General features: G+C 30.3%; 2 protein-coding genes across 4 annotated transcripts; both read right to left on the bottom strand.

Annotated features, from left to right (window-relative positions):
* Positions 1-1,018: 1,018 nt before the first annotated feature.
* Positions 1,019-10,214, bottom strand: LOC119609899. 2 transcript variants are annotated; one of them, XM_037964926.1, is made up of 2 exons: positions 9,603-10,213; positions 1,019-1,143 (listed from the first exon to the last, which is right to left on the bottom strand). In XM_037964926.1, the coding sequence occupies exons 1-2, from the start codon at positions 9,853-9,855 to the stop codon at positions 1,115-1,117; spliced, it is 282 nt and encodes a 93-aa protein (XP_037820854.1). In that variant the 5' UTR covers positions 9,856-10,213; the 3' UTR covers positions 1,019-1,114. The 2 variants fall into 2 exon arrangements, with proteins under 2 accessions (XP_037820854.1, XP_037820853.1); XM_037964925.1 differs by lacking the exon at positions 1,019-1,143 and adding an exon at positions 5,753-9,464 and having other exon boundaries at positions 9,603-10,214.
* Positions 10,215-17,026: 6,812 nt separating this feature from the next.
* On the bottom strand, positions 17,027-55,103 carry LOC119609897 (cAMP-dependent protein kinase type I regulatory subunit). 2 transcript variants are annotated; one of them, XM_037964923.1, is made up of 7 exons: positions 35,425-35,657; positions 32,892-33,549; positions 20,494-20,853; positions 20,209-20,428; positions 19,998-20,152; positions 19,716-19,855; positions 17,027-18,352 (listed from the first exon to the last, which is right to left on the bottom strand). In XM_037964923.1, exons 2-7 carry the CDS (start codon positions 32,898-32,900, stop codon positions 18,268-18,270), a joined length of 969 nt encoding a protein of 322 aa, XP_037820851.1. In that variant the 5' UTR covers positions 32,901-33,549; positions 35,425-35,657; the 3' UTR covers positions 17,027-18,267. The 2 variants fall into 2 exon arrangements, with proteins under 2 accessions (XP_037820851.1, XP_037820850.1); XM_037964922.1 differs by lacking the exons at positions 32,892-33,549; positions 35,425-35,657 and adding an exon at positions 54,806-55,103.
* Between the last annotated feature and the right edge of the window lie 2,397 nt (positions 55,104-57,500).

Here is a 57,500-nt window from a genome sequence, read left to right as displayed (position 1 = left end):
TACCTAACAACATACTTTTCAATGACTATTACATATCGTCTGGATTACATAGAAGTAGTCTAATAAGGACTTACTAATAATGAGTTATATAAATACTTTCTAATTCATTAGTCATCTTGACAGTAAAGATATAGAATAGGTATACGTTTTTCATGCGATTTACAATGACTACTTTTTCTAATTACTTGTAATGGTTTGTGGTAAGTACTTGCCTCCAATGACATAACCGTGTTAAAATAATGACATAAAATGCTATTGTGTAAGTAAATTTTAGAATTTTAGCATTACTGGGTATGTAGTTAACTTTCCTCTAATAAATAACATTAATTTTATTATTTAACTTCTTGGCGAAAAAAACCTATTCAAATGTTTACTATGTTCTTTATTAAATTAGACGAATAATAGTTTGTAGACTCAACTCCGTTCCCCGTCACAGCATACTTTTTAAATTAAATGTTTAAAATTCTTTAAAAGTAAATAAAAACTTTGTTATCAATTTCAATATATGTATGGGTATGGGTGTTTCCACATCGAAATAACAACCGTTAAACAAGGTTATTCTTAATTAGCATTATCATGTTAATTTAGCAGTTTTTTTTTAAGCAGCTAAATGATAAATCATAGATTTTTATGACGTCTTTGCAATTTGATATTTTAAGGTGAATCCATGATTTCCACTTTATTTTTGTTTGTTATCACAGTGCCGTTCTTGCAGCCGCCATAAAATTCTTATCGCATTTTTGTTTGTTTGGGCCAATAATGTAGAAAACCGAAAAAAGGCTCATGTTGGGTTGTTGATAATAATACAAAAAAAAGGCAAATATTAGATTTTATTAACGATTTCTTAATAATATTTTGGTTTTTGTTTTTTAATCAGTTAAACGATTGCTTACCTATGGGTGTTTATTGTTTTTTGGGGTAATAATTATTAATGAATAATTTGGTAATAAAATGCATTAACCTGAGTGAGAATCATGCCACTTTTATATATTGATTGTAAACCCATGGCTGTTATTGTTTTTTTTAAAGGTATGATTCAGTTATAATATGTGCATTATTAAATTGAAGTGCGTTTATAGTTTACCACCTGCATTAGAGTTTTGTATTCTGGACCTTAGACTGATCCCAGCTTTCTCGAAATTGCTGAAATATAAGAGATATTTTCAAAATTTGAGTGTTTTTTCTACATCATAAAAAATTTTTTGAGGAATATAAACAAAAAAGAGTGGCTCCGGAGGGATAGTGATTAGCGTTATAGTCTGCTAGACCGACGATCGTGGGTTCAAAAGGAGGACTAACTAACTAATTAACTAACTATAACTAACTAACTAACTAACTAACTAACTAACTAACTAACTAACTAATTAACTAACTAACTAAGTAAAAAACTAACAAAGTAACTATGTAACTAATTAACTTACTAACTAAAGAACTATCTATCTAACTAACTAACTAACTAACTAACTAACTAACTAACTAACTAACTAACTAACTAACTAACTAACTAACTAACTAACTAACTAACTAACTAACTAACTAACTAACTAACTAACTAACTAACTAACTAACTAACTAACTAACTAACTAACTAACTAACTAACTAACTAACTAACTAACTAACTAACTAACTAACTAACTAACTAACTAACTAACTAACTAACTAACTAACTAACTAACTAACTAACTAACTAACTAACTAACTAACTAACTAACTAACTAACTAACTAACTAACTAACTAACTAACTAACTAACTAACTAACTAACTAACTAACTAACTAACTAACTAACTAACTAACTAACTAACTAACTAACTAACTAACTAACTAACTAACTAACTAACTAACTAAATGACTAACTAACTGACTAACTAACTGACTAACTAACTGACTAACTAACTAACTGACTAACTGACTAACTGACTAACTAACTAACTAACTAACTTACTAACTAAAGAACTATCTATCTATCTGTCTATCTGTCTATCTATCTATCTATCTATCTATCTATCTATCTATCTATCTATCTATCTATCTATCTATCTATCTATCTATCTATCTATCTATCTATCTATCTATCTATCTATCTATCTATCTATCTATCTATCTATCTATCTATCTATCTATCTATCTATCTATCTATCTATCTATCTATCTATCTATCTATCTATCTATCTATCTATCTATCTAACTAACTAACTAATTAACTTACTAACTAACTAACTAACTAACTAACTAACTAACTAACTAACTAACTAACTAACTAACTAACTAACTAACTAATTAACTAACTAACTTACTAACTTACTAACTAACTAACTAACTAACTAACCAACTAACTAACTACCTAACTAAATAAATAGCAAGCTAACTAACTTACTTTGTAACTAACATAAATAATAACAGGTTTTACTTCTTGACTTTAATATTGTCAATCATATGATTTCCACGCTATAACTTCAGCATATTTAATCATTAAACGTCATTCGTATTTTTATCAATTGTTATTGTTTCTTTTTAGGTGAATATTCTATTGAACTCCATTTAAATTATTATAATCACTGATTATAGAATATTTTTGGCAAAGAATTTTTTTTGTTATACGTTTAAGTGGTATTTTGAAGAATTGCATTCCATTTTGTTTTTATTATTTGTAAACAATTTTATATGGGACTTACTATCTATATAACAGTTTTACAGATAATGTATTAAGTATTTATGAAATTAAAACTAGAAACATGTGATTTTTAATTGGTTTTAATAGATAAACTAGAATATGAGATTCACCTTAAACTAAATCTAGCGACTGATCCCAATCATATGGATGTCCTTAATTTTCATAATTATTTCGCTCTATGGACCTCTTAATTTACTTACGATCAAACGAACTGGAAGATCATTATGAGTAAGTACAACGTTACCAAATCATACAAATTTATTTTATACATCAAGGACCGCAAACCTATTTCCATATCGAAATTAAGTTAAAATGTTCTAGTTTTTATTCGATATCAAATGCCATCATCTGAATTGGGAAAATTACCTTCATTTGTAGTTATCGATGTTTTATCGCAAAATTGTGTTTTTGGCTTAACAAGCAATGAAATTATTCTAGGCGGGAGTTATTTTCTTGAAGCTTTATCTATTTTTTCTTATAAATTTCTAAAGTAAAAATCTATTTAAATTCAGATTAGAAACATGTTAACATATACTCTGGACTATAGAATATAGACTATCTGGACTACACAATAGATTCTTCTATAGTTCATACTATAGAATAGTCTATAGTTTGGACTATAGAATAGTTTATAATCTGGACTATAGAATAGTCCATAGTCTGGATTATAGAATAGTTTATAGTCTGTATTATTGAATAGTGTATAGTCTGGACTATAGAATAGTCTGTACTATTGAATAGTCTAAAGTGTGGACTATAGAATAGTCTATAGTATAGACTGTTCTATAGTCCAAACTGTAGAAAAGTTTAAAGTCTGGACTATAGAACAGTCTAAAGTCTGGACTATAGAATAGTCTATAGTCTGGACTATAGAATAGTCTATAGTCTGGACTATAGAATAGTCTATAGTCTGGACTATAGAATAGTCTATAGTCAGAACTATAGAATAGTCTGTAGTCAGGACTATAGAATAGTCTATAGTCAGGACTATAGAATAGTCTATAGGCTGGACTATAGAATTGTCTATAGGCTGGACTATGGAATGGTCTATAGGCTGGACAATACAATAATCTATAGGCTGGACTATAGAATAGTCTATAGTCTGGACTATAGAATAGTCTAAAGTCTGTTCTTTAGAATAGGCTATAGTCTGTTCTATAGAATAGAACAGATATATACAGTCTGGACTATTGAATAGTTTTGTCTCTAAACTCTCTACTACTAAATAGTCTATGGCCTTAACAATTGATTAGTCCGTAGTCCAAACTATAGATTAATGTATCTTGACATCAGATTTTATCTTTAAAATACGATATTAAAGAAATAGTAAAATGTTATCAAATATTCGAAATGACTTTCTTGTAAGAAAAGAGCGATATATTTTCATTACTTATGACTTCGGTGGCAATTACTTACCACGCACGCATACAAATAAGGAGTTAAATAAGTTGGTTTATGTAGGGTTCGAACTGTCGAGTTTATTAGTGCACTGTTGGAGAACTCACTATTAATTTTATTGTATTGTAATAGATGGTTTTTATAAAAATGAGTTCTAATATACGATCAAATGAAAATAAGCTCACAGTAAGCTCTTAAATATATGATTATATGTTTATGTCATTACTAGATTACTTTAATGTAATAAACATGACATGAAGTAGGTAGCTACTGAAAAGAACGTTTTTGATTTAGAGTAAATCATTACCAAGTTTTTGCTGGGATCTTATCCTTGTCCTATAATTAAGAGTTTTACTGTATGGATTACGAATTAACAGCAATTTCGTATTGTCAACCATAATATAAACTGATTTAAAGCAGATTTTAAACCGGTTATAATATGTATATTTATTGAAATAAGAACAGAACAAAGGTATATAAATATTTTTTAAATTCATTTTATTTATATGTATCTGTATAATTTTTATAAAATTCATAAAATCAACGATAAAACATTCAGTAATAATTACAGATTTATATGTATCTTTCTCTTATAAAATGCTTGCATTTATATATTATATACTAAATACTATAATTAACAATTTTAAATAGTTGTTACAATTAATTATAATGTGCTGTTTGTTGAATTTGCTATTATATGATGCTCGTTTTAAAACTTAAACAATATTACAGACAGAAACTTTACAAAATAATAATTAAACCTTTGTAACTAAATGAATTGTGAAATGATATAATTTTATAAAACAAATACTAATTGTAACAGTGAAATAGAAAAGTTAGAGTTCAAAAAATTAACTTTTGCTAACACAATTTACTCTTTTTAAGGCCAATATTTGATAAAAATTCTTAATGCCCTTCATTTAAGATATGTTTAACCAGCTTTAGATAATCTTAGAAATACTTCTTCTACCATTGTTTACAAATAATACAAATATTAATATTTGCAATAATTTAACCAATTGCACCACTGTTTACTAACTACATTAATAAAGATATTACTGCATTAAAGTATGTCAATTGTATTTATAAAAAAAAATACTTAAAAATATTTAATGACTAGATATGATTTGATTCTCAATTTTAGAAAAATGTCTGCCGCAACACTTTTAAGAGATTTACAAATTTTGCAAGTAAATTATAAAGAAATAAAATATTTAAACTAGCAGAATAAAATGATATTTTTCGGTCCTCAAACATCTACATGAACATTTATTTTATTATAACCCAACAAACATAATAATAAAAGTTTTTCTGATCTCGGTTATATTATAGAATAGTCTATAGTCTGGACTATAGAATAGCATATAGTCCGGATTATAAAATAGTCTATAGTCTGGTCTATAGAATAGTCTATAGTCTGGGCTACAGAATAGTCTATAATCTGGGCTATAGAATAGTTTATAGTATAGACTCTAGAATAGTTTATAATGGGGACTACAGAATAGTTTATAATCTGGATTACAGAATAGTATATAATCTGGACTATAGAATAGTCTATAGTCTGGGCTATAGAATAGTCTATAGTCTGGACTATAGAATAGTCTATTGTCTGGACTATAGAATAGTCTATTGTCTGGACTATAGAATAGTCTATTGTCTGGAATATAGAATAATCTATAGTCTGGGCTACAGAATAGTCTATAATCTGGGCTATAGAATAGTTTATAGTATAGACTCTAGAATAGCTTTTAATGGGGACTACAGAATAGTTTATAATCTGGACTACAGAATAGTATATAATCTGGACTATAGAGTAGTCTATAGTCTGGGCTATAGAATAGTCTATAGTCTGGACTATAGAATAATCTATAGTCTGGACTATAGAATAATCTATAGTCTGGAGTATAGAATAGCCTATAGTCTGGACTATAGAATAGTCTATAGTCTGGACTATAGAATAGTCTATAGTCTGGACTATAGAATAGTCTATAGTCTGGACTTTAGAATAGTCTAAAATCTTGACTATAGAATAGTCTATAGTCTGGACTATAGTATAGTCTATAGTCTTGACTATAGAATAGTCTATAGTCTTGATTATAGAATAGTCTACAGTTTGGACTATAGTCTGGACTATTGAACAAACTATAATCTGGACTACAGAATAGCCTATAGCCTGGACTACAGAATAGTCTATAGCCTGGACTATAGAAGAGTCTATAGTCTGGACTATAGAAGAGTCTATAGTCTGGACTATAGAATAGTCTATAGTGTAGAATATAGAATTCTCTATAGTCTGGACTTTAGAATAGTCTATAGTTTGGACTTCTGAATAGTCTATAGTCTGGACTATAGAATAGGCTATAGTCTGGACTTTAGAATAGTCTATAGTCTGGACTTTTGAATAGTCTATAGTCTGAACTATAGAATAGTCTATAGTCTGGACTATAGAATAGAGTAGTCTATAGTATGGACTATAGAATAGTCTATAGTATGGACTATAGAATAGTCTATAGTCTGGACTATAGAATAGTCTATAGTCTGGACTATAGAATAGTCTATAGTCTGGACTATAGAATAGTCTATAGTCTGGATTATGGAATAGTCTATAGTTTGGACTATTGAATAGTCTATAGTATGGACTATAGAATAGTCTATAGTCTGGACTATGTAATAGTCTATAGTTTGGACTATATAATAGTCTATAGTTTGGACTATTGAATAGTCTATAGTCTGGAATATAGAATAGTCTATTGTTTGGAGTATAGAATAGTCAATAGTCTGGACTATAGAATAGTCTATAGTCTGGATAACCTAATCTGAACTATAAAGTGGTCCATGGTCTGGACTACTCTATAGTCTCGTTATAGTTTCGACACTAAACTCTTGAGTATTAAATAGTCTATGGTCCTAACAATTGGTTAGTCCGTAGTGCAGACTAAAGACTAATGTAAATAAATTTGAAATCAATTTCCCATGTTTGCTGGGATACTGCTTGCTAATTTAAAATAACAAATAAAAAACCTAACTCACATTTAACTCGTAGGTTATAAAGTAACAATTGAATGATCTTGAAAATTTCTACGTACATATGTATCTGCTAACATTTCTTATTTACATAGAAAGATCAAAAGTTTTCAATTATAAAAAAATTTTATAAAATGTTAAAAGTACAACTTTGGAAATACATTTCAAAATTTTTTTGTAAATAGTAAACACAACTTTTATAAATACTTCTTGGTTTCCATTTGTTATTGTTGTTAAATTGTCTGCATGATCATTTTATTTATAAATTGAAATTAATAAAATGTGTATACAGGTTGTTGCATTTAATTTATGCAAATATTGTTTTTGTTTAACAAAAAAAAACAGGTAAACCTTTATATACACACAGTTTTTGTTTAAATTTAATAAAGAAATCTTTGTTTTTTGTAAAAATGAAATACATTGTTTTTTGTGTAAACAGTTCAGCGCACACATAGGTCAATAATTTATTTTTAATTACAATCAATATAAATGATTCTAATTAAAAATATATACCTCCTAATTGTCTTTAAATATGAAAATAGCTTGAATTAAAATCAAGCTTGCTTTTATTGTACTTTAAACTGACAATTTAAACATAACGTCAATAATAGATGTTATTGTGAATGGATATTTAATGGTAATTGATTAATTTGAAAAGTAAAACGATTTTATAAATAGAAATCACAGACAAATAGACAAAAGAATCATAAACAAAGGCCTGTTCCAGAACTTGCAAAATTTAAAAGTTTCTGAGACTTTTTTGATGTATTTTATATATGAATACAGTCTTGACCCTAGTCGTCTATAGTCTTGACTAAAGAGACTTCCATAGTCTATTATTCACTAAAGTGTCGTATATAGAATTAACTATATAGCTGTATATAGTTTTCACTAAAGAGACTTCCATAGTCTATTATTCACTAAAGTGTCGTATATAGGATTGACTATATAGCTGTATATAGTTTTCACTAAAGAGTCGTCTATAACCTTGGTGAAAGAGTCGTTCATAATTCTGACTGTAAAGCCGTTTATAACCTTCACCATAGAGTGGTTTATAGTCTTTTGAGTTTTCTATAGAGTCGTCTAAGGTCTTGACTACAGAGTCGTCTATACTTGAGTATAGAGCCGTCTATAGTCTTGACTGTAGAGTCGACCATAGTATTGACTATAGAGTCGTACATAATTTTGATTATATAGTTTTTACTATAGAATCGAATGGTCTTGATTATAGGAACCTGACTTGACTATAGTTTCCATAAAGTTTTGATTTTAGAGTAGTTTTAAATCTTGACTTAAAAGTCGTCTATAGTCTCTAATATAGAGTCGTTATCGATAGCCATTTGTAGACATGACTTTAAAGTGATCTAAAGTATTCACTATAAAAACGTTTGTGGCCTTGTCTATAAAGTTTCGACTGTAGAATCGTTTATATTCTTGATGATATTCTCGATTATAGTCTTGACTAAAGAGTCATTTATAATCTTGACTCTATAGTAGTTTCTTAACTCGAGTGTAGAGTCCACATTATACTTGTTTGTAGTCCTTAATAAAGATTCGTTTATAGACTTGTTTTGATTATAGTCGTTTGTAGGATTGACTATAGAGTCTTCAATATAAAGTTGTCTATAGTCATGACTATATAGTCATCTATAATTTTGAATATAGAGTTATCTATAGTGTTGACTGATTCTTTTCAACAAAAACATTGAAATTCCTTGACGCATACTAGGGAGTTTTACAAGTCTCTTCAGATCCGGATTTCAAATGGAAAAATAATTTTTATTTTTTACTAATCACGATATTCATTCAACCATTTAATGAGGTCTACCTGTAATTTTTAATATCAAAGTGCAATTTTAAAATCCCATAAAAAATACATGCATATTTATAAAAAAAAAAAACAAAATGCAGTCACGCATTTTAAGTTGAATACACTTTGGAAATCAATGATATATTTTTAGAAAACATTTTGTTTCTTTTAGTTTTTTTTTATTATTTTTCTTAAAAAAAAAACAATTTAAAATGTTACATTTTATTTTTAAATTGCATTAATTTGTTTGCAAAAAACAACAACGTATATATTATATGCGCCTACTACTACGACGTCTTATACAAATTTTATTAAATTTAAAATTATCACATTTTTGTAAATCTCTTAAAGTTGGTAGAGACGAAAGACTATCAAAATATTTGATCAAATAATGATCATAGTGGCCAGTGATTGTTTGAGAAACTTGAGAAGTATTGCTACTACGGGAATATTGATAAAGTCTTGATGCGAAATGATTGTTGGGATTATAAAGTAATTTTGATTCAAACACCATATAGGCCAAATAACACGGCTCCAGGGTAACAATAATACGTAAAGCTATATATATATACAATACATATACAATAATTTTAAATAAAAAATTGTATATAACTTAAATAATTAATATTAATACTAATATATTATAGTCTTATATGTAAATTATTATGCTGCAAAATGCCCCAAAATAAACTTAACCTGTTTTCGATTTACGACACTGTAATCCATCCGTTTTATTGACCTGGGTCAGCATGGTGTGGGAATCTGTCATTATATCACTTTCATGTGACAAAGAGGATTTTGAGGCCAGTTGAGCTACAGGCAGATTATCATAGACAGTGGTGTAGATTTTATGAGACACATAGATGACTATAAAGCCCAAGATGACGACCAGTAGGGTGATAAAAGTGTAGGCCAAGATGGTGGGTATGTAAACCAAAGTATTAAACATTTTGTTGCTGGTGTGTTTTTCTTTCTTTTCTTAATTTACAGGTTTCTTATCTTTGTTTTCGTTATTTTCAAAATATTTGGTTTTTTTATTATGATTTATTTTATCCGGTTTTTATTAAATTATTATTATTTTTCTAAATTTTTTGTTGTCAATAACTTTTAATTAAAATTTCAAAGCAACAAGAAGAATATAATATAAAAAGCGTAACGTATAAAAAGTAATAGAATTGTTTGTAGACTATTAACACAAGTTTTATTATTTGTATTTGCCTTGAATTCAATTCGATAAATTAAATTTAATTAAAACCGCTCAAACGTTGTTGTGTTTAGTAACTCTCAATTGCAACTGAACATAAAAATCTGCCGGTATCGTATACGTTTGATTTGCCTCCATGTTACTTATTCACGTTGTTATCTTTTTCGATTCGAAATTTTTACTCTTGGGCGCAGAAACAACCTGTTACGCTCTCTTTCTCTCTCTCTCTCTGTGAAATCTTATCATGTGTATTTTTTGTTACATTTGTTTAAATGGGGTGCGGAAAAACTGCTTTAGTCTTGACTATGAAGTGATCTATAGTCTTAACTATAGAGTTGTCCATAGTCTAGACTATAAAGAAGTCTACAGTATTGACTATAGAGTCCTCTATAGTCTTGACTATATAGTCGTCTATAGAGTCGTCTATAGTCTTGTCTATAGAGTCGTCTATAGTCTTGTCTATAGAGTCGTCTATAGTCTTGACTATAGAGTCGTCTAAAGTCTTGACTATAGAGTAGTCTATAGTGTTGAATATAGAGTTGTCTATAGTGTTGAGTATATAGTGGTCTATAGTCTTGACTATAGAGTGGTCTAAAGTCTTGACTATAGAGTAATCTAAAGTCTTGTCTATATAGTCATCTATCGTCTTGACCATATAGCAGTCTATAGTCTTGACTATAGAGTAATCTATAGTCTTGACTATAGAGTAATCTATAGTCTTGACTATAGAGTAATCTATAGTCTTGACTATAGAGTAATCTATAGTCTTGACTATAGAGTAATCTATAGTCTTGACTATAGAGTAATCTATAGTCTTGACTATACAGTTGTCTATTGCCGTGACTATATAGTTGTCTATTGCAGTGACTATAGATTTTTCTATAGTCTTGCCTATAAAGTTGCCTATAACCTTGACTAAATAGTCGTTTATAGACTTAACTATAAAATTGTCTATGATCTTGACTATAAAGTCGTCAATAGCCTTGGCTATAGTGCCATCTATAGTCTTGACTATAGAGTCTTCTACAGTCTTGACTATAGACTTCTCTATAGTCAAGATTTGTTTATAGTTCATAATCTTGACTATAGAGTAGTCTATAGTCTTGACTATAGAGTAGTCTATAGTCTTGACTATGGAGTAGTCTATAGTCTTGACTATAGAGTAGTCTATAGTCTTAACTATAGAGTAGCCTATAGTCTTGACTATAAAGTAGCCTATAGTTTTGACTATAGAGCAGTCTATAGTCTTGACTATAGAGTAGTCTATAGTCTTGACTATAGAGTAGTCTATAGTCTTGACTATGGAGTAGTCTATAGTCTTGACTATAGAGTAGTCTATAGTCTTAACTATAGAGTAGCCTATAGTCTTGACTATAGAGTAGCCTATAGTTTTGACTATAGAGCAGTCTATAGTCTTGACTATAGAGTAGTCTATAGTCTTAACTATAGAGTAGCCTATAGTCTTGACTATAGAGTAGCCTATAGTCTTGACTATAGAGTAGCCTATAGTTTTGACTATAGAGCAGTCTATAGTCTTGACTATAGAGTAGTCTATAGTCTTGACTATAGAGTAGTCTATAGTCTTGACTATAGAGTAGTCTATAGTCTTGACTTTAGAGTAGTCTATAGTCTTGACTATAGAGTAGTCTATAGTCTTGACTATAGAGTAGTCTATAGTCTTGACTATAGAGTAGTCTATAGTATTGACTATAGAGTAGTCTATAGTCTTGACTATAGAGTAGTCTATAGTCTTGACTATAGAGCAGTCTATAGTTTTGACTATAGAGTAGTCTATAGTCTTGACTACAGAGTATTCTATAGTCTTGACTATAGAGTAGCCTATAGTCTTGACAATAGAGTAGTCTATAGTCTTGACTATAGAGTAGTCTATAGTCTTGACTATAGAGTAGTCTATGGTCTTGACTATAGAGTAGTCCATAGTCTTGACTATAGAGTAGTCTATAGTCTTGACTATAGAGTAGTCCATAGTCTTGACTATAGAGTAGTCTATAGTCTTGACTATAGAGTAGTCTATAGTCCTGTCTATAGAGTAGGGTATAGTGTGGACTATAGAGTAGTCTATAGTCTTGACTATAGAGTAGTCTATAGTCTTGACTATAGAGTCCTTTATAGTCTTGACTATAAAGTCGTTTATAGTCTTGATAGAGTCGTCTATAGACTTACTATATAGTCGTCTATAGTCTTGACAATAGAGTTATCTATAAATAGTATTGACTATAAAATTGTCTACAGTCTTGACTGTAGAGTCGTTTAAAGTCTTGATTGTAAAGTCGTCTAAAATCTTGCCTATATAGTTGTCTATGTTTCATCCCCCACTATCCTTAAATAAAACCACTTTTTCATTTTATTAATTTCTTGTTATCAGTTTTTTTATACTTAATCCAAGCCTTTATTTCATTATAATTTCTTTCTTATCAAATCAGACATCTTTTCTTTAGCAAAGCATTGTTTGGTTTTTTCTTTGTGATATATTTTTTTGTTAATTTTTCATACAAATTCTTTGTTTTGTTTTCTTTAATTTTGATTTATTACAATTTTGTTACGTTTTTTTTTTTTTTTTTTTTGTGAAATTCCAATTAAACAGACATTTATATATTTTGTTTAAAATAAAATACACTTATGTTGTTAATGTAATATTTCATTATATCAATTAATTAATTAATTGTTTAGACTTTTGCTGATGTTTTTATTATTTCTTTAACAAATTTTTCAGTTGTTTTGGGGGTTTTAAGAAAGGATATTAATTGCTAAATGAAAATACATAATTTTAAGACATTTCTATAGCATTGGGTAATGGTTAAGCGGGAACTAATTGTTCAAGATTTTCTTAGAAGTTTTCGATATCTCTTACCAGTTGTATAACTGTCTCAATTTCGAATTCATTAGCAATTGTTTAACTATTATTTGAAAATGGTTTAGAAATCCATTTATAGTCAAGTAATTGCTGAGTTCTACAAATTGAAAAATTAGGATAATTCCCGACTTAAACCAATATCTTGTTTTATAAAATGTGTGTCTCGCCTTGCTCCTCTCTTTATTAAGTTAAATCCATTAACTATTCAAAATGATTACTAAATATAAAATTAAACTATTTAAAAAAAGGAAATAAAAATAATTTATTTAAACAAATTTAAGATATAATTAAACAAATTAATGTTTATTATCGAATATATAAATATTTTTAAACAAAGAAACAATTTAGATAAATAATCTGTGAAAAATATTAAGAAAACTTCACACAAACATTTGGCTAAAAAGAAATTTCATCTAGAAATAGTAGCATAAGTTTAGGAGGTTTTTAAATAGGGGAATTTTCAAATCTTCAGATCTGAAAGATTTGACTTCTTCAGTTTAATTTAACAATTAAAAAACAAATTACTTTTAGAAAACCCCTCTAAACTTAAGTAATACTATCACTAGTTACATTTACAAATTTCGGAAAATATTCAGTCCTGCTTTTTAACCAAATATTTGTGTTTAAATTTTCTCAAATATTATCATTTTCCAAAAAAAAATTGTTTCTCAAAATTTAAATAATTTTACTACTAGCCGGTATTTATGCATAGCTTTTGGACTTGAATAAATGTTCTTATAGTTTTTATTTAATATTGATTTCTATATCTCGTTTTATGTGCAGGGAACCCGCCGGCGGGTAAATAAAATACTCATAAATATATTTTTTATGTATTTTTCGTTTACTCTTGCTGTTAGTTGTTAATGATGAAATATATTTTCATGATTTTTGGTTGAAATATGTATTTGTAATGAGTTTTTAGTAAAATATTTTATGTATTTTAATATTTAGTTTATATAATAGGTTATATAAATATATATATTTTTATTATAAAGTTGAAGGCGCCAGCACTGTAAGGATGTATTGTTTTAAAGTTTAAAAACTTAAAGGATAATAAATTAGGATTTTATATATATTTTTTTTTTATTATAATACACTCTTATAGAAAATTGTGAAAAAAAAACATTTTTGATTTTCCTTTTGAACTCAGTGTTAAACTAGATATAGAACAGACTTAAAACAGAACAGCACTATATTATACATATAAGGGGACCAGTGAAAACTTGAAAACAATTAGAGCTGAACTGGAAAAGAACTAAAAATGACCTAGAACACAATTGGAACAGAAACAGAACTGAATAAACTAGAATAGAACAATAATGCAACCAGAACACAACTATAACTGAACTAAAGTAGAACAGAACTAGATCAGAATTAGAATAGAACAAGTGCAGAACTACAATTGAACTAATACTGAACTTTGACTAAACTAGAATGAACTAGGGCTGAACCAGAACTAGCTATACGGAACTAAAACTGTGCTAGACTGAACTAGAACTGAACTAGAATTGAAATAGAACTGAAAACTAGAAATTGAAACTAGAACTGAACTAGAACTGAACTAGAACTGAACTAGAACGGAACGAGACTGAAATAGAACTGAACTAGAACTGAACTAGAACGGAACTAGAACTGAACTAGATCTGAAACTAGATCTGAACTAGAACTGAACTAGAACGAAACTAGAACTGGAACTAGAAACTGAACTAGATCTGAACTAGATCTGAACTAGAACTGGAACTAGAATGAACTAGAACCTGAATCTAGAACTGAACTAGAACTGAACTAGAACTGAACTAGATCTGAACTAGATCTGAACTAGAAAACTGTAACTAGAACGGAACTAGAATTGAATAGAACTGAACTAGAATTGAACTAGAACTGGAAGAACTAGAACTGAACTAGAAATGAAACTAGAATTGAACTAGAACGGAACTAGAACTGAACAGAAACTGAACTAGAACCTGAACTAGAACTGACGAGAACTGGAACTACTGAACTAGAACTAGAACTGAACTAGAACTGAACTACTGAACTAGAACTGAAGAACTAGAACTAACTAGACTGAACTAGAACTGAACTAGAACTGAACTAGAACTGAACTAGAACTGAACTAGAACTGAACTAGAACTGAACTAGAACTGAACTAGAACTGAACTAGATGAACTAGATCTGAACTAGAACTGAACTAGAACTAAACTAGAACTGAACTAGAACTGAACTAGAACTGAACTAGATCTGAACTAGAACTGAACTAGAACTGAACTAGAACTGAACTAGAACTGAACTAGAACTGAACTAGAACTGAACTAGAACTGAACTAGAACTGAACTAGAACTGAACTAGAACTGAACTAGAACTGAACTAGAACTGAACTAGAACTGAACTGAACTAGAACTGAACTAGAACTAACTAGAACTGAACTAGAACTGAACTAGAACTGAACTAGAACTAAACTAGAACTGAACTAGAACTAAACTGAACTAGAACTGAACTAGAACTGAACTAGAACTGAACTAGAACTGAACTAGAACTGAACTAGAACTGAACTAGAACTGAACTAGAACTGAACTAGAACTGAACTAGAACTGAACTAGAACTGAACTAGAACTGAACTAGAACTGAACTAGAACTGAACTGAACTGAACTAGAACTGAACTAGAACTGAACTAGAACTGAACTAGAACTGAACTAGAACTGAACTAGAACTGAACTAGAACTGAACTAGAACTGAACTAGAACTGAACTAGAACTGAACTGAACTAGAACTGAACTAGAACTGAACTAGAACTGAACTAGAACTGAACTAGACTGAACTAGAACTGAACTAGAACTGAACTAGAACTGAACTAGAACTGAACTAGACTGAACTAGAACTGAACTAGAACTGAACTAGAACTGAACTAGAACTGAACTAGAACTGAACTAGAACTGAACTAGAACTGAACTAGAACTGAACTAGAACTGAACTAGAACTGAACTAGAACTGAATTAGAACTGAACTAGAACTGAATTAGAACTGAACTAGAACTGAACTAGAACTGAACTAGAACTGAACTAGAACTGAATTAGAACTGAACTAGAACTGAATTAGAACTGAACTAGAACTGAACTAGAACTGAACTGGAAACTGAACTAGAACTGAACTAGAACTGAACTAGAACTGAACTAGAACTGAACTAGAACTGAACTAGAACTGAACTAGAACTGAACTAGAACTGAACTAGAACTGAACTAGAACTGAACTAGAACTGAACTAGAACTGAACTAGAACTGAACTAGAACTGAACTAGAACTGAACTAGAACTGAACTAGAACTGACTAGAACTGAACTAGACTGAACTAGAACTGAACTAGAACTGAACTAGAACTGAACTAGAACTGAACTAGAACTGAACTAGAACTGAACTAGAACTGAACTAGAACTGAACTAGAACTGAACTAGAACTGAACTAGAACTGAACTAGAACTGAACTAACTGAACTAGACTGAACTAGAACTGAACTAGAACTGAACTAACGAACTAGAACTGAACTAGAACTGAACTAGAACTGAACTGAACTAGAACTGAACTAGAACTGAACTAGACTGAACTGAACTGAACTAGAACTGAACTTGACTGAATGAGAACTAACTAAACTAGAACTGATTATAGTAAAATAGGGTCTAGAATATGTTTTTTAATGTGCAATGATCAAATCTGTGGGTTACGATTAGTAGGTTAAAGTAGATTAAAATGTAATGACCAAAATGCCAATAATACAGGGTTAGATTTCTAACCTGTGAATACGAGTAAAAAATGTGTAGAAAGCTAGACTAGCCCTACTACACAACCTTTTACTTCTCAAATGATTTAACATAGTAATCTAAAATATGTTTCAAAATTGTCTATTTAAAATTGTTAATTTATAACTATGTTCTTCACAATTATAAAGTGTATTATAATTCAAACCTCAATAACCATTAGATGAAAAGAAAAACTAATTCAAAATTGAATTTTTATTAATTTCAATAATATTTTATAGGAAAAAAATTCAATTATTTATTATATAATTATGTAGGTTTGTAATTTTTTTTTATATTTATTTATGTATAAGTTGCCAGCAAAATTTAAGCTAACTTTTTCAAATTGTTTATTTAAATTAACTAAGATTTCTTTTTTTTTTTCAAAATAAAATAATTTAATAGAATAATTATGTTTATGATACAACAAAAATATATTCTAATTAACAAAAAAAATTAAAAAAGAAAAGTTTATAAATAACAAAAAGAAAAGAAATAAAATAATAATTAATATAAATATAAGAAATTAAATTTACTTAATAAACCTTCTCTAAAGTCATACAAATCCTGTCTTGATTTATTAAATGTTTTTTTATAAAGAAAAAAACCATATAAATAAAATAAAACAATTGTTATTTTAAATTGTATGTTATTAAATGAAGTTCTTGTTATTTTTCAAACAGAATAATCTTTTAATTAGAGAAAGTCTATGTTGTAGTTGTGGTATCTGTTACAAAACATTTTCTTCAATATTATTAAGTTTGTTTTCTATTTAGTTTAGTGTTGGTTTGGGAGGTTGGTTCAAAATATTTTTAAACTTTCAATCAATCAATTTCTTACAAAATGTTTACATTTTTCCAGTTTTAACAACAGTTCTTTTTATTTTCTTACAATTTATTGTAGTTTTTAATTTGTATTGTTGTATAGTTGTTACAGCTTTACATCAAACAATGAAATATATTTTTTTTTTTTAATTAGTTTTGTTTAAAATTATATTTATATTTGTTTTATAATTGTATGAAAAAGTTGTTATTTTATAAGTTTTTTTTTAATTAATTTCTTCATTTGTTTTTATATTTCTGTATAAACATTTATGTTTTTTTTTGTTGTTATTTTTTCTATAGAGTCTTGTTTGAAAATATGTTTCCTTTTTCATTTGGATTGTTTGTTTATCTCTAAGTTTAAAGTAGTTGTTGTTCCTTCTTTGTTGTTATATTTGACAGAGATAGATGTGTAATGTATTAGATTTCAATTATAATTCAAAATTTGGTTTTCTTAAAGTTTTCTTCATTCAAGATAAATGTTTCATTTTTAGCAGTGTATTTTACAAAGTTGTTTTCTTAATTTGTTTTCTTTTCATTTTACAAATAAATTTCGCTTGTTTTATTCAAAACTTTTAAAAGTTATTCCATAAAATTACAAAAAAAGAAAATTATAATAATTTGTGTTTTTCTTAATGTTTTTTCTTTGTGTTAGAGTTTTTCTCCAAATGTCTGGATTTAAACAGACAATGAAACAAAACTGTTGTATTGAGTGATGTTGCGTTTCAAAATATCCGCACAGGGTCCCAAAACACGTTCAAATCTGGGAAAGAATATAGAAAATTGTTATTAGAAAATTTATTCGAAGTTTGTAAAAAAGAAACTGCTGACTTTGTAAAACTGAAACAGAACTGAAATAGAATTAAACTAGAACCGAACTAGAATTGAACTAGAACTGAACTAGAACTGAACTAGAACTGAACTAGAAACGGAACTAGAACTGGAACTAGAACGAGAACTAGAACTAGACAGAACTGAACTAGAACTGAACTAGAACTGAACTAGAACTGAACTAGAACTGAACTAGAACTGAACTAGAACTGAACTAGAACTGAACTAGAAAACTGAACTAGAACTGAACTAGAACTGCCAACTAGAAACTGAACTAGAACTGAACTAGAACTGAAACTCTAGAACTGAACTAGAACTGAACTAGAACCGGAAACTAGAACTGATAACTAGAACTGAACTTAGAAACTGAACTAGAACTGAACTAGAACCTGAACTAGAACTGAACTAGAACTGAACTAGAACTGAACTAGAAACTGAAACTAGAAACGGAAACTAGAACTGAACTAACTGAAGCTAGAAACTGAACTAGAACTTGAACTAGAACTGAACTAGAACTGAACTAGAACTGAACTAGAACTGAACTAGACTGAACTAGAAAGTAAACTAGAACTGAACTAGAAACTGAACTAGAACGGAACGAGAAACTGAACTAGAACTGGAACTGAGAACTGAAACTAAGAATGAACTACTAGAAAACGTAACTAGAACTTAGAACTTAGAACATGAAACTAGAAACTGAACTAGAACGTGAAACTAGAACTGAACTAAGAACTACGAACTAGAACTGAACTAGAACTGAACTAGAACTGAACTAGAACTGAACTAGAACTGAACTAGAACTGAACTAGAACTGAACTAGAACTGACTAGAACTGAACTAGAACTAAACTAGAACTGAACTAGAACTGAACTAGAACTGAACTAGAACTGAACTAGACTTAACTAGAACTTAACTAGAACTTAACTAGAACTTAACTAGAACTGAACTAGAACTAAACTAGAACTGAACTAGAACTGAAGTAGAACTGAACTAGAACTGAACTAGAACTGAACTAGAACTGAACTAGAACTAAACTAGAACTGAACTAGAACTGAACTAGAACTGAACTAGAACTGAACTGAACTAGAACTGAACTAGAACTGAACTAGAACTGAACTAGAACTGAACTAGAACTGAACTAGAACTGAACTAGAACTGAACTAGAACTGAACTAGAACTGAACTAGAACTGAACTAGAACTGAACTAGAACTGAACTAGAACTGAACTAGAACTGAACTACAACTGAACTAGAACTGAGCTAGAACTAAACTAGAACTTAACTAAATATACTCACCTCGCTCTATCCAACTTCACACATTTCAAGGGACCTCTGGCAACAACTGTAGCAGCACGTGGACGATCTAGCAACAATGCAATTTCACCGAAGTAGTCACTGGTGCCTAAACGGCCAACTTCGGCAGGTTCATCGCCTTGCTAAAATGTTTAATAAAAGAATTTTTTATAATAATTTAAAGAAAATTCTAAATTTTAAATCAATTCTAGGAGAATTTATTCTATTTTTTATTATAATAAACTCTCTAAAAATACAAATTATCTACAATTAATTTTAACAAACCTCAGCACGTCTTTGTAAAACAACAGCACAGCCTTCAACAATGATATAGAAATCATCACCAGGTTCTCCCTGTTTAACAATTGTTTCGCCGTCTTCGAAATTAACAAGTTCCAAAGCGTCAGCCACCGTCAAACGTTCCCATTTGTCCAGACTCTCTGTAATAATGAAGAAGTTAAAATTTAACATGAAAAGTCGCAATTCAACAACTTACCCAATATAGAAACACGCGATAAGAATTCCTCATACATTTTACGTTTTCTAATAGTGGAACCCATCAAAATTCGACGATATGAGTCACGATCAATACCCCATAATTTAACATCGGTTTTGGCACGTACTGTAGCAGCTCTTGGGGTACCATAAATCAAAGCCAATTCACCAAAACTGCCACCCTCACCAATGGTAGTTACCATTTCGGAATTGACAAATACCTGAGAAGAAAAAGAATAATATTAAAAGGTTTTCTTATTTTTGAAAAGTAATTCTAAAAACTTACCTCAACTTCACCCTGATCTATGACATAGAAATTATCACCCTCATCGCCCTGTTGTATTATATTTTCACCCATTAGATGTGTTACGGGGAACATGGCATCGAATATATCGGAACGTTCGTTTTCATCCAAATGTGAGAATAATACATTTTTGGCGATGGCTTTCGAGAGAGCAGCCATTGTTTTATAATCTTTGGGTACGACTTTTTTCACATAGCTGGTTGCGTCCTCTTCAGTCACGGGTTCGGCTGAAATGCCGCCACGTCGTCTAACTGGTGGGGCATGTGTTTGTGGCATTGGACTGAGATCTTCACAATCGTCAGGGCTGGTAACCTGTTTGGTGGCATCAAGTTTAACTTGTTCCTGAAAATGAGTATTAAAAAAATAAAGGATTAGAAAAAATTTTAACTAAAGTTTAACTAGGATTAACTAATATTGTAAAAACAAGCCCTTATTGTTATTAATATTTTCTTGTGAGTGTTCAAGGAAAATTTGCCAAATTTACATTCGCCTGTGTTTGTTTGAATGTTTGACATTTAAATTAAATAAATTACTTTTACTTTCAAACAGATTTCAGCCAGACATACACACATGAACATATGCAAAACATACACACATACATATGTACATTAATATGTATGATAAATGTTTTCTCTTATTATTTGCATGTTCAGCTATTTCATTTAAATTGTTGAAAAATTCTTACGTTTTTTTTTATTTATTTTTTTATTTTTTTTTTTTTTGTTAAATTTCCAACATCATTAAATTATTGTTGCTGTGCGTTCATTTTTAATTCTTTTGTATGACGTAAATTGAAAAGAAGCAACAGCGGAAAGTGGAAATGGTTATAAAAATGCGAAAAAGCTGTAAAGAAAAATTGTCGAATATACGAGTTTTGTAATAAAATTTATATGAATTCTTTTTTTAATGTCGCGGAATTAAAAACTATTAAAATTGTTTTTATCATTTTCCTGCATTGAAACAGTTTTATGTTATAGCTTTTATTTTATTTTTTATTTAATACATGTTGTACAACAGATCAATAATTAAATTTTAGAATAAAATTTTATTAGAAATTTCTTCTTGTTATAGACATTTTTTAATATTTTTAATTTCAAACTAATTCACTTTTGATAGAAACTTAATTTTTTTTTTTAGAAAATTTTCAACAAAAATTTCTGAAAACTAACGAAAAATTTTCAAAATTTGTCATTTTAAAAATTTTCAAATAGAATCATCCCATTTATAGAAAATTTTACAAATGTTTTCTTTTTATGGAAAAAATTTCTTTCTTTTTGCTTTTTTTATAGAAAATTTTCGAAATTTTCACTTTTTTTTATAGAAAATATTTAATTTTTTTATAGAAAATTTTTGAAAATTTCTCTTTTTTATAGAAAGTTTTCAAAATTTTTTTTATTAAAAAATTTTCTACAATTTCTCTGTTTTATAGAAAGTTTTGAAAATTGGTCTTTTTTATAGAATAGTTTTGAACATTTATCTGTTTTATATAAATTAATCTTTTTTTATAGAAAATTTTCGAAAATATCTTTTTTATAGAAAATTTCTTTTCTTATAGAAAATTTTTGAAAAATTATCTTTTAAAAAATTTATAAAAAAAAAGATAAAATTCTCTTTTTTATAGAAATTTTTCGATAAAATTCTCTTTTTAATAGAAAATTTTCGATAAATTTATATTTTTATAGAACATTTTCGATAAATTTATATTTTGAAGAAATTTTTCAATAAATTTCTCTTATTTTTAAAGACTTACTGAAAATTTATTTATTTTTATAGAATATTTTCAAAAAATTCCATTTATTAGAACATTTTTGAAAAATTCCCTTTTTATAGAAAATTTTCAAAAATTTGACTTTTATTAAAAAAGTTATTCTTTTTATAAAAAGTTTTCGAAAATGTCTCTTTTTATAGAAAATTTTCGATAAATTTCTCTTTTTTATAAAAATGTTCGATAAAGAAATTTTTCAATAAATTTCTCTTATTTATAAAGACTTACTGAAAATTTATTTATTTTTATAGAAATAAAATTTTCGATAAAATACTATTTTTTATAGAAACTTTCGATAATTAATTTTTAGAAAATTTTCGATAATTTCTCTTTTATAGAAAATTTTTGATAAATTTATATTTTTATAGAAAATTTTCAATAAATTTCTCTTTTTTATAAAGATTAGAAAATTTTTGAAAAGTATTAGAAAATTTCCCTTTTTGTAGAACATTTTAAAATTTTCAAAAAATTTTTAAAAATGTCTTTTTATAGAAAATATTTGAAAAATTATACTTTTATTAAAAAATTTATTCTTTTTATAAAAAGTTTTCGAAAATGTCTCTTTTTTATAGAAAATTTTCGATAAATTTTTCTTTTTTATAGAAAATGTTCGATAAAATACTATTTTTTATAGAAACTTTCGATAATTTCTTTATTTTTAGAAAATATTCCATAAATTTATATTTTATAGAAAATGTTCCATAAATTTCCATTTTTATATATATTTTCTATAAAATACTGTTTTTTATAGAAACTTTCGATAGTTACTTTTTTTATAGAAAATTTTCGATAATTTCTCTTGTTTTTTAGAAAATTTCCAATAATTTTTCTTTCTTTTTTAGAGAAATTTCCATATTTTTTTCTTTTTTTAGAAAATTTTTTAGAAAATTCATCTTTTTAAAAGAAAATTTTCTATATTTTTCTGAAAGTTTTTGAAAAGGTTAATTTTTTTTAGAAAATTTTATAAAATTTCTCTATTTTATAGAAAATTTTCGAAAGCCTCTCTCAAAAATTACTCTTTTTTATTTCATTCATTCATTTTTGGAAACTTCGAAATTCTATTTATAAAAAATGTTCTCAATTTTATAAAAAAAAATTTCTAAAATTTATATTTTTTATAGAATAATTTCTAAAATTGATTTGAATTTTCAAAAATCTCTTTAAAAAAATCTAATTTTTAAAATATTTTTCAAAAAATTCTCATTCATATAGAAACTTTTCAAAAAATTATCTTTTAAATATAAAATATTTAAAAAAATCATTTTTTTTAATTTCCAAAATTTCTCTTTATAAAAAATATCTCGAAAAGTTCTAATTTAACAAATAAAATTTAAGAAAATGTTCATTGCAAAATAAATATTCTAACATTTCTCTTTTTATAGAAAAAATTTTAAATTTTCCTTCAATATAGAAACTCTTGAAATTCACTTGTAATTATTATACCCTCTATACAGCTGATATGAACGTACGCACGATAATTGTAATTTTCTACTTGTTCGCTGCTGTCTAAATCAATTCTATTTCTAATCTTATCGCAATAACAGTTACCAATTCATTACATTTCGTTTCATTGGCAAAGCATTCTTAACCCAATTAGCATATAGTTGAATATCAAAGATTCTGACGTTTGTTTCGCAAATGACTGACTAACCACCAATTGACTGAATGTCGCACAAACGGGAAAAAAACATCAACTTGAATGTTGTTTTTTTTTGATTTTTTTTTTTTTTTTGATTAGAGCGGCGCTATAAAAGTGAAATTGTAATATCATTACCATGTTTTTTTGTTGTTTTGTTTTTTATTTGCCTTACCATCAGCCATAACCATACACAATATAAAATCAAACAAGCATGAGCATGTTCAAGTACTCGAGTGTATGATTGTATATGACCGGGACCATTTATTCGTATGTTCTATAGAATTGTATAAATTTTCTGCTTGTTCAGGCACGTACAATTATTATGCCGTTTGTTGCCTTTTTTTTTTTGATTTTTTTCTTGTTTGGAATGTACTTAAGAGTAGAAGGGATTTATAAAGTCAATTGCGTCATAGTTTTACGAATGTAAAAACATACTAAAATAGACTGATCCAAAAAATTAAAAGGAGTTTGTAACATTTCAAGGTACTCCTAAGAGGAATAAACAAACCTATTCTATTTAAACACTGATTTTATCGCTTTAAAGTTACTATTTCGAAAAGCTAATGGGCCTAACATACCAATATCGTTTGTTAATATATCATTATTGTCAGTTATATATAAAATTTTAGTTAAATATAACACTTTTATCTAGAATTTTGCAAATTTTTAGTGGGAGTGTTAGTTAAAACAATTTTAATAATTATAAATATGTTTGCGTCAATAGGAGTGCCTTGGATTTATTTGTTTGTATTATTTATTACTTTGGAGCAATTAACATCATCATAAGTAAAATGCAAAAACAATTTCATATAAAATAATGATTAGACTTATACATATAAAGTTATAAAGTAAAATATAGACCAAACTTAAGACTAAACTTGGGACTATATATAGTCCAGACTATAGACCAGACTAGCATAGACTAGCTATAGGCTATATTCCTTACAGTAATCTGTACTATAGTGTATCCTAAGTCTAAACTATAGCCTAGTCTACAGTCTTGACTATAGTGAAGTCTACAGTCTTAACTATAGTCTATAGACTGTACTATAGTCTAGTCCTTTGTCAGGACTATAGCCTAGTCAATAGTCTTGTTTTGTGAATGGACTATAGCCTAGTCAACAGTCTAGACTGTAGACTAGCCTATAGTCAGGACTATAATTTTGTCTATAGTCGGGACGAAAGTCTTGTCTATAGACGAGACTAAAGCCTTTTCTATAGTCGGGACTATAGTCTTGTCTATAGACGAGACTATAGTCTTGTCTATAGTTGGGACTATAGTCTGAACTGTAGTATAGTCTATAGTCAAGACTATAATCTTGTCTATAGGCGGGACTATAGTATTGTCTGTACTCGGGACTATAGTCTTGCCTATAATTAGGACTATAATTTTGTCTATACTCGGGAATATAGTCTTGTCTATAGTCGGGACTATAGTCTTGCCTATATTCGGGACTATAGTCTTGTCTATAGTCGGGACTATAGTCTTGTCTATAGTCGGGACTATAGTCTTGTCTATAGTCAGGACTCTAGTTTTATCTATAGTCGTGACTATAGTATTGTCTGTACTCGGGACTATAGTTTTACCTATAGTTAGGACTATAGTCTAGTCTATAGTAAGGATTATAGTCTTGTCTATAGTAAGGATTATAGTCTTGTCTATAGTCGAGACTATAGTCTTGTCTATAGTCGGGACTATAGTCTTGTCTATAGTCGGGACTATAGTCTTGTCTATAGTAGGGACTATAGTCTTGTCTATAGTTGGGACTATAGTCTTGTCTATAGTTGGGACTATAGTCTTGTCTATAGCCTGGACTGTAGTCTAATCTATAGACGGGACTATAATATTTTCTATAGGCGGAACTATAGTATTGTCTGTACTCGGGACTATAGTCTGGACTATATTATAGTCTATACTCGAGACTATAGTGTTGTCTATAGTCGGGATTATAATCTTGTCTATACTCGGGATTATAATCTTGTCTATAGTCGGGACTATAGCCTAATATTGTCAAGTGTACAGTCTTGACTATAGTCTGGACTATAGTCTTGTCTTTTATCTGGACTACAGTCTCGTCTTTTATCTGGACTATTGTGTTGTCTATAGTTGGGACTTTAGCCTACTATAGTCAAGTGTACAGTCTTGACTATAGTCTGGACTATAAGTCTTGTCTATAGTCTGGACTATAGTCTTTTCTATATTCTGGACTATAGTCTTGTCTATAGTCTGAACTATAGTCTTTTCTATAAACTGGACTATATAGTCTTGCCTATAGTCATGTCCATAGTCTGGACTATAGAATTGTTCATAGAGTTCATATAATCTACTCTATAGTCTTGACTATATTCTACTCTAAAGAGTTGACTATGCTCAAGTCTACATTCTCGACTGTATTAGCATAGTTTATATTATAATCTTTTGTCTGGACTATAGTCCTGTACTAGTTACTGATCATTTTTAATTGTCCACTTACATTAGTTAGCTTTATTTTATCGATCATACAGGAAACTATTTAATAAATTATAATCATATCTAGATTTCATATAATAATGACAAATACTTAGTTTGTTTTTACTGTAGTTTATAAAATTGATTTTTTTCTCAATTATTTTATAACAAATCATAAAAAGCTTAGGCGATAAAAATACTTATCGTTAATAAATTATAATAAATATACAAATATTATTGAACAAAAAATTGATGTGCGTTCAAAACTAACTAAAATAAATAAAATTGAGCAATCAATTTTATTGTCGCTTTTTTTTTCGATTGTTAAGCTAATGTTAAAGGCGATTGTCATGTGAGATAAACAAATAAATAGTTTGTAGAGAATAAAAACGATAATTTAAACAATTTTAATTGAGAATTATGTTTAGACGATAAAAAAAATAACAGTGAAATTTGAACAACTCAATAGTTAACAACATTTTAATTATAGACATTTTTGTATATTATAGAAACAACTATGAAAAATACACTTAATTTGTCAAAAAAAAAAAAATCTAAATGTTAAAGTGTTATTTGAATGAAGAGGCATATAAACTGAAACTAAATTAATACGTCACACACTTATAGTTTACAAATACACTTAGGCCTAGATTAACATATTGTCAAAATTAGTTTTTAGATTGCAAAACAAATGCAATTAACTTTATGTATAAACAAGCATTTTACTAGTTTTTCCTTTAGCTGCTAATTAAAGGCATTAGTGTATTCACATTTTACTTTAACAAAAAGACGTTACGTTAAAAAGTAGCAACATATTTGCTGCCATTGCAAATGACCTTTAAATATGTATAAACAAACAATTTTTACCCATCCCCGTTGGTACTCTAGTTAAAACAACCCTTGAGGACCATAAAAAAGCATATATACAAAAAATAATAATAACCAACATACAGTGATTTCTAAAAGGTTTTGTGTTAAACAAAAATAATGGTAATTAAAACAAAATTGAAGTTTAAAGGGCAACACAAAAAGTACCAACACACGCTAGTAAAAACTGAATAATGCAACAAATAAAAAATTCGATAAAATTTCTTCATAAGACAATTTCATTAATTATGTTCTTAAACACAAATTTGAAAATCCCTGAAGCGAAAAAGGTCGATAAACGAACATTTTAAAAGCGAGACTGCAGAAATGACTAATGCTAATACTACAGACAGAAGTAATTTTCTACAGTAGGCTAGGCAATAGACCCGACTTTAATCCGCATAAAAGGTCAAACTATAGTTTAAACCATAATACAGACTAAAGTTCTATTAACTAGACTAATACTATAGTTTAGATTCTATATATAAACTCTGGACTTTATGGACTATATGCAAGACTTTATCCCAAATTTTAGTCCAGACTAAAGTCCAAACTTTAGACTAGAGTATAGACTGTTGTCCAGATACTAGACCATACTATAGACCAAACTATAGACCAGACAATAGTCCAAACTATAGAACAGACTATTGTCCAGACTATAGAACAGACTATAGTCCAGACTATAGATCAGACTATAGATCAGACTATAGTCCAGACTATAGACGAGAGTATAGTCCAGACTATGGAACAAACTATAGACCAAACTATAAACCAGACTATAGTCCAGACTATACACCAGACTATGGAACAAACTATAGACCAGACTATAGTCCAGACTATAAACCAGACTATAGTCCAGACTATAAACCAGACTATAGTCCAGACTATACACCAGACTATAGTCCAGACTATAGACCAGACTATAGTCCAGACTATAGACCAGACTATAGTCCAGAGTATAGACCAGAGTATAGTCCAGACTATAGACCAGACTATAGTCCAGACTATAGATCAGACTATAGTCCAGACTATAGACCAGACTATAGTCCAGACTATAGACCAGACTATAGTCCAGACTATAGACCAGACTATAGTCCAGACTATAGTCCAGACTATAGACCAGACTATAGTCCAGACTATAGACCAGACTATAGCCCAGACTATAGATCAGATTATAGACCAGACTATAGTCCAGACTATAGACCAGACTATAGTCCAGACTATAGACCTGACTATAGTCCAGACTATAGACCAGACTATAGTCCAGACTATAGACCAGACTATAGTCCAGACTATAGACCAGACTATAGACCAGACTATAGAACAGACTATAGACCAGACTATAGTCCAGACTATAGACCAGACTATAGTCCAGACAATAGTCCAGACTATAGACCAGACTATAGTCTAGACTATAGTCTATACTATGGACCAGACTATAGTCCAGACTATAGACCAGACTATAGTCCAGACTATAGACCAGACTATAGTCCAGACTATAGACCAGACTATAGTCCAGACTATAGACCAGACTATAGTCCAGACTATAGACCAGACTATAGACCAGACTATAGACCAGACTATAGTCCACACTATAGACCAGACTATAGTCTAGACTATAGTCCAGCCTATGGACCAGACTATAGTCCAGACTATAGACCAGACTATACTCCAGACTATAGAACAGACTATAGTCCAGATTATAGACCATACTATAGTCCAGACTATAAACCAGGTTGTAACGCAGACTATAATACAGACTATAGACAATGTATTAGACTATAGACCAGACTGTTATGCGCATTATAGACCAGACTATAAGCTGACGTCCAGAAAATGTACCAGATTATAGACTAATCTGTAATGCAGAATATTGATCAGACTATAGGCCGACGTCCAGCACATGTACCAGACTATAGACCAGTATTAGTTCACATTATAAACTGTAGTGCCGGCCATAGTCCAGACTATAGATCAGACTGTAGTCCAGACCATAAACCATGCTATAGACTAAACTGTAGTCCAGACTATAGACCGGAATGTAGTCCAGATAATGTTCCAGAGTATAGACTACAGTAAAATAGACTATAGACCAGACTCTAATAATAACTGTAGACAATACTATAAGCAAGGCCATACTATAGACCAAACTATAGACCAGACAATAGTCCAAACTATAGAACAGACTATTGTCCAGACTATAGAACAGACTATAGTCCAGACTATAGATCAGACTATAGATCAGACTATAGTCCAGACTATAGACGAGAGTATAGTCCAGACTATGGAACAAACTATAGACCAAACTATAAACCAGACTATAGTCCAGACTATACACCAGACTATGGAACAAACTATAGACCAGACTATAGTCCAGACTATAAACCAGACTATAGTCCAGACTATAAACCAGACTATAGTCCAGACTATACACCAGACTATAGTCCAGACTATAGACCAGACTATAGTCCAGACTATAGACCAGACTATAGTCCAGAGTATAGACCAGAGTATAGTCCAGACTATAGACCAGACTATAGTCCAGACTATAGATCAGACTATAGTCCAGACTATAGACCAGACTATAGTCCAGACTATAGACCAGACTATAGTCCAGACTATAGACCAGACTATAGTCCAGACTATAGACCAGACTATAGTCCAGACTATAGACCAGACTATAGCCCAGACTATAGATCAGATTATAGACCAGACTATAGTCCAGACTATAGACCAGACTATAGTCCAGACTATAGACCTGACTATAGTCCAGACTATAGACCAGACTATAGTCCAGACTATAGACCAGACTATAGTCCAGACTATAGACCAGACTATAGACCAGACTATAGAACAGACTATAGACCAGACTATAGTCCAGACTATAGACCAGACTATAGTCCAGACAATAGTCCAGACTATAGACCAGACTATAGTCTAGACTATAGTCTATACTATGGACCAGACTATAGTCCAGACTATAGACCAGACTATAGTCCAGACTATAGACCAGACTATAGTCCAGACTATAGACCAGACTATAGTCCAGACTATAGACCAGACTATAGTCCAGACTATAGACCAGACTATAGTCCAGACTATAGACCAGACTATAGACCAGACTATAGACCAGACTATAGTCCACACTATAGACCAGACTATAGTCTAGACTATAGTCCAGCCTATGGACCAGACTATAGTCCAGACTATAGACCAGACTATACTCCAGACTATAGAACAGACTATAGTCCAGATTATAGACCATACTATAGTCCAGACTATAAACCAGGTTGTAACGCAGACTATAATACAGACTATAGACAATGTATTAGACTATAGACCAGACTGTTATGCGCATTATAGACCAGACTATAAGCTGACGTCCAGAAAATGTACCAGATTATAGACTAATCTGTAATGCAGAATATTGATCAGACTATAGGCCGACGTCCAGCACATGTACCAGACTATAGACCAGTATTAGTTCACATTATAAACTGTAGTGCCGGCCATAGTCCAGACTATAGATCAGACTGTAGTCCAGACCATAAACCATGCTATAGACTAAACTGTAGTCCAGACTATAGACCGGAATGTAGTCCAGATAATGTTCCAGAGTATAGACTACAGTAAAATAGACTATAGACCAGACTCTAATAATAACTGTAGACAATACTATAAGCAAGGCTAGAGTAAAAATTAGACAAAATTACATTTAAGACTATAATTGTATAGAAAGAACAGAATCCAATACTATAGACAAGGCTAAGACTACATTCAAGGCCTATTTATACTATCGACTAGTTTTGTCTATAGACGATCTCATTTATCCATATTTTAGTAAATAAGTAGGTTTATTTTTCAATGCAACTATAACAATTTTTTTCCTTAATTTACATTCGTCTTTTAAACAAATTTTAAATTATTGCAAATAAAAATCATTTAAATTTTTTTTATTTTTTTTTCACTTTTCAAATAGCAATATTTTACAATCTACAGTTTTAGTATTTGCTCATAAGCAAACTATAACACATATATTATTTTCAGAATTATTAGTAATTTCAGTTGAAAACATCTTCCAGATGATACAATTAAGCAGGTTAATTAATGATGAAATTTGTATATATAGATAAAGGGTAGTCTAACAAAAACAGTTATTTAGTATCAATAAGTAAAAATAATGCCCTTTGTAAAATGTAAGGTAAACAATGTTTTTAGGTTTAGCTAAAATAAAAGTTTTTTATTAAAAAATTTGTAGAAGTTATTTGGTACTTGACTCGTGACCTATACACCATTTTATTTTTGTTTTCGGATATATAACACATGTTTTTAAAAGCTTCTTTCTGTATTGTTTTTGTTTAATAAAAACTTTTATTTGAACAGCTGTGTCTTATTAAAAGAAAATTATTGTTAATTATTTAATAATCCATAATGAAAATAGTTCATTTGTGTTTTGCGTACTTTATAATAGAAACAAACACATTGTTCCAGATCTTTCAGTTTGCAAAATAGATGAATTTCATAATTTGTTATTAAGTTCGAAAATTCGAAATTGATTCAAGAAAGTTAAAAACGAATTTTTTATAATTTTTCGGAGATACTTCTTAATTTCCCGTGAAAATACTGCTATAAAATCATGTTCGAAATTTCGAATTTAATTTCGAAAATCGATTCAAGGCTAGAAACTGGTTTTAAAATGGAGTAAACAATAACATAATATACTTTGCAATTGTTTTCTATGAAAATTTATTAATTTTGATCATGTTCGAAAAAATTCGAAATTCGATTTTTAGCTAACAATGTATTCTTCATAACTTTTATTAATGAAATCTTATTTTTTCATTCAAATTAATTAACTTTCTATGAAAATACTAGTTATGTTCGAAATTTTGCTTATAATTTCGAAAATAGATTTAGCACTTTAAGTTCGAAAATAAATTTAACACCAATTTGTTGTTTTGAAGGGGCTAATAATAATAATTCTTACAGATTTTCTTATAATTTCGTTAATTTTCCAGGAAAATATATTAATTTTTAATATGTTCGAAAATTCGAACTTAATTTCGAAATTCGTTTTGAAGCTAAAAATTATTTTTTCAAGTATTTTATTAATTAAAAAATGTATTTTATTTAGATTTATTAAATTTTTCGACAAAATTGTTTGTTCGAATTTTCGAATTTAATTTCGAAAACTGATTTATATTTTATAACTGGTTTTAGGTAATCTAAATAATAAAATAACTTTTTATCTTATAATATTATTTGTCTTCCATTAAAATTCCTTATTATTAGTCATGTTCGAAATTTCGAAGTTAATTTCAAAAATCGTTTTAATGCTAAAAATGGTTCTTAGATGGTTTAAATAAGTAAATAGCTCATTTTTTGGAATATTGTACGTCTTTAGTGAATATTTTTCATTTATTTTCATGTTCGAAATTTCGAATTTAATATAAAAACTGATTCATAATTGGTTTGAATTCGAATTTTATTTCAAAATCGATTTAAGGCCTTACTCAAGGAATAAAATAATGTTTCTATAACAATTTACTTTTCATTAACATTCATTCTAGAGATTTAATTTAAATAATATATTAAATGTAATTAATTCTTATATAAATAGTAAATAATATTAAACGAAATACAATTAAATTCCAACAAACCTTAGACATTATTTGCAAATAGATTTTAATAATCCTAAATTAACACGGAAAGGGGTAGCAACTGTATAACGTTGTTTTTGTATAGAAATAACAGCAAAGTAAATAATTTAATTTAAAAAAAGAAATCACTAATGGTCAAATGATTAAAATGACAGCAACAGTAGCCGTCTGTTAAAAACCAAAGCACTTAACATTTAATGTACACAAAAACAGTAATGTAATTTAAAAGTTATTTAATGTTGTGGTAGGCAACAGCAAAATTGCTAATAGTTAATGTTAAAAAATTTTTTCCCTTTTTTTAATCCAATTATAAATAAATGCACTATTTTGTTTGAAAAGTTTTTTTAATTAATTTAAACACTTTTTGTTATTAATATTCTTTTAATTTAGTTTTTAAATTAATGATTTCCAGTTTTTACATAATTAATTTTTTTTGCTTTTAATATTTTATGTTTTTTACACCAATCTCTAGCGGATTAAACAAACCAATGACAAAATCAATGTCATAGCAAAAATGTTTCTGAAGAAATTTAGAAAAATTGTGTTTTTTGGTTAAAAGAAAATAATTTTGTTTGTGTTGATTTTTTTTTTGTTGGTTTTTTGCTCATTCACTTGTGAATTATTAAAAATAATTTGTGCTAAATACTTAAACATACACCTATACATGTTCTCTCATTTGTAGCAAAGATATGTTTTTAGTTTTTTTGTAGATATTTAAAAAAAATTTGTCATGATTTTTAATTTTCCGAAATTTTTACTTGTGCGGCAGAACACACAGTGGTTTAGGCAGGCTTTGTTTTGGAAATAACTTGGTTGATTTGCATTTGTTCAGATTCCGTCCATCTTCTATCTATCTATCTCTATCTATCTATCTATCTATCTATCTATCTATCTATCTATCTATCTATCTATCTATCTATCTATCTATCTACTATCTATCTATCTATCATCTATCTATCTATCCATCTATCTATCTATCTATCTATCTATCTACTATCTATCTATCTATCTATCTATCTATCTATCTATCTATCTATCTATCTATCTATCTATCTATCTATCTATCTATCTATCTATCTATCTATCTATCTATCTATCTATCTATCTATCTATCTATCTATCTATCTATCTATCTATCTATCTATCTATCTATCTATCTATCTATCTATCTATCTATCTATCTATCTATCTATCTATCTATCTATCTATCTATCTACTCTATCTATCTATCTATCTATCTATCTATCTATCTATCTATCTATCTATCTCTCTATCTATCTATCTATCTTCTATCTATCTATCTATCTATCTATCTATCTATCTATCTATCTATCTATCTATCTATCTATCTATCTATCTATCTTCTATCTATCTATCTATCTATCTATCTATCTATCTATCTATCTATCTATCTATCTATCTATCTATCTATCTATCTATCTATCTATCTATCTATCTATCTATCTATCTATCTATCTATCTATCTATCTATCTATCTATCTATCTATCTATCTATCTATCTATCTATCTATCTATCTATCTATCTATCTATCTATCTATCTATCTATCTATCTATCTATCTATCTATCTATCTATCTATCTATCTATCTATCTATCTATCTATCTATCTATCTATCTATCTATCTATCTATCTATCTATCTATCTATCTATCTATCTATCTATCTATCTATCTATCTATCTATCTATCTATCTATCTATCTATCTATCTATCTATCTATCTATCTATCTATCTATCTATCTATCTATCTATCTATCTATCTATCTATCTATCTATCTATCTATCTATCTATCTATCTATCTATCTATCTATCTATCTATCTATCTATCTATCTATCTATCTATCTATCTATCTATCTATCTATCTATCTATCTATCTATCTATCTATCTATCTATCTATCTATCTATCTATCTATCTATCTATCTATCTATCTATCTATCTATCTATCTATCTATCTATCTATCTATCTATCTATCTATCTATCTATCTATCTATCTATCTATCTATCTATCTATCTATCTATCTATCTATCTATCTATCTATCTATCTATCTATCTATCTATCTATCTATCTATCTATCTATCTATCTATCTATCTATCTATCTATCTATCTATCTATCTATCTATCTATCTATCTATCTATCTATCTATCTATCTATCTATCTATCTAATCTATCTATCTATCTATCTATCTATCTATCTATCTATCTATCTATCTATCTATCTATCTAATAACTATCTATCCCTTTAATGAATCTATTTTTAACTGAAGAACATTCAGCTTCGATCAAGTTAAATTTCGTTTTGGTACCTCTAATTATTCTCGAAAAGTCATCAGCTTCCACTACCGATATTTCTTTAATTTATATCCAATCACGTTCACGAGTAACCGAATAATTTCCAAAATAAAACGTTTCTAAACCACTGTGCATGCTGAAGACATAAAGAATTTTAAAGAGATTTTTTCTTAAAACACAAACACACAAATTGTATTTCCACCCGGCACTCGTACCATTTGAAATGACAATTTTTTTTTTGTTGCTTAAATTTCGATTATTTCTTTTTTTTTCATAAATATATTAATATTTTTTTTAAAAATCTTGTATTCATCTATAGCTAATTAAAAATATTTCTTTTTAATTAATTGATTTTTTTTCTTAAATTTTTAAAAGAAAATAACAAAACAAATCAATAATTATTGAAATTCTTTTTTTTAATTTTGCGCGCTTCCGTTACGTTTCGTTATGTTTCCCATACTGTTAACACAGCCACACAACATTAAACGGTTAGTTGAGTACGAGTATTAACGAAGTCTGTTCGTCTGTACATAACAGTAGTTCTTGTTATTATTTTTATATAGTTGTTCTTGATAAGAAGGTATGTGCTCTGGAATACTTGTGTATTTGATTTTAATTACCATATTTACTACTTTTTTTCTGTTTTTATTTTCATTTTCTTATTTATGTTTACATTTTCTATTATACAAGTTAACACAATCAAGTATACATGAGCGGGAAAAATCTACACAAGGTTGTGCTGACGGTGCACACGCGCAAGCTAGTATGCAGGATCATATTTCGTCTGGAAGATTTCACAACGTGGGAATGGAATAAGTTGGATCAGCAGAATTATTTAGATTTAAGTATTTAAAAAATATTGTTAGAGTTAGTCTTACTTGGGAGGTTGACCAAAGCGGTCGTTGAATAAAATTGTAAACCAAAAATTAACGTGTTTCATTTATAGTGGACAAGTCGGTGTCCACTTAAAAATCATTTTTTTTAATTTCACATAACAAAGGAAGTTAACTGGCGCCCGAGCAGGGACCCGCCAAGAGAAAGCGGAGTCCTTATAAAATTAAATAAAAAATTAAATATATAAAATTAATAAATTAAATAAGTTTCTGCGATTCCCACGGGACCCTCCAGAAACTAAATAATAAAAACTGGAAAAGATAAAAAAGAAATAGTGAACCTTAAAATTTGTTTTGTGGAAAAGAGGATCCACCTAAAGAAGGAACAGTGACAATTAAGTGAAATTTCGACCCCGAAATTGTGAAATTAAATAAGTTTTTGCGATTCCTACGGGACCCTCCAGAAACTAAAACCTGGAAAAAATAAAAAAGAAACAGTGAAATTTAAAATTTTTTTTTTGTGGAAAAGAGGATCCACCTAAAGAAAGAAAGAACAGTGACAATTAAGTGAAATTTCGACCCTGTGACTACCAGTGAATTAATTTGAAGAGAAGAGGGAGAATTATTGAAAGGCATATCCTGTAAGGGTGACTGTAAAAATATAGAGGGAAGAACCTGCAAAATATAGAGGGAAGAACCTGCAAATTCCTATGTATATGTATATGTGTATGTAAGTATGGAACATTTGCAAAGTAAGGTAACAGAGTTAACTGGCGCCCTAAACGCCGTTCTAAACCAGCTAAAAACTCTGGATCAGAGAACGCTGAATTTGGAACGTAGGCCCAGTAATCCTCCGGTTGTTGAGGGCGAAAGTCCTCCTCCCCCCCTGCGTGCTCCAACCACAGAAACCGAATTGAACGAAATAGGAAAACTTCCCGACTGTGTAAGGGACTTGCAGTCTTTTGAGGGTGACCCCACGCAGTATGTATCCTGGATACATAGCGTGGAGAGTATCCTGAAGGACTATGAGATCGTCCGGCAGAAGCCGATATATAGGGCTATTGTTCAGGCTATACGCCGAAAATGTAGAGGAAAGGCTGATGCCGCCCTTACCTCCTACAACATTTTCGATGAAGACTGGGCATCGATAAAGAACTGTCTTTCTCTGCATTATGCAGACAAAAGAGATGTTCGCACACTAGAACATCAGTTGACCCAACTAGCTCAGAAGAGTATGAGCGTAGACGAGTTCTACGCTACAGTAAATCACCAGTTCTCCTTGATCATAAACAAATTGAAGACGGAAACTTATTCTGAAGAAACGACGAACGTTTTAATAGAGACTTATAGAAATAGGACACTGGAAGTTTTCATAAGGGGTCTTAATGGCGAGCTGTCAAAGATGATAATGCTCATGAAGCCAAAGACACTTCCCGAGGCATATTCGCAATGTTTGGAATTGAGAAATGCCAATTACAGGAGTCAGGTCTCCCTACATTCGGTTAATGGTCAGAATAGGGTCCAGGTTCCAATGGGATTTAATAACTTTCCGAATCACCACCCAAGTAAGACTCGAAACCAAGCTTCCTTCCAAAAATTTGTACCGAAAAACCGGTATCAACCTCAAGCGAACCCTTTTGTTAACCGACAATTTGAGCCACGGCGTGTTGCGCAACAGCCTGCTCCCCACAGACCAGAACCAATGGACATAGATCCGAGTACGCAATCTAGGGGGACCGGAAACCGACCATGGAATAACCACAAAAGGCGGGCCTTTTCGGAACAGGTTCGTCCCGGGTCGGCACAACACCCGTTTAAACAACAGAGAATTTTTAACATGACACAAGAGGACAATGAAGGCGAACCGGCCGACGACGAAATAAATTTTCGGACTCGTGCCTTTCCGGCTTACCATACGTAAGCAATGAATTAAAGGATGGCTCAATAATAAAATTTTTAATAGACACAGGGGCTACAAAAAACTTTGTTGAGCCAGCCTTATGCCCCAGTTCTAAGAAATTAGATAAACCATTTTATGTTCGTACTGCATCAGGGAGAATACAAATTAGTGAGAAGGTAAAGGGGAAATTCTTTGCCCCATTTGGTAACGATACGACAATTACATTCTATGTACTACCGGGATTCACATCTTTCAATGGTATAATCGGCGACGATACTCTACGTGAGCTTCAAGCTATAATAGACCACAAAAATAATACACTGACAATCTCGCCAGGGATCAGTATACCACTTAGAATTCAGACATTGAACGAAATTAACGTACTTCCATCATGCACTACATTGAGTGACCTAATAGCCGAGTTTAGTGACATATTTGGACCAATAAATAACGAATTGGCAGCAACATCTATTAGGGCAGAGATACGGTGTACCACTGATGAGCCAATATACTCAAAGAGTTATCCTTATCCAGCTTGTATGCGTGCTGAAGTAGACAGACAAATAGAAGAACTTCTGAATAATAATGTAATACGGCCGTCAAGAAGTCCTTATAATTCTCCCATTTGGGTGGTCCCAAAGAAACCTAAACCAAATGGAGAGAAACAATATCGGATGGTGGTGGATTTCAAAAGACTGAATGCCGTCACCATACCTGACACATATCCAATTCCCGACATAAATTCAACTTTGGCGAGCCTTGGCAAGGCGAAATATTTTACAACCCTTGACCTCACTTCGGGGTTTCATCAGATTTCAATGAATCCAAGGGATATTCCAAAGACAGCCTTTTCAACAATGAATGGGAAGTATGAGTTTTTGAGGCTACCGTTCGGCCTACGGAATGCGCCTGCTATATTTCAGCGTATGGTCGATGACGTCCTGCGAGGTTGTATAGGGAAAATATGTTATGTCTATATAGACGACATAATAGTATACGGGGGTAATATTGAGGAACATCTGGGGAACCTTAGGAAAGTATTTCAGCGTCTAAGAGACGCTCACCTTAGGGTTAATTTAGAGAAAACTGCTTTTATGAAAACCGAGGTCGAATTCCTTGGTTACGTGGTTACTAAGGATGGTATACTGCCTGATAGGAAGAAGGTGAGGGCAATCCTTGACATTGTACCACCCCAGACCCTGAAAGAGCTCAAAAGTTTTGTGGGATTAACATCCTATTATAGGAGGTTCATTAAAGACTTTGCCAAAGTAGCTAAACCTTTAACCACTCTCACTCGTGGCGAGATGGCACAAGTCAAGGCTAATCAATCGAAGAAAGTTAGAATTATTCTCGGGGAGGAAGAGCTACAAGCATTTAACGAGCTTAAGGAGTTGCTCACGTCGTCGGAAGTATTAGCCTTCCCGGACTTTGACAAACCATTTAATCTTACGACAGACGCTTCTAACAGTGCTTTAGGTGCAGTACTGTCTCAAGGGGAAATGGGAAAGGACAAACCAATAACCTTTATTTCTCGCTCTTTGAACAAGACAGAAGAGGCATATGCCACGAACGAGAAAGAGATGCTCGCCATAGTTTGGGCATTGGACAATCTTCGCTCCTACCTGTATGGAGCTAAGAAAATACGCATTTTTACCGATCACCAACCTCTGACGTTTGCCATGAGCAACAGGAATTATAATGCGAAATTGAAAAGGTGGAAGGCTAGGATAGAGGAATATAACTTCGAACTTGTATATAAACCAGGGAAATCCAATGTAGTAGCCGACGCCTTATCTCGCTTAAAAGCAGACTCAACCGACTCAGTGAAAGCTGAGCAGACTTCGAGAACTGCATCTACAGATTTATGTGTCCATCTTGCGGATGAGTCCTCCACTGACACTGCAAGTGAAGGTAGGGTAGGAAGTGAGGACTCAGATACCATAACAGCTAGTGAGGGTACGATAGGGAACGGAGACTCAGCTACTATAACAGCTAGCGAGGGAACCGTACACAGTGCCGAACAGGATGGCACAGATTTGATTCCACATGTCGAAGCTCCTATTAACGTTTTTCGTAATCAGATTATAATACGACAATTCCAATCAGATATGATTACACATATTAATCCTCATCCTGGCTACAACCGACACATCATATCTTTGGAGGAAATTAGCAGGGAAAATCTTACACGAATCCTGAGGGAAAAACTTAGACCTGATGTCTTAAATGGGATTAAAATTCCTGAACAGTATTTGTGGCTATTACAGGAGGTTTATTTGGAACACTTTTCACATTATAAGCTACGGATCACTCAGAGACTTGTAGAAGATGTAACTTGTCCAAATAGGGTCTGTTCCTTGATAGAAGAGGAGCACAGAAGGGCACATAGGAATAAGGACGAGAATAAACTACAGCTCTTGGAAAAATACTATTTCCCTAGGATGAACAGTCTTGTAGGAAGGTATACGAGGAATTGTGAAATATGCAAGGCTAACAAATATGATCGGAATCCGCCGATACCTAAGCTTCAGGCAACTCCGATTCCTTCTTATCCCTGTGAAATATTGCACATGGATATTTTTGTACTCCAAAATGAGTATTTTATTAGTGTCTTGGATAAATTTTCAAAATTTGGGAAACTTTTTCCTCTTAGGAATCGTTCAGCCTTGCAAATGAAGGAGAGAATTATAGAAATCCTTAATTACTTCTCGACACCACGTATTTTAGTGACTGACAATGAGCGAGGTTTTATCAGCCCAATAGTGATGAACGTGATTCGACAATTTGGTGTCAAGGTATATTTGACTCCAGTAGGTCGTAGTGAAGTGAACGGACAAGTGGAACGATTCCATTCGACCTTACTGGAAATTTATCGATGTTTAAAGGTCGAACATAGGGATTTAGGTATTAGGGAACTTATAATGCTCGCTACCGATCGATACAATAGCACCATCCACTCTGTAACGAATAGGAAACCGGTTGATATTTTTTTTAATAGAGCTGAGAGAATTAATTACCAAAGGTTGCAGAACTTTAGGCGAAAGTTGAACAGGGAGGTGAAAAAATCGATAAAGAAAAAGCAAGAGGCAACCTTGGAGAGACATAATTCTAGGCGTCGTGTCTTATCGAAGGATTATAAGGCGGGTGATACCGTTCATGTTAGGAATAAGCAGATCAGGGCAAAGCATCGACCGCTTTATGAGAAAGCGGTTGTTGATAGGAACAATCGGGTCACAGTGCAAACGAGCACTGGAAAAAGGATTCACAAGACCCACATTAAATCTTAAAAGGATACCTATGGGGTCCTTAAATTTTAGCGGTATGCGTATTTACGCAGGGGTTCAAATCCCCATAGACATGTGAATGATGAAAGGAGGGAAATGGAGATAAAACTTCTACCTTTTTTAAGGAGAAGTGGAGGAAATGGGAAATTGGATACAATACCCATTTTTTGAACTTAATGGTATCTCTTAATGCGATTTTCTTTTTTTGGGACAACGATTTGTGATAGTGATGTCCTCACTGTCATAAGTCGTGGTAGATCTCCGTACCACGAGTAAGTTTCTTGCAATTAAACCATTAACGCTTGATGCTAAAAGGGATAACTCGGAATCTACGGTCCACACAAAAAATATAAGTAAATGGTCCCAAAACCTATAGTGGAAACTGCATATTTGCGGAGGGGTTCAATTCCCCATGGGTGCCATAAGAATAAGGAAATCGTACTACTGAGAAAACCTTGAACTGAATTGAAGCCTTCAATTGGGGCAAAAGATGAATATGAGATGAGATATTTTTTTATGGAAGCTTAAGCGAAAGTATATTGAAAGTAATTAAAATAACTTGAATGAAGATCATTGCAATGGTGAAAATTTATTTTAGAGCAAGGGTGATCAATGCCAATTGCATAATGCAAAGGAAGTCCATGGCTTAAGAGATTATCATTTGCACTTCTTGCATATGGCGGATAATCACACCTAGTTCAAAAAAGAAAAAAGAGGGAATGTGGCCTTCAGCCTTAGAGATGAATACGATAAAATTTATGAAATGAAAATGGAAATGAAAGATAAAATTAGTTAAGATAAAGAGAAAACTAACTTAGAATAAGTATCTACTAACGAGAATGTGGCCTTCAGCCTTAAAGATGAATATAATAAAATTTATGAGATGGAAACGGAAATGAAAGATGAAATTAATTAAGATAAAGGGAAAACTAACATAGAATAAGAATCTATTAACGTTAAAACATTATATAAGTGAAAATGTGAAGTAGGAATTTAGTTAAATGTGAAGTAGAAATTTAATTGTACTAATCGTACTAACACTTTAATAATACAATCATACTAACACTCTAACAAACTAATCGTAGAGCTAGACAAAACGACATTTATCATTCCAGTCTCACGTGGTTCACGGCCGTGAACAGTCTACAAATCTTCGAATACCACTCGCAGTTGGTTACATTCAAATACGGCAAGGGTTGGCTGGTTGATGGAAGGTTTAACCTGGTTCATGTTATCAACTTAGAGGAATACGAGCGCCTATTAGGCCAAACCGTGGCAATGCTGGAAAAAATTGCTGTGGATGAGAAAGAACGGATGGTAATTGATTTCCATGTTAATACAATTTTTTCCCAATTAGATACGCTTAGGGGTAAATACAAGAAGCAGAAACGCTCTATCAATTGGATCGGTTCAGCTTGGAAGTGGTTGGCTGGCAATCCGGATGCAGCAGATTGGGATAATGTGTTGAGGTCTGAACAAAGCATCATTGAAAATAATAATCACCAATACGTGATCAACGATCGACTCTTTAAAGCGTCACAGGAAACAATATCTAAGGTTAATGCAATGGTGGCGCGATTTCACAACGAGGTCAATGCAATGAACGTCGAAAAATTCATTAATCAAATCCTACGCCAAATAATGGTCATAAAAGAAGAGGTAAACGAGGTTATGAGAGCCGCGCAAATGGCCAAAGGTGGCATAGTCAACTCTAATGTACTCGACAGAGAAGAAATTCACCGCATAATTGACGAAATTGCAACACTCCCTTATTCTAATGAATTGGAGGCCATCGAGTACGCCGATCCAAGGGTATGCACAAACGGTTCAATGATTCTCTATGTCCTTTCACTGCCCAAGGTAAGAGAAGTTGAGTACAACTACCTTATTGTCAAACCATCCATTCAGGAAGGAAAGGTTATAGACTTACCGTTTAACACGTTGCTGGTTAATGAGAAAGAGACATATGGCATCACCAAACCATGCATGCGAATCAACAACAATACCGTGTGTGAGGAAACGAGCTTGAGAAAACTCCCTGAAGATGATTGTGTTTCAATTCTCATCAAAGGAGGTGAAGCAAAATGTTCCTACAGATCCTGTGAAGAAGAGGTTGTCGAACTTGTTATGGAAGACACCATATTCATTACCAATTTTAGAGGTAATCTCCAGAGTGGTAACATTACTAAATTCCTTTCGGGAACCTACGCAGTGCGACTTAACAACGAAGAAGTGAAAATAAAAAACGTTACGTACACCAGCCGAAGCGAGACATCTATACAAATCCTACCCCAGATCGTCACAACCATCCTAGAAGAAAGGCGGCAGGTTGACATAGGATATCTTCACAATATGAGTTTACAAAACATAAAAAATTTAGAAAATCTAGACATAAAATACCACTACTCTATAGTAGCGGATTGCACTATTTTTTTGCTCCTATCATTCCTAGGCTACCTATGCTGGAAAGCTTTATACTCTCAAGTGCGTCTCCCTCCGCTGCAGAGCACGAGCAACGTGGCATGCAAACCCCAATCTGCGGGACGCAGATTTTTGGCAAGGGAGGAGTTAACACAATCAAGTATACATGAGCGGGAAAAATCTACACAAGGTTGTGCTGACGGTGCACACGCGCAAGCTAGTATGCAGGATCATATTTCGTCTGGAAGATTTCACAACGTGGGAATGGAATAAGTTGGATCAGCAGAATTATTTAGATTTAAGTATTTAAAAAATATTGTTAGAGTTAGTCTTACTTGGGAGGTTGACCAAAGCGGTCGTTGAATAAAATTGTAAACCAAAAATTAACGTGTTTCATTTATAGTGGACAAGTCGGTGTCCACTTAAAAATCATTTTTTTTAATTTCACATAACAAAGGAAGTTAACTTACAATTATGTATATACACATGTATGTATGTAGGTATGGAGGTGTGTTTGTATACAAAATGATTAGTTTCTAATACAACTACAACAACTATTATCAACAGAGAAATAGTAGTAAAACGTAAATGAATTCTTATTTAGTGATTAGAGAATAGATAAATGAGTTTACTCTCTCAGACAAGAAAAAGAAACAGTTGTTGTTATTAATGTTAATTTTATTAGTGAGCAGGGATGAACAGACTTGCACTTTTTTAGTACTTTTTGACAACGGAAAGAACGCAGTACTCCCACAGTTTATTAAGTACTTTTTATATTTAAACTTTTTTCTAAGTATTTAATAGACAAAACAAATAGCTAATAGACTCTTCAATAGATTACTATGAGTTAACAGACTGGTCAGTAGACTACTCAGTAGTCTAGTTAATAGACTATCCAATAGACTACCAGTAGTCTAGTTAATAGACTAGTCTATAGACCAGTCAGACTAGTCTATAGACCAGTCAGACTAGAAAATAGACTAGTCAATAGGCAAGTCTATAGATTAGTCAGTAGTCTAGTCAATATACTAGTCAGTAATCTAGTCAATATACTAATCAGTAGACTACTCAATAGATTAGTTATAGACTTTTCCAGTAGACTAATCAATAGACTAGTCAGTAGCCTACTCAATAGACTGCTCAGTAGGCTATTAAATAGACCAGTCAGTGGACTAGTTAAAAGACTAGTCAGTAGACTAGTCAATAGACTAGTCAGTAGACTAGTCAATAGACTATTTAGTAGAATGGTCTGTATAATAGTCAGTAGACTAGTCAATAGACTAGTCAGTAGACTAATCAGTAGACTAGTCAATAGACTAGTCAGTGGACCAGTCAATAGACTAACAAAAAGACCAATCAATAGACTAGTCAATAGACTAGTCAGTAGACTTGTCAATAGACTAGTCAGTGGACCAGTCAATAGACTAGTAAGTAAACCAGTCAATAGACTAACAAGTAGACCAATCAATAGACTAGTGAATAGAGTTGTCAATACATTAGTCAATAGATTAGTCCGTATACTAGTCAATAGTCCAGTCAATAGACTAGTCAGTAGACTAGTCAATAGGTTAGTCCGTATATTAGTCAATAGATTAGTCAGTAGACTTGTCAATAGACTAGTCAGTATACCAGTCAATAGACTAGTCAATAGTCTAGTCAGTAGACTAGTCAATAGACTAATCAGTAGATCAGTCAATAGTCTAATCAATAAATAGAGTTGTCAATACATTAGTCCATAAACTAGTCAATAGATTAGTCTATAATCTACTAAATAGCATAGCTTATAGACTAGTCCATAATAGACTATTCAATGGACTAGTCAATAGACCAGAGTGTAAACCAGCTAAAAGCTTTATCCAACGTATACATTGGTCTCTGGATTTGGAATTTTTTTCAATTTGTTTTTTGACCTCTGAATTTATCCCTTCACCTTCGCCTTAATTATTTACCCTGATCACCCTTTTTCTTTAATAGACCCTCGAACTAGCACTAAACAAATAATTTCCCATTTTTTTCTTCCTTTCATTTTCCAAAAGTTAAATAGAAACATTATGAGAAAAATGTTTTCTTATTAAAATCATAAAAATAGCTAAACAAAATTAGACACACAGAAAAAAATACTATATGGCAAAGTCGTAAATAAAAATAAAACAACAAAAAAAATGAACAACAAAAACAACAACTATTAATAGTGGCAAAACAAAATAAAAATAAATTAATGGAAACAATTTTTTCTCACACTTATACACTTATACGTATGAGTGTTGAGAAAACAAACATAAATAATACACATACGCACTCGTGTATAGTAAAATTAAAAAGTAAGTATACGCCAGAGTGGAAACGGGAAGGTATTTATTAGAATAATAAGGGGTGAATTTTAATTAATTTAAAGGCGAAAATAAGTAAAATCGAAAGAAATATTTTGATGTTTAAATAAAATTTGAAATGATACAAATCCACAGTGGTTAAGAAACGTTTTATATTGGAAATAATTCAATATCTCGTACTGTTATAGTACTAGTTAGGTGAATTAATCACTAAAGTTTTATTAATTAACATTTTCTGAATACAATAAGTGCAAATACTTGAGAAGAAAAAAATCTTTATAAGTTTGAAAAATTAATGGTCTTTAACATTAGTTTTTGCACACACATACAATACAAAACCATTTATTATCTAATATAGCAACAATATAAAAACGTGCACACATATTTCAAGTAGTACGTACTACCAAAATCTGTCTTAAAATTGTTAAAGTACCAAAACATACACATAATTGTTTTTCTATTTCTAAGAGAAGAAACAAAAAAATCCAATCTTGAATTGATTGCTTTACATCACATTGAATAATTGTGATTTAATTTTTTTTCTCGTTTTTTTTGGGGAAACTTTGATTAATGTTTCTGGGGAAAAAGTAATAAAATAAAAAAAAAATTTAAACGTAAAATTGGATTGTAGCGAATCTTATGAACCTTAAAAAAAGAAAAATATATTTTTGCTTGCTTAGTTTGGAACGTTTATCCATACTTCGGGAAAACAACTTTTGGTAATAATTTGGAAATCTATTGACAAGTTTATTGATTGGTCTTTGTACTGGTGGTTTAACTATTCTATTGACTAACCAGACTATGGATTAGTCTATTGAGTGATCTATTGACTAGTCAAAAGTCTATAGACTAGTCTACTAATTAGTTTATTGACTAGTCTATTGACTGGTATATAAACTAGTCTTTTGACTACAACATTGACTAGTTTATGTACTAGTCCACTGACTGGTTTATTGGCTAGTCTATGGAGTAGTCTAATGACTAATATATTGACTGGTCCCTTGATTAGCGTAATGACTAGTCTATTGGGTGGTCTATTAACTAGTCTTTTAACTGGCCTCTTGACTAGTATTTTCACTGTTCTATTGACTGGTCTATTGACTAGTCTGTTGACTATTGCTTAGTCTATTAACTAGACTATTGACTAGTCTATTGACTGGTCTATTGACTAGTCTATTGACAGTTCTATTGACTTGTCTAATGTCTGGTTTATTGACTGATCTATTGACTAGTCTATTGACTGGTCTATTAATTAGTCATTGATAAGTTCATTGAAAAGTTTTTCTTTTTAACAAGTCCTTCGTCTTGTCTATTCAGTAGTCTATTGACTGATCTATTAACTGATCTATGGACTGATCATTTGACAGATCTATTGACAAGTCTACTGAATAGTCAATGAACTAGTCTATTGACTAGACTTTTGACTAGTCTCCCATCTGGTGTACTGAACAGTCTATTGACTAGTTTATTTACTATTGGCTCATTCATTGACTAGCCTTATGACTGGTATATTGACCAGTCTTTGACTGTTCTATTGACTAGTCACGTTATTGGTCTATTCAATAGTTTATTGATTAGTCTACTGACTAGTTCATTTACTAGTCTATTAACTAGTCTACTAGACTATAGACTGGTTTATTGATTAATACATTGACTGGTCCATTGACTAGTCTACTGGCTGGTCTTTTGAATAGTCTTTTGACTGCTCTATTAACTGGTCCATTGTCTAGTCTATTGACTAGTCTTTTCACTGTTCTATTGACTGTTCATTGACCTGTCTATTGACCAGTCTACTTACTGATCTATTGACTAGTCAACTGAGTAGTCTATGGAATGGTCTTTAAACTAATCTACTGCGTAGTTTAAAAGCTAATCTATGTATTAATATATTGAATAGTCTACTGATTGGACTAGTCTATTAACTAGTGTATGGTATACGATATTGACTGGATTATGGACTAGTCTGAGGACAAGTCTGTAGACATTAGAAGGACGGACAAGTATACCCTCTAAGATATTGAAAAGAACTCCAGCCTATGACCATTTGTTACATATGGAACTACAAACACAATATATCTACCAACTTTTTGGTAGTTTTTATAAAAAGTACGCAATTGCTGGTATTAGACAGACAACTATTGCCTTTGATAGCATTTGTAAAAAAAACCCATAAGAGCAGCCTACACATGATTTATTGTTTTAACTTGTTGATGTCTGGTGGCAAAGTAAATGATCGGATTATGAAGTTAAAGTTATTGAACGATAAAAAACACCCATCACATATTGGCAGAATCTATAATGGTTGCCTAAAAAATATTTAATAAATCTTTAAAGATTTTGCCTTAACTTAGATTTTTTTATTATCTGACTAGACTACTAGAAAAAGTACTTTAATATAAAAAAATCTTTACAATAATAAACTAATTAATAGATTAATTACGTTGCAGTCTACTCGGCTTGTTCAATATTATTGATTTTATCAATAGATTACTATAACAAATAACAAACTTTTCTTTTAAGTAAAAAACATTTCATATTAATTAAAAACAAATAACCTTAATTCTTACCTTAATCAATATTAATTAATCAATTGTCAATATCAATTAAACATTTGAATTGTTGTTTATTATGGACTTAAACTTGTCTTAAACCTTGCAATATAAGATTTCTTTAGCAGTTAAAAAAAAAAACATTCTTGGAATTGATTTCTTTAGAATTTATTTCTATATGTTTTCACACTCCTAATAACCGGTATCATATGGTGACGAGTGAACTTTTTTTTGCCTTTTATATTTAAAAATAAAATTTAAACGCCTACTTGTCGTTAAAAAAGAATGTTTGGTGTTGACAGTAGCAATTAAGCTAGAAATTTAATTATCATTTATTTAAGCGAAAACCTACATACATAAATACTTTTACATACATATTTAATTTGCTAATTATTATTAAGATTATTTGAGTTGGCGAGACTTTAAAAACAAAATTATAACCAATAAGTATAATATGTGTTATTTAAAATGAATAAAGGAGTTTTTAAGAAGACTAATTAAAGCTACAATTGGTTGTGACAACTAATGTTTAGTAGCTGGAATTTAATTCTGGGAATAAAACGCTTTAAATACTCGAGGCTTCTTTATTATTGGTTGTTATTGCTTTTATTGAAAAATTTTCCACTATAATTGATTTATTTAAATCCGGCTGTTTGACAAATGCAGAATATAAATTGAGTGTGAAGAAAATTTCTTAATGCTAACTAAATAATTGTGAATTATACGAATTAATGATGACAATTTTCTGATTATTAAACTATTCAATTCTAATTTTAATTTGAACTCGAAATATTTTATACCAAACAACAAATTCTAACAAAAATGCTTCCAATATTTCATGGAGACCTTACAAAAGCCCGAAGCAAGAACATTATTCGGCCTAACACTCAAACCCAACACCAACTTCTTTCGAATTCAATTTCACTTGAAATATGTTTCGGTTTTGATTAATTCATTTGATCGAGTGGCAATATTCACCCTGCAGTGAATGTTTTGATTGACTTTTTTTTTATAATAATACACAACTATTGTGAATGAACTGTTGTGAATATACTACTGTGAGTATCGAGTACCCAGTAACACTTTATTCATTATTTTATTAATCACTAATAAAAGTGCTCTCATACTCAAACAGCAATTCATATTTATTATTCAAAAACAATTGGCAAAAAATGTTTTATTTTTTATTCAAAGTACTATTGATGCCATGCATTTGAAAGAATAAATTCATAAAGAGATAAAAATGTGAAGTTTTTTATGGAATTTTATAAACTATTCTAATGACTACTCTATTGGCTAGTCTATTGATTACACTATGGACTAGTCTATTGACTATTCTATGGATTAGTCCATTGACTAGTCTATTGAATACTCTATGAACTAGTCCATTGACTAATCTATTGTCTACTCTATGGACTAGACCATTGACTAGTCTATTGACTACTCTATGGACTAGTCCATTGACTAGTCTAATGACTACTCTATGGACTAGTCTATTGACTTCTCTATAGACTAGTCTTTTGACCACTCTATGGACTAGTCTAATGACTACTCTATGGACTAGTCTATTGACTACTCTATGAACTAGTCTATGGTCTACTCTACGGAATAGTCTATAGACTACTCTATGGACTAGTCCATTGACTACTCTAAGGACTAGTCCATTGACTAGTCTCTTGACTATTTCATTGACTAGTCTATTACACACTCTATGGACTAGTCCATTGACTAGTCTATGGACAAGTCCATTGACTTGTCTATAGACTAGTCCATTGACTATTCTCTTGACTACTCTATCAACTAGTCCATTGACTAGTCTAATCACTACTCTATAGATTAGTCTACTGACTAATCTATGGACTAGTCTAATGACTACTCTATGGTCTAGTCTATTGACTACTCTATGGACTAGTCCATTGACTACTCTATAGACTGGTTCGTTGACTACTCTACGGACTTGTCTATTGACTATTCTATGGACTATTCTAATGACTACTCTATGGACTAGTGTAATGACTACTCTATGGGCTAGTCAATTGAATATTCTAATGACTACTCTATGGACTAGTCTAATGAATACTCTATGGTCTAGTCTATTGACTACTCTATGGACTAGTCTATTGACTACTCTATGAACTAGTGTATTGAATATTCTATGGACTAGTGTAATGAGTACTCTATGGACTAGTCTATTAACTACTCTATGGACAAGCCCATTGACAAGACTATTGCCTAGTCTTTTGACTACTCTATGGACATGCCTATTGACTCGACTGCTCTGTGGACTAGTCCACTGACTATGTTATTTACTATTCTATGGACTACCCCACTTACTAGTATATAGTCTAGTCCATTGTCAATGAACTAGGCCATAAAATAGTCAGTAGTATTGTCCATATACTAGTCAGTAGTCTATTGACTACTCTATAGACTAGTTTAATGACTACTCTATAGTCTAGTCTATTGACTACTCTATGGACTGGTCCATTGACTACTCTATGGACTGGTACATTGACTACTCTATGGACTAGTCAATTGACTAGTCTAGTGACTACTCTATGGGCTAGTCCATTAACTACTCTATGGACTAGCCCATTGACAAGTCTAGTCAATCGTATATTGGATAGTCTTTCGAATAGTTTATTGTTTATACTAGTCTGAGTACTAGTCTATGGACTAGATATCCGATCAAAAGTAAGATTAAACTGTTGTATTATCTCAACTTGAGTATAAAAGTATACCTCCTGCGTTAAAGTAAGAGTAACTTTAATTGAGATCCTCCAAACTCATTACATACCTTTAGAACTCTGCATCTAAAGTGTTAAGCACTTAGAACCTAAATTTATGTAAAATTTTTAACACCCACCCAACAGCAAATAAAACAATAAAAAATAAAATGAAAATCAATTCAAAACTCCTATAAGTGTGCAGTGATTTCAAAATCAATTCCAGACTTAAGTCAATAGAAAAAAAGTGATGAAAAAAGCAAAAAAAAATCATAAATAAACCAAACATACAGCAGTAAAGAGTAAAAGAATCAAACGTATGAATAGATGCTACCTGTATGTATACATTTTTTTTTGAATTGTATTGATTTGAAAAAAATTGTGTAAATTGAGTTACAACAAGTGTATGAATGAATGTAATAATCCAACACTTTAGCACGAATTTATCGTAAAAGACATACACTAGACAGACAGACATACAGACTATGAAGACTGACAGATAACAACATAAATGTTTTTTTCTTTACACATTGAGTGACAAACACCAAGATAAACAACGTTCAAAGTCAGGTGAGTATAGAGAGAGAGAAGTTAGTACAACGACATTTTGCTAAAGTTCTTCTTATTCATATAATGACAAATACGAATATAATAATGATTTTTATTTTTTTTCTATTTTAAATTGATTTAAACACGTTACACAGCAAGTTTATTTGAGTGTATGTCGTTTTGTCTGTTCAGTCTATTTTAATATAAATATGTTTGCTGTTGAGTGTTGTGTTTTCTATTAGAAAATCCATTTGTCTTATTAACTAAACTGTGAAAACTTGTCATAAATGGCAAGGAAAACAAATTAAATTGTTATACTATGTTGATAAATTAATTTTTTAATAGTTTTGCATTGAGTTTTTTTTTCATAGCAAACTAGAAATAATTATAGACAAATTTGCATCGTTGTAGATGAATAATTTGAATGGTTGTTAACATTTTTGTTGAAAAAATTTCGATGAAAATTTTTAATTAACATTTGTATTTGTACAGAAAATTTTATTATTTGTAAGAAATTTATATGTTGATAAATTTGTTAAAAAAATTTATTGGGAACATTTTTAGTGAAAATTTATTTTATATAAAAAAACTTTAAAATTTTGAATTTTTGGTACAAATATGAATATTTTCTGAAAACATAAATTTTTCTTCAAGTGTTAACAAAACCTGAGTTTGTGGTGAAAAAATCACTTTTTTGTTGAACAAGTCAGCTTTTGTTGATAAACTGAGTTTTTGGTGAAAATTTGAGTTTTTTTTAATTTAGGTGAAAAAACTGAGTTTTAGTTAAAAAAAAAAACCGAGTTTTTGATGAAAAAATGAGTTTGTGGTGAAAATCTGGCTGTTTAGTGAAAAACTGAGTTTCTGGTGAAAAACTTAAGTTTCAGGTTTTTATTGAAAGTTAGTTTGTTTTTGGTAAAACTCTGAGTTTTTGTAGAAAACCTGTGTTTCTGTTGAAAAACTGAGTTTCTGGTGATATAAAGAGTTTTGGCGAATAACAGAGTTTTTGGTGAAAGTTAGAGTTTTTGTTGATAATAACTGAGTTTCTGGTGAAAATCTGGCTGTTTGGTGAAAAACTGAGTTTCTGGTGAAAAACTTAGTTTCAGGTGAAAATTAGAGTTTTTATTGAAAGGTAGTTTTTGGTGAGTTTCTGTTGAAAAACTGAGTTTCTGGTGATAAACAGAGTTTTGGCGAATAGCAGAGTTTTTGTTGAAAGTTAGAGTTTTTGTTGAAAAACTAAGTTTGTGGTAAAAAATCTAAGTTTTTGACGAAAAACAAAGTTTATAGTGAAAAACAGAGTTTTTGGTGAAGAACAGAATTTTTGGTGAAAAGTGGAGTTTTTGGTGAAAATCTAAGTTTGTGGTGAAAATGGGGGTTTTTCGTAAAACTCTGAGTATTTAGATAATAACTGAGTTTCTGGTGAAAATTTTTGATGACAAATTGAGTTTCTGGTGAAAATCTGGCTGTTTGGTGAAAAACTGAGTTTCTGGTGAAAAACTAAAGTTTCAGGTGAAAATTAGAGATTTTATTGAAATTTAGTTTTTGGTAAAACTCTGAGCTTTGAAGAAAAACTGAGTTTCTGGTGATAAACAGAATTTTGGCGAATAACAGAGCTTTTGTTGAATGTTACAGTTTTTGTTGAAAAACTGAGTTTGTGGTGAAAAATCAAAGTTTTTGGTGAAAAACAAAGTTTATAGTGAAAAACAGAATTTTTGGTGAAAAGTGGAGTTTTTGGTGAAAATCTAAGTTTGTGGTGAAATAGTCGGTTTTTCGTAAAACTCTGAGTATTTGTATAATAACTAAGTTTCTGGTGAAAAACAGAGTTTTTGGTGAAAATTTGAGTTTTTGTTGAAAAACTGAGTTTGTGGTAAAAATCGAAGTTTTGATGAAAAACTAAGTTTTTAGTGAAAAACAGGGTTTTTGGTGAAAAGTGGAGTTTCTTATGAAAAAACTGGGTTTCTGGTGAAAATCAGAGTTTTTATTGAAAATTAGAGTTTTTGTTGATAAACTGAGTTTTCTGGAGAAAAAGAGTTTTTACTGAAAAACAGTGTTTTTAGTGAAAAACTGGTGAAGTTTTTGGTGAAAATTTGAGTTTTTGGTGAAAAATTGAGTTTTTGGTGAAAAATTGAGTTTGTGGTGAAAACTAGAGTTTCTGGAAAAAACTCGAGTTTCTGCTGAAAAACTGAGTTTGTGATGAAAAGTAGGTTTTTGGGGGAAATCATCAGACAAATTCCTCTTCACCCTTACTATAACAACAACTACTACAATAGACATTAAGCTACTATTTATAGCAATCTACGATCGTTATAAAAAGATCAAGTCAGGCCCGATGTTGAGCAAATGGTCAACACGTTGTATAAGAGATTTACAGCAAGAAAGAGGGACACCAACAAATCTGTCGATCTACCATTCGTAAAGGGGAGAACGAGTTTAAATCAGTTCGTCCGCTAGCACAGAATAAGTAGTAGTAACAATTAGAAAAGTATACAGTTTGGCGGGTACTAATGAACAAATGTCACCAAAACCATTTGGTTTTGGTGGTTTCAAGTTTATAAAATTCTTTATCATATCATCGTTTTCATCGCCCTTGACAACCTGCTGATTGATATTTGACCAAAAAAGTAAAAGTCAAAAAGTCTCAACAGTTTTGTTTTTTAATTCCATTCCTTGCAAACCACGTACCATGTCACTATTGACTTAAAAATTTCCAACTAGGAAAATACTAGATGGCAATTCTATATAAGAATAAATTATATTTCACTGAACAATAGAAAAATTTTGTCACAACAAAGTGTCAACGTTAATAAATGGTTTTACGTTGCTTTTATTTCTCCGGTTATTTTGTACCAAAAAAAAAAGCTGAACAAATAAAATTTCACACAAAATTAAATTAAATTTGATTAGTATTTCATTTAACACTTGTACTTGTTGTACTCTTTTTGTATAAACATTAATTATTTTTCTTTTCTTTATTTTTTTCATTACTTTGCTTTGCCGCAAAACTTACCAATTTAAGTGACAAAGAATTTGACATTTTTTTTCTTTGGTTAATTATTCACTTAAACAATTTTATTTTTCTATGGAATTTTTTTCCTTTTTTATAATTTCTTTATATTTAGAGTTAAAAAATTCTCAAGAATTTTATTATAATTTTGTTTTTTTTTTTATTTATATAAACTTTTTTTCTTAATAAATATTTAGCACCAAATAAAATTTTGTTTTTTTTTTTTTCGTGTTAGAAAATTTTTTCGTTTTATTTTTCTCCCGAATAAATAACACTTTTAACTTTGCCACACAATATTTAACACTAAACGTTTTAAAAAAATAAATAATAAAACATATAAAGAAATAAAAAACAATATTATTATTAATTTTTTTAGCATCATCTATAAGTGTCTAAATTGTTTACACACTCTCTCTCGGGAGAAATATTTTTTTAATGTTTTGTTTTTAAAATAGACTTTCCACTTAAGAGAGGTAAAGAGAGCATGAAGCAAATAAGTTTGTCATGGGGTGAGTAACGGGCCGTTACTAACGGCTTCAACTATTTGAACTCATTTGCAAATTTTTATAAGAATTATATTCTTAAATCTTAAAATTGTTTCTGAGTAAATAGATCAACTCCGATATAATTGTTATATGTTATATTAAATGGAAGTGTTTGATGCTTCATATCCAATTGAATTTCAGAAGTTTCCAATTGTATTTCAGAATTAAAAAGGGCATTACTATTTATCTGTCTATCTATTTATCTATCTATCTATCTATCTATCTATCTATCTATCTATCTATCTATCTATCTATCTATCTATCTATCTATCTATCTATCTATCTATCTATCTATCTATCTATCTATCTATCTATCTATCTATCTATCTATCTATCTCTATCTATCTATCTATCATCTATCTATCTATCTATCTATCTATCTATCTATCTATCTATCTATCTATCTATCTATCTATCTATCTATCTATCTATCTATCTATCTATCTATCTATCTATCTATCTCTATCTATCTATCTATCTATCTATCTATCTATCTATCTATCTATCTATCTATCTATCTATCTATCTCTATCTATCTATCTATCTATCTATCTATCTATCTATCTACTATCTATCTATCTATCTATCTCTATCTCTATCTATCTATCTATCTATCTATCTATCTATCTATCTATCTATCTCTCTATCTATCTATCTATCTATCTATCTATCTATCTATCTATCTATCTATCTATCTATCTCTATCTATCTATCTATCTATCTATCTATCTATCTATCTATCTATCTATCTATCTATCTATCTATCTATCTATCTATCTATATCTATCTATCTATCTATCTATATCTATCTATCTATCTATCTATCTATCTATCTATCTATCTATCTATCTATCTATCTATCTATCTATCTATCTATCTATCTATCTATCTATCTATCTATCTATCTATCTATCTATCTATCTATCTATCTATCTATCTCTATCTATCTATCTATCTATCTATCTATCTATCTATCTATCTATCTATCTATCTATCTATCTATCTATCTATCTATCTATCTATCTATCTATCTATCTATCTATCTATCTATCTCTATCTATCTATCTATCTATCTATCTATCTATCTATCTATCTATCTATCTATCTATCTATCTATCTATCTATCTATCTATCTATCTATCTATCTATCTATCTATCTATCTATCTCTGCATTGTTTCATTAGATTCTAAAGAACTCCGTGCGGACGTTAGCGGTCCGGATCCGTTCTGATGTTACATCTCTACAATGGTAGCAAATTTTCAAAATTCGTTCTGCCTGACGAAATTTTCTCGCCACAATAATTTGCGTTGAAATATTTACTATGAAAAATTATTAAAAAAGACGGCAAAAAAACAGCAAAGAAAAACAATTTTTAAAAAAGAACAACGAGAGAGCAACTTATTGAAACGATTGAAAAATAAAAATTATAAATAATAACAATAAAAAATAAAGAACACAAACAGTAAATAAAATTTTATCAAACACATAATTTTTATTCATCTTAATAAATACTTAAGTGTATAGCAAGCAGCTACTATGAACGTCTATAGTCTGTCTGTTTAACCATTGCCGGGTCTATCTATTAATTTATCCAATTTTTGCCAACAAACATTTATACATAACGAAACACATCATACAAAGATAGCTGAGCGCGGACAATAAAGAACTAAAATATATATTTATACAAGTAAAAATAAATAAATAGATACTTTATTTATACTCGTATACAAAACAACAGATTCTTTAGATATTGTAGAATATAATAAAAATATATATTTTTTAATATTGGTTTGACTTTGTATATGTAAAACATGAGTATGATGTATATATATAATGTTTATTTGTCCAAGAACTTGTTCAATTTTATTTACAATTTATATGAATTTTATGTAGTTTTTTTTTATAAAAATTAAATTATTTTTTATATTTTTAAAAAAAAGTATGAAATAGATTAAATTAAAATGTATGATTTAATTGAGGCCCCACCTCCCAGTTGAGTCAGCGAGACTAACCGATGCGTACGATGACATCGAAGTACCAACTCCGACGACCCAGTGAACCAAGATATCAGCAGGTTGATAAATGAGGGCAAGCGGAATAAATGGTTAGAGTTTTAAACAGGAGTTGTAGTAGTCCACAGTTCGGTATTTAC

This window comes from Lucilia sericata, unplaced genomic scaffold (assembly GCF_015586225.1).
Source record: "Lucilia sericata isolate MDLA Ls3-8-SP2 unplaced genomic scaffold, ASM1558622v1 Contig001082F_arrow, whole genome shotgun sequence".
NCBI lineage: Eukaryota > Metazoa > Arthropoda > Insecta > Diptera > Calliphoridae > Lucilia > Lucilia sericata.
This window is presented reverse-complemented; position numbering and strand designations above follow the sequence as displayed.

Excerpts from the sequence above, each read along its gene's own strand:
- LOC119609899 (XM_037964925.1), bottom strand. The coding sequence starts at position 9,855 with ATGTTTAATACTTTGGTTTACATACCCACCATCTTGGCCTACACTTTT. Across the intron at positions 9,465-9,602 it reads GTGTCGTAAATCGAAAACAG|CTTTACGTATTATTGTTACC; the intron begins GTTAAGTTTATT and ends ATATATATATAG.
- LOC119609897 (XM_037964922.1), bottom strand. The coding sequence starts at position 54,832 with ATGTCAAATTCTTTGTCACTTAAATTG. Across the intron at positions 19,856-19,997 it reads TTTTACAAAGACGTGCTGAG|CAAGGCGATGAACCTGCCGA; the intron begins GTTTGTTAAAAT and ends TAAACATTTTAG. Across the intron at positions 18,353-19,715 it reads GTGAAGTTGGATAGAGCGAG|ATTTGAACGTGTTTTGGGAC; the intron begins GTGAGTATATTT and ends ATTCTTTCCCAG.